The sequence below is a fragment of the Nicotiana attenuata genome, unplaced genomic scaffold (genome assembly GCF_001879085.1).
Source record: "Nicotiana attenuata strain UT unplaced genomic scaffold, NIATTr2, whole genome shotgun sequence".
In the NCBI taxonomy this organism is placed as follows: Eukaryota; Viridiplantae; Streptophyta; class Magnoliopsida; order Solanales; family Solanaceae; genus Nicotiana; species Nicotiana attenuata.
The window spans coordinates 65566-137654 of record NW_017670286.1 but is presented as its reverse complement, the minus strand read 5'-3'; the positions used below and the strand labels follow the sequence as shown (position 1 = coordinate 137654).

The following is a 72089-nucleotide window of genomic DNA, read 5'->3' as shown; positions in this document are numbered from 1 at the left end:
ATCGACACACGATGTGGTCCCAGATGAAGTCTATAACTTCTTTTTCTCTGACCTTCTCGAAGGCCTGTGCTTCCACCCATTTAGAAAAGTAGTCACCATAAACAAAATGAATTTAGCTTTACCTGGGGCCGTTGTCAGAGGGCCGACGATATCCATTCCCCATTTCATGAATGGCCACGGGGATAGGACTGAATAAAGTTGTTTATGGGGCTGATGGATCATCGGTGCAAACCTTTGACATTTGTCACATTTTCGAACAGACTCCTTAGTATCTTTTTCCATGCTATTCCAGTAGTATCCTGCTCTAATGATCTTGCAAATCAAAGATTCGGCGCCAGAATGGTTCCCATAAGTGCCTTCATGAATCTCTGGTAAAACATAATCGGTGTCTCCCGGACGCAAACATACCGCCGATGGTCCATCGAACGTCTTTCTGTATAATATTCCATCTTCATCCAACGTGAATCGGGCAGCTTTGGTTCGTAGGGCCCTCGACTCTTTAGGGTCCGATGGGAGCTTTCTATTCTTTAAATATTCAATATATTTATTCCTCCAATCCCAAGTCAAACTTGTAGAATTTATCTTGGCATGACCCTCCCCGACCACAGATCTAGATAATTGGACGATAGTCCCCGGGATAATATCACCTTCCTCGACTGATGATCCCAAATTTGCAAGTGCATCGGCCTCACTATTTTGTTCTCGAGGTACATGGTCTAGAGTCCACTCCTTGAAGCGGTGCAAAGTTACCTGTAGCTTGTCCAAATACCTTTGCATCCTATCCTCCCGAACTTCGAAGCTTTTGTTTACTTGGTTCACCACCAATAAATCACTTGGCTTCAATGACTTCTGCCCCCAAGCTTTTAGCTAGCTCGAGACCTGCAATCATGGCCTCATACTCGGACTCATTATTAGTCAACCTAAGAGTTTTGATAGATTGTCTGATAGTGCTACCTGTGGGTGGCTTCAAAACAATGCCAAGCCCGGACTCTTTTCACATTCGAGGCACCGTCCGTGAAGAGGGTCCATACCCCCGATGATGTACCCGATTTTAGTAGAAGTTCCTTTTCCACTTCGGGTACGAGGGTTGGCGTAAAATCGGCTACGAAGTTTGCTAAAATTTGAGACTTGATGGCCGTTCGGGGTTGATATTTGATATTGTACTCGCCAAGTTCGATGGCCCATTTGGCCAATCGGCTCGATAACTCGGGCTTGTGCAAAACATTTCGGAGTGGATAAGTGGTTACCACACATATGGGGTGACACTGGAAATATGGCTTTAATTTTCTAGATGCGCTTATTAATGCAAGTGCCAATTTCTCTAAGTGTTGATACCTAGTTTCAACATCTCCTAAAGTCCGACTTACGTAATAAATAGGAAACTACGTACCTTGCTCTTCTCGAACTAGTACACCACTTACTGCTATTTCGGATACTACCAAGTATAAGTACAGTTTCTCATCCGCCTTCGGAGTGTGGAGCAGAGGTGGGCTCGATAGTATCGCTTAAATTCCTCCAATGCTTGTTGACATTCCAGTGTCCATTCGAAATCATTTTTCTTTCTGAATAAGGAAAAGAACCTGTGACTTCAATTTGATGACCTCGAAATGAATCGGCCCAAGGCAGCTATCCGTCCGGTCAGCCTTTGTACGACTTTCACACTGTCTATGACGGTGATATCCTCGATAGCCTTAATCTTAATTAGGGTTGATTTCGATTCCCCGATTTGATACCATGAAGCCAAGGAATTTGCCCGAGCCGACCCTGAAGGCATATTTTTCGGGGTTATGTTTCATATTGTACTTCCTCAAGATTTCAAATGTTTTCTGCAAATGAGTCAAATGGTACTCTGCGCGCAGGGACTTAACTAACATATCGTTAATGTAAACTTCCATTGATTTACCTATCTGTTCCTCGAACATTTTGTTAACTAGGCATTGGTATGTAGCTCCTGCATTTTTTAGCCCGAAGGGCATTATGTTGTAATAATAAGTTCCATACTTAGTGATAAAAGAAGTCTTTTCTTGGTCTTCTGGGTCCATCCAGAATTGATTGTACCCATAATAGGCATCGAGAAAGGTAAGGATCTTGTGGCTGGCCGTGACATCAATCATGTGATTAATGTTAGGCTGGGGAAAAGAGTCTTTCGGACACGTTTTGTTCAAGTCCTTATAGTCTACACACATTCCAAGTTTGTTCCCCTTTTTGGGGACTACGACTACATTAGCTAACCATTCGGGATATTTTACTTCCCGAATGGATCCTATTTTGAGAAGTTTGGTTACCTCGTCCTTTATGAAGGCTTATTTTACCTCGGACTGGGGTCTTCTTTTGCCTAATCGGTCTGAACTTGGGATCCAGGCTCAGCCGATGAGTTTTTATCTCCGGTGGGATCCCTGTCATGTCTAAATGGGACCACGCAAAGCAATCCATGTTAGCAATAAGAAATTGAATAAGTTTTTTCCTGAGTTTGGGGGTCAACCCCGTTCCTAGGTATACCTTTCGTTCGGGTGGATACTCGATTAGTATCACCTATTCCAGCTCCTCGACCGTTGACTTGGTTGCATATGATTCTTCGGGAACAACGAAAGTTCGAGGAGTAAGGAAATCCTCTTCTTCTTCGATTTCCTGTTTCTCCGATTCGGTCGAGGCTGAGGACGGTGATTGCTATTTGTCCGTCTGCTTATCTTCGGCGCTCGATTTTTCTGAGGTTGAAGGTGCTGATATCGGCTTCACCTCGTCGACTGCAAACATTTCCTTTGCAGCGTGTTGTTCCCCATAAACTATTTTCACACCATCCATTGTCAGGAATTTCATCATTTGATGAAGGGTCGACAGTACTGCCATCATGTTATGGATCCAGGGCCTTCCGAGCAGTGCATTATATCTCATGTCGCCTTCGATGACATGGAATTTTATATCTTGGATGGTCCCGGCCACGTTTACTGGTAGGATTATCTCCCCCTTCGTTGTTTCACTTGTCATGTTGAAGGCGTTTAGGACTCGAGATGCAGGCACAATTTGGTCCTGCAGGCCGAGCTGCTCTACGACCCTCGATCTCAATATGTTTACTGAGCTACCTGGATCCACTAGAAAACATTTAACTTGAATTTTATTTAACAAAATAGAAATTACCAGGGCGTCGTTGTGTGGCTGAGAAATGCCTTCCGCTTCTTCGTCATTGAACGATAAGATGCCTTCGGGCGCATAACCCCGAGTTTGCTTTTCTCTGGTGATTGACACCTTGGTACGTTCGAATATAGGCCTTTGTGGAACATCGACCGCGCCAATGATCATATGAATGACATGTTGCGGTTCTTCCTGCTCATTCTTTCTGTTGGCGTCTCTTTCTCTGAAGTGATTCTTAGCTCGATCACTGAGGAACTCTCGAAGGTGGCCCTCGTTGAACAATCGAGCTACCTCCTCCCTCAACTGTCTGCAGTCTTCGGTCCTATGGACATGTGTGCCATGCTATTTACACATCAAGTTTGGGTTCCTTTGAGAAGGATCAGTCTATATAGGCCTGGGTCACCTGGTGTCTTTGATCCTTCCGATAGCCGATATAATCCCCGATGCATCAACACTGAAATTATACTCTGATAACCGAGATGCTTCTATGGGATCGAAATGTTTATCTAAACCACTCTTACTCATAAGTCCCCGAGAATTTTTCTCTCGATCATTTCTTCGATCATTCCGAGGAGGATTGCGCCCCGAACCATTGTTTCTTCGATTTGCGATATATGGCTGATACCATTCTATGTTCGACCTTGGTTCCCTATCGGTATCCCTCGGGGCTTTAACTGCCAATATGTTTGGATGAACTGAACCCAAGGGGGCTCCCAGTTGGTCGTCCTCGACCCTGATCTTCGATTGATATCGATTGTGTGCATCTGCCCAAGTTACGGCTGGATACTCGATCAGGTTTTGCTTTAATTGTCGTGACACTATCGAACTCCGCTCATTCAACCCCTGGGTGAAAGCTTGAACGGCCCAATCACCACTCTGTCTTATCTTAAAAACGTCTGATTTCCTTGTTGCGACCTTTATGGCCCCGGCGTGCCCCTTCACGAAGGCATCTGCAAACATAGCAAATGAGTCGATGGAATTCGGTGGCAAGTTGTGATACCAAATCATTGCACCCTTTGACAAAGTTTCCCCAAATGTTTTCAACAAAATCAACTCGATCTCATCATCATTTAAGTCGTTTCCTTTAACCCCGCACGCGTACGAAGTGATGTGTTTATTAGGATCGTTTGTCTCGTTGTATTTAGGTATATCCGACATACGAAACTTTTAGGAATGGGATTCGGAGCCGCACTCTGAGGAAATGGCGTTTGTACAATTTTTTTTGCATCCAAACCTTTTAAGATCGGGGGTGCCCCCGGTATTTGATCAACACGGGAGTTGTATGTTTCCACTTTCTTGTTATTATCTTCGATTTTTTTCTCTCCCAATTTGATTCTTTTGGTGAGCTCCTCGAGCATCTTCATAATTGTAGGATTAGTCCCTGATCCATTACTGTTCGACCTTTCTGGCACCGGCTCAGTACGGCGAGTGATTTCTGGTTCGACCACACTCGGAGTTTTATGTTGACTTTGAAGCTGAGCGATAGCAACCAGCTGAGCCTCTAGCATCTCGAATATTACCTGGAGGCTAACTCCCCCATCTCATATACCTTGTGTACCTTGGCCACCAGATTGGTCTTCCTACGTACACTCCATTCGGGATTTGCGCCTAAATTTGCATTCAAAGTAATGTACGAACTGGTATCGACCGGTTGACCGGCACTCCCCCGGAATTAACCGATGGCACCCCGGCTCCTGGAACAATTACGTTATAGTTTTCCTCGTGAAATCCAAGACCATCATCACCATGTGCGGGTGCATTTTGGGAATTTGACATGTTTCAACCTGAGAACAAAAATGCTTGACAAGAACAAGTGTGAAAATAACATGTGTTATCAGAATTAGTACTGAAACAATCACTATTGTCCTTAGCCCCACGGTGGGCGCCAACTGCTTACCCTAAAATCTGAGTAACAATTAAACTTGTATTGTGGTTTTAAAGATATGTGATTTAATCCAATACTAATTGATAAACAAGGAATCAAATGTATAAATTAAAGAGTAAAGTAAGTCAAACCAGTGTGCAAGCAAGTCTCGACCTCGAGCTATGGCAGCCTCGAGGTAGGTCTGCGAGAATAATAAATTATAAGGCAATTCAGATGAACAGTAAGCAAGAAAGTGATGTATGTATATTCTCTTGTCAATGATTCGTGTCTTACAAATGAATGGGATACCCTTTATATAGTAGGGGAATCCTAAATAAGGTACACCTCTAATTATAGTAGGGAAACTCATTATACAGCTGTCTAACCGCCAAGTACAAATAGATCCCGAAATTTACGCCGGGATCTTCAGGCCGTTGCGGAAATCTCGCTATTTCTGTTAATAAACCATAACGGTATTATCTCGAGGTTGGTCATACTCGGCCTTGTCCTTCATCGAGCGCTTCGATCTTCGAGTTCTATACTCCGCCATCGGGCTCGAGCTAGGTCCATTTTGAGCTTTTTCTCGAAGCAACTCCCCGAGCATACGAAATCGAGCATACCTGATTGCGCTCGATCAGTTATTCTATTTACACTCAAGTAACCTGGTAGACTTGCTTTTCTGGGGAAAGCTCAAGTGAAAACCTATTGTAAAAATTGCACGGGGCACCCTATTTGGTCGCCCTCGTTTAACCTATACCCACTTTTTAAAAAAGTGTTAACTTGTACCCAATTTTTAAACAACTTCAGGCCTCTTTCTTGTACCCAATTTTTAAACAACTTCAGGCCTCTTTCTTCTCCTCCTTCTCCTCGTTCGTTTTCTTCTTCTCAAGATTTTTCACTCGACTACCGCTCACCTCCAAGATTTCAATAGAGTATTTCAGGGGACTTGGTGTCCCCCTTGTTAGTCCTCGATCGATTCGTCTTGGTTCTTGGAAATGTGACCGTCATCATTCTACTCTTGAAATCAGGACAGCCATCTTCTAATTCCACAAACAACATTTAAATTGATTTGTACGATGAGTACAACCAAACATGTACGATGCACAAAGAGGCTTCGTGGGAACAAAATAAGAAACAGACAAACCAGAGCATTCTGGTAGAAGAGGCATTTTATGAACAGAGCAAAAAATAGAGCTCAAAGATCGACTGACTAAGTGTATCTGACATTTACACGAGTCCAAGTGTAAAACAGCTCTTCTTTCCTCTAGATGATATTATTATCATATACATGTAGCTCTAAGAATGCTGAAGTTCAGCAAATATAAACAAAAATTTCAGCTCCTAGAATACTGAAGTTCAGCAAATATAAACAAAAACTTCAACTCCTAGAATGCTGAAGTTCAGCAAATACAATATAAACTTCAGCTCCTAGAATGCTGAAGTTCAGCAAATACAAAATAAACTTCAGCTCTTAGAATACTGAAGTTCAGCATATACTAAACAAACTTTAGCTCCTAGAATGCTGAAGTTCAGCAATTACAAAACAAAAACTTCAGCCAAAACATGTTGTAGTTTTATTGAACTGAAATTTGCCATTTCACTATGAACTGAAGTTTACGTGATTGCCTTTGCAAGTCAGGCCAAACTTCAGGCAAAAATATCTGAAGTTTTGCTTTGATAAGGCTACACTTCAGGCAAAACATTCTGAAGTTCACATAAATTTTTGCTACTTCAGGCCCGTATGTCTGAAGTTACCCGAAAAGTGGGTCGCTAGCAATTTTTTTTGCAAAGCGGGTATAAGTTAAAAGGTGACCCAAAAACTGGTTATAGATGCAAATCCCCAAAACCTATTAGAACTGTGGGCCTCATCCGTCTACTACTCGACCGTAAGTAACTACAGTTCTTCAAAGGAGAATTCCTTTTATTGGCCATTGTTTTATTTTCTAATGGTCAATTTCAGCCTTCTAAATTACAACTTGTAGAAAGGCAAAACATAGTGAGACTAAGAGACGATAGGTCAAACTTAAAAATGTACAAGCGAGACCCAGCAAAAAAAGTTTTTCGCGCGAAAGTCGTTGCTTGTTCCGCAATTTGCTAGGATGGGAAGTATGGAGTCATCGGACTTATCCACCAAGGGATTCGTGGAATTTCTGTGGATATTTGAGAGATGTAGCTCCTAATACGGTGTTCAGTCTATTTGTAGTGAATTAACTATAACTTTTCATCTCTCGTGGATGTCGAATATCCCTCTTTCTCAGGGTATTTCCTAGGTCAAGTATTCTGCTCGTCTGCTGTCAGAAATTCAGTAGAGTGCCCTTGAAAGAAGCAAACCTACTCTTCTTCATGTGTAATGCTTTCTTTAAGGATATCTTTATTTTCATAATCCCACAAGGGATTTCATCAGGGTAAATTCTCTATAACCTGTTATATCAATCAATTCAGAGCGTCTTCGGTTGCTATTTTCTCGAGGAAATAGATTAATATTTAATTTCTTGATCATTTTTGTTCTTTTTCCATTTAACTAAAATGGGGACAAACAATGTAATAAATCTACCAACAATGGAGAGGTGGACTAAATGATATTGCTTAGTCAACTCTCACACCCAAGTCTCATGGTGTGGATTGTAAGTGGACACTAAGAAGTCCGAACAAAAGAGACATAGAAAACATCACTGACACTGAAAACTTTGTTTGTGGAAAGTAATTTGGTAAAACGTGCTAGAATTCAATTTCTTTTTCAACCAAATGCTTTTTTTTATAATTTCAAACGACCCAACCAGGTTGTGTTCCTGATTCGGTGGGGGGTTTGGCAGGACCCCTACCTTGTTTATTGATAAATAAGGAGGGGGACATAAAACCAAAACCTCCAGAGGACACCAAAAGGACCTGATACATTATGATTATAGTATTGCATAAGACAATGCTATAACTAATAACAGGTCGGGGGAAGGGGAGGATTGTCTTCACATATTTCACCTCCCCTCGAGAGTTATTTAAGGAGGATCATAATGCCATCTTGAGTGCTTGCCCTTTTTGAATTTGAAGGAGGCCAACTGTAACTTATCCATTCGCAGGGGCCTTCTTGAGTTCTCTGGTAAGTCCTCCTCTGTGAGAAAGATTCTCCCATTTTCCGATGTTAATGCCAGCTTTTTAAGCGGGTCGGCTACCATATTTGCTTCCCTATAATAGTGTTTTATGTGGAAGCGTCTTTCAAGCATCCACTTGTGAATCCATCTCTAGCGTGAGTTATGGAGGTTGTTGTTGGTAGGACCAATTAATTCCATAGATAGCGGCATGCATTTCACAAAGAATGTTAGTTGAGAATTGCACTGGTTTGTCAAAAGCCATAATCAAGTCCCCATTTCCCTTTCTAACAATCCTCCTATTCCTGCTTGCCCGCTAGTGGCTACAAAGCTTCCATCGGTGTTAATCTTCCATGTATCCCCTTGAGGCATTTCCCAGCACACCAGAACACTAGTTATCTTGAGTTTATAAGTTTCTGCTAAGTAACAGATATTTTGCCAGCTCCAGTTGTAGTCTACTCTGTTATAACATTTAGAAATATTAACCTGCACATTAAAGAGAACATGATTAGCAATCCTAAATAAAGTAGTGGACTGTTATTATATTTGTTTGCACATCGTGCTTTCCAGAGTTCCCACATAATGTAACAAGGGGTGACATTGAGTAATAATTTGTGAAGTGCATTCTTTGGTCTTGTTTGCCACTAACAGTCCAAGACCCCTTTAACTGTAGTCCCTCCGTGCGCGATGCCAAAAGGTCCTGCAAGATGATTCCAAACTTTAGAGGCCATGTAGCTAGTAGAGAAGACATGGTCCACAGTTTCAGGATATGCATTTCTGCAGCATGTACAACTAGAAGTCGTTTGAATGCCGAACTTGAGAATAATGTCATCCAGAGGTAACCTATTTCTGAGAAGTTGCCACATGAAGAAGGAAACCTTGAAAGGGATACCTTTCCCCCAAATATGATCAGTCATAGGGTCCGTAATTTGTCTTTGTCTAAGCTTGTCAAAGGCTAAAGCATGAGAAATTGTCAGTGTTCTCCAGTGACCATATACCAATGCCCACATTTTCTTTGTCCCCGGTTTTTATTTTTGCAATATCTTGAACACTTGTGTTAGGTATAAAGGTGCTGAGGGTGGGGATATCCCACTGACTTTCGAGAATATAGTCTTTAACCATGATACTCCTTGGTTTTCTGAAGAGTTGTAACCTTTGAGCAATGGGGCCCTGACTAGGCCAATTGTCTCACTAAAAGAAAATGTTACCAGCATTTATTTTCCATTTGATGTACTGCTCCTCGTGAGGTATTTGAAGTAAGTTTCTCCATATATTGGAGTTGCTGGAAGAAATGACTTTAGCCACCGGGGAATATTTAGCTTTGATGAACTTAGACCACAGGTTGTCAATGGTTCTATGTCTCCACCATCATTTGGCTGTGAAGGTATTGTAGATATCTTTGAGTCTTTTGAAACCTAGGCCCCCTTCCTCAATAGGGTAACACATTCTTCTTCATGAGCACCAGTGGTATTTACTCTTCCCCCGGTTCATTCCCCAGAAAAAGTTGGAGAAGTACTTCTCTATCTGTAATAGGATGGACATAGGAGGTTCCATGGCTACGAAGAGGTGAAGAGTCTGTGACTAGAGAATGTGCTTAATGATTAGAGCTTTGCCTCCAGCTGTTAGCATTTTGCTTTGCCAAGCACCTGCTTTAGACACCACTTTAGTAGCCAGATCGGTGAAAATATTGATCATTTTTTTGCCTGTATAGATAGGACAGCCCAGGTAGGTGAAAGGAACAAGTCTCCAAATGCCATTAACGTGTCACTCCAAATGTAACAAGTCTTTGATTGATAATGTTGTCAAACTACAAATATACTTAGAATAAAGGACAAGAAAGAAAAAGAACACTAGTCATACCCTTCTTTTTGGTGTAAAACTGTCCTATATTCAAATTTATAGAAAAATATACTAATTTACCATTGTTAAATGACAAATAAAGGTGAAAATATATAATAATTAATAGAAATATGATTAGTTATAACTTGTAACATTTATGTGAAGATATGATATAGCTTTAAAAGTGGCCTTTTCTCAAAATTTTAAAGATATGCCTTTCTTTCTCTCAGTAATTGCCATTTACCTTTACTTGTATCTAAGCGTATATTTCAATTTTCTAAAAAGCTGTAACTTAATGAGTTTTAGCTTATGCTTATCTTGATATGTAAGCACCTTTGGTAGCCACTTGTCATCGTGTGTATTATATATGGAGAATCTATATATCTATAAAGGAGGGAATAGAAAAGATGATTTGGCACCTCTTTTTGGCCAAGAAATCTATTTATCTTTTTTCTCCTTTTTTTGCCTTTACTCCTTATTTTTTCCTCATATAGTAAGAATGAAAGCCTTGATTATTACTGCCTCAACGTTTCATATTCCTTAATAAATGCAGACAAGGAAGTTTACTGCTGGTTTATTAATTTAATAATTGCTTCTTTTAAGACACCAAATAACATAATTGTTGTTTACAAAGAATTTAGAGAGCCAAGAACTTCTTCTTCTTTTTCTTGAGTAGTAATAGGATTATATATATTAGTTACTAAGCATCATTCAACATATTATATAGCATAGTGTCACTTGTAATGACATTGTGGCTAGATAGACCTGCATGCAAAAAGCTAATATCACTTGTAATGTTTTGGTTTCCTAAGCTTCTAAGCATATTACAAACAGAAGTAGGTAGTTGTTTTAAATATTTGCATTCCCCGCTCATATCCTTGGTAAGCGTTTCTTCCACAAAAATCGGCGGTGCAGCAAACAATTTTGTTTTCCCCGGCAAATATTGTTTATTTTCTTGTTTTTTTGCTTCCTTTGCTAGAGCATCCGCAATTGCATTTTCTTCCCTGAAGTTATGCCGGAGTAGAAGGCTCTTCTCCTGGTGCATTAGTGACCTGCAAGAGTGAATTAAATTAGTTAGTATGACTTGTCCGTTGTTAATAGAGTTTATTCCGTTGAGTCTAATTCTATTTCTAATAGAAATAGTTTGAACCTGTGCGCCAGATGTGGCCCTTCATGGACTGCCTACAATTCAATATGTAGAGGGAATAGGCCTTGACAGAATTTGTGGAATCCTAGTATCCATTTACCAGTGTTGTACCTGAATACACCACCTATGCCGCTTTTCAAGTTTTCAAAGGCCCCGTCTATATTAAGTTTTTTCCAACCTAATTAGGGGGCATGCCACTTAATGTGAAAGGTTCTGGTGGTTTGGATGGTTTCAACATTTGAGGTCATGAAGTGGAATTCTAGGGTGTTGATTTAGAATTCTTTGGAGTGATGGAGTGTGGGTTGTGTTGTTGGAGTGGTTGTTATTCCTATTAATCCATATCCCCCGTATTATGAAAGGAAAGAGATGTTTCCAATCAATATGAGATGATTTAAAATTTGTCCTTGAGTTTTTAAGATGGAGCAACCATTGTTGAGAGTGTGATATGGTGAGGTCCCTGATTCCTAGATTATCCCAAAGGGCTTGCACGATGGGGCATCTTATGAAATGTTTATATCCTTGATGGTTTTGAAAAAATAGATGGTCATATTTGCTTAACGTCCATGTCTGATGATCCATGGTTATGGCATAGAAAACTTGGTCATGCTAGCATGCATTTGATAGAAAAATTGTCCAAACATGAGTTAGTTGTTGGCCTACCCAAACTGAATTTTTCTAGAACTCATATATGTGATGCATGCCAAATTGGTAAGCGGACCAGAAACTCTTTCAAAAATAAAGATATTGTATCTACTTCTAAACCCTTGCAATTGCTTCATATGGACTTATTTGGGCCTACTAGAACTGCTAGTATAGGAGGAAAAAGATATGCTTTTGTTATTGTCGATGATTATTCACGTTTCACTTGGGTAATTTTCTTATCTCATAAGGATGAAGCATTAAGAAATTTCGAGGTTTTCTGCAAAAAGGTTGAAAGAGAAAAGGGATATCTGATCTCAACAATTCAGAGTGATCATGGAGGAGAATTTGAAAGTAGATCATTTGAAGATTTCTGTAATGATCAGGGATACACTCATAATTTCTCTACACCACGATCACCACAGCAGAATGGGGTTTTAGAAAGAAAAAATAGAACCCTCCAAGATATAGCAAGAACCATGTTACTGGATCATTCACTGCCAAATCATTTTTGGGCAGAAGGTGTAAGTACAGCATGTCACATTCTCAACCGATGTCTCATAAGGCCCATTCTGAAGAAGACTCCCTATGAATTATGGAAAGGTAAACATCCCAATATCAGTTACTTTCATCCCTTCGGAAGTAAGTGTTTTATTCATAATAATGGTAAGGACAACCTTGGAAAATTCGATCCAAGAAGTGATGAAGGTATTTTTCTGGGCTACTCATTAAATAGTAGATGTTTTAGAGTCTATAATAAATGCACATTATGTGTGGAAGAATCTGTACATGTTATATTCGATGAAAATAATCCCTTGGTCGAGAAAGGAATTACTGCAGGTGATGAAGATCAAGCTCAAGAAATTCAGGAGACAAGCAAATCTCAAGAGTCAACTGATATATCTGCTACGATAGAGTCAACTAATGAAATCGGCAACAGTGTACCAGATCATCCAATCGAGTCGACTACGAATACAGTACGTCCAAATGAATGCAGAAGCGGGCCTGAATATCCTCAAAAATTCATCATAGGAGATCCAAATAAAGGAATGAAAACCAGGGGAGCTCTCAAAAAGAAAGCAAATTTAGCATTAATCTCTCAGGTTGAACCAAAGAAGATAGAGGAAGCTCTAAAAGATTCAAGTTGGGTTCAAGCAATGCAGGAAGAGTTAGATCAGTTTGGTAAAAATCAGGTGTGGAAACTGATACCCAAACCTGAAAATGTTTCTGTAATCGGAACAAAGTGGGTCGTCAGAAATAAATTGAACGAAGATGGAAAGGTCGTAAGGAATAAAGCCAGACTAGTTGCTCAAGGATATTCACAACAGGAAGGAGTCGACTATGACGAAACCTTCGCTCCAGTAGCTCGCTTGGAGTTTATACGAATTCTTCTAGCATATGCATCGTTTAAAGGATTTAAGTTGTTTCAGATGGATGTCAAAAGCGCCTTTTTGAACGGATTTATTGAGGAAGAAGTATACGTGAAACAACCGCCTGGGTTTGTAGATTCAAAGTTTCCCTACCATGTGTACAAGCACGCTAAGGCACTATATGGACTAAAGCAAGCTCCACGTGCTTGGTATGATAGACTTAGTTCTTTTCTTGTTGATCATGGATTCACAAGAGGTAAAGTAGACACTACCTTGTTTATTAAAAGATCATCAGAAGGTAATCTCATTTCAGATTTATGTTGATGATATTATATTTGGTAGTGCTAACCCTCTTATGTGCAAGAAATTTTCAAATCTTATGCAAAGCGAATTGGAAATGAGCATGATGGGAGAGCTATGATGGGAGATCTAACATTCTTCCTTGGACTCCAAATTCAACAATCTGAAGAAGGAACCTTTATATGTCAGACCAAATACACAAAGGAACTTATTCAAAAATTTGGCATGAGCAATGCAAAATCCATTGGCACACCAATGAGTCCTTCAACAAATCTAGACAAACATGAGCAGGGAATCCCTGTTGATGAAACTAAATATCGTGGAATGATTAGATCATTACTGTATCTGACGGCAAGTCGATCGGATATTATGTTTAGTGTGTGTAAATGTGCCAGGTTTCAGTCAGCTCCTAAGGAATCTCATCTGACTGCAGTGAAGAGAATCATTCGATATCTCATTGGGACTGTATCTCATGGACTATGGTATCCTCGCTCTAACTCTTTTAAACTAGAAGGTTTTTCAGATGCTGACCTTGCAGGTGATAAGGAAGATAGAAAACGCACAAGTGGTACATGTCAATTACTTGGAAAGGCATTAATATCCTGAAACAGTTAAAAACAAGCATCGGTTGCATTATCTACCACTGAAGCTAAATACATTGCTATTGGACAATGCTGTGCACAATTACTGTGGATGTCCCATCAACTGGGTGACTATGAACTTTCTTTTAAACTTATACAAATTTTTTGTGATAATTCAAGTGCTATTTGTCTTTCAAAAAATCCTGTGCATCATTCTAGAGCAAAGCATATAGATATCAAGCATCATTTATTAGAGATCATGTTCTTAAGAGAGACATGAAAATATCTTTTGTTGGAACTACTGATCAGTTAGCAGATATTTTTACTAAGCCATTATTAGAGGATAGATTTTGTGCTTTAATAAAATTACTTGGCATTACTTGCTTAACTAATAACCTATAGGACCTATGTGTATTACAGTTACTTTTGCGGGTTTAATGATTGTCCTTTTCTCATACATTAATTACGCCTCCGTTTTTCCCTCTCTTTCCTTCTTCTGTCACATCAGTTCGTCGTTCAAAGTTGGAAAGCCAATCATCCCGTCCCTTCAACTGACGCCTTTTCCTTTTTCTGTACTCAACCGTCAGAAGGTTCTCTTCTTAAGGTGGAGAACCCCTTTCAATCACTTTCATCCCTATCATCTAGAAAACCCTTCTCCAAAGATCCGCTCAAACCACTTTCCTTCAATGGCCAAACAACCCAGAAATCCATTCGCTTCCACCAGAAAAAGTACCTGCTCCAAAGCAAAACCCCCTTCTATGCCCCCAGAACAAGTAGACCTAGGGTCCGACCACTCTCACTACTAGAAAAACATTAATTTGCGATCGAAATTTGCAACTGATATTGAAGTAGTTGCTAATGCGACTAGTTTTGCGACTGCAGTGGTGGGAAAAAGATTGCACTTTTATTGCTTTTAAAGAAAAGGAAATTCGACTAGTATTCTGACAAAAGTAATGGGAAAACAGCGCGGGAAATCTCCCACCTTTAGCTTTGCGACTAATCCGGTCAGAATATAAAAAGGCAATAATAGCTGACCAATTAGGCGACTATATCAGTCGCAAAATAAAAATTAAAAAGATAAAAAGAATTAATATTTTAGTGCGTTTGTGACTGTGGTAGTCACAAAGGTATAGTCTAATATTTTAGAGTTGAACCCTTTTCCCCAATTTCACCCGTATTTTCCGAATTTCCTCTCTCTATATATATATATATATATATATCTCGATATTTAATTTCTTCTACGATTTCTCTCCATTCCACCAGTGTTATCGATTGATTCTTTGATTTCTCTTCAACTCCACCTGTGCGGCTGACGGAGGCAAGCGGCGGGTGGCAATTTTCGGCTAACGGCAGAAATTTCAAGCCTATTATTCTACTCTTGAAGACCAATTCTGCTCCAATTTCTCTTCCAGTCCTCTTTTCGATTAGTTTCTGCCTCTTTCTCTCTTTTTACTACCTAGATATTTTGTGGGTTTAGCATTATCGCAATGTTTATCCTTGAAGATTTATTACCTAGATAGTTTTTTCGACTCTAGAAGACCAATTGACTCTTGAAGATTTATCTTTTTTACTGCTCAAATAACAAAATAGGTTTCAAGAGCTTGATAGATCCGGAAGTTATTCATTTCTATAGCTATATTTTTTAACACCTATAAAGAAAAGTAAATATTATACATACACTCCTTTATTCCAGAAGTTTTGGCGTGATAGCAGACCTCGAGATTCGAACGGAGAAAATGCACACTTTCTATTTAAGAACCGAAAAATAAATTTTATAGACACTTTCTCTTGTCATATCTGAAATTTGGATTGGCTGTTGTTGTTGATGAGGTTGGAAAATGGTGTTGGTTGAGTTATTGGAGCCATAAATGAAAATTAAGAAGCTGAGGTTGAGGAACTAGAAATGGCTAATCTTGTAGTAGGTTGAGAAGCTTTTATTTGTGGTAATAATCTAATATTTTCTGGAAAATTTAGTTTGGGTCTGTTGCCTCTGAATTAAATTATAATTTACACAGTCTATTTATGCGAAGGACTTAGATAGAATGCTCGTATGATGTCTGAAAGTAATTAGTTCGGTGAAGAATGTTAATTTTTCTGTTATTGTTGTAGAGATCTATCAGGCCAAAGGTTGGTTTGGTTTACCTATTAAAAGTCATGATAAGTATTAAATGATAGTTCGGAAACCATGAAGATCACTGGTTAGATTTTGTATTTAAATAAAGATCATGTTTCTAGGTGTCTTATCTCTTTAACTTAACTTGAATAAGGTCTCAAGGAACTTATCATGATTACCAATAACTATAACTCATTAAATCTGATTATTACCACAAATTTATGTCATTCCTTAATAACAATATCCTAAAAGTCTTGGGTGGCTAAACAAACCCTTTAAAGCTTTTAATTAAGATGTTAAAACCATGATCTTGAGATGGAGAAAGACTTATTAATAATTTGATTAGGTACGTAATGACCTCACAAGTCTCCTCATATGTAGGCCAAATGATTTTTATTAATAATAATGGTACAGTCCTTTTACCTGCTCATCTTACTTCCAGGAAAGTATTTTGGGTAATTACATATCTGCTTCTGTCAGGATGCACATTCTCTTTGATATTATATACTGATATGAATTAATGAATCACATATGATGAGATTTAAAAGCAAAAAAGTAAGGCAAAACTATTTTATGTAAGATGTTAGAATATTCTAGGATGGCCACAAAATATATTTTTGTTGTTGAAAGAATCAATTTTTTTTATAGTAAACTGTTTGGCATAGTACTAAGTAATATATATGGCTCCATCTTCATCTCCATCATCATCCACTCCTAGCGTTTCTAGGCCGCATGTTGAAATCTCTGCCATGTTTGTTCTCACTCAGATCTTACTAAGGAACTGTTTGTATATTATTGGTTTTGTACCTTTCCACTTGAAATGATACATTATATGTGACAACCAATGTATTGTTGTATTCTATGTGAAAAACTTAAGTTAATAGTGGTCATGGTTGTAGAATCTTGAGAGAAATTCTCATAAGGGGTATTTGCTAGTTCAAATTGATCTGTTTGTTTGAAAGGGAAGTTTAAGGTTTCTCCATGTATACAACCTTTCTGTTTTATGAGCTTCTTGTATTTCTGGTATCCATGTAGAATGAAATGATATTGAATGGCTGAGTGAGAATACTAGGAAGCTGAGGCAGAGTGAAAAGAACAAATAAAAGCCATATTTGGTGATTCCCTCATGCTTTCAATCTTAAAAGCTCATTTCAACGTCTTGAAAATCATACTGCATGCCCTTATTGAACCCTTTAATACAATGTTTATTTCTTACAATGCATCCGTGAGAATTTGTTCTTTAATCTCTCATATTAAATTACAGCAGGTTCTTTACTTCCTTTAGTTAGTTTTTTTTAGTTTTAAAAAATTAGTTCTACTCAAGATGATGGTCTTTTTGAGTTTTGATGTTGTTGTACAATATTTGGATCGAATCTTTCACAGGGCAAACTAAGCTTCTAAGAGGTTTATATTTGTTCCCATGTAGTGGATGTGGTGAAGGAAACATATAATTGCACATTTTTATTCGACTAGGCTGATTGTCCAGTACACTCAGAAGGCTTATTGTATATTTCTTCCTAGTCTGCTTTTCTTTCTGATAGTATAACATTGTTGCTTCATACTATTAGTATAACCTAATTTAATGCTTAACATTTTAATTCCAGGAAGCCTATCAAAAACGTTTCGAGGAAAGTCAACCCGATACCGAGGATGGTAGCTCAATCCAAGTGACACTCAATGATGTAGCTTCAATATGGATGCAGGTGGTTGATGGCGCAAAGAAAAGTAGAACTTACGATCATGGATCATAATATTCTGTAGATCGTTCTACGACATTGTTGTCTGGTGAGGCTAGTTATTCGTAGAATCACGAAGAGGTGGAAGCATTACGAAAAGAAATTGAAGATTTGAAGGAGGAACGGAAAGAAGATCGCGCAAATTTTAACAAATTGCAGAGTCTAGTGGAGAAATTTATGAGCAAACGTCCATTTGATCCTTTGAATGGAGAGGATGCCAGAAATGATGAGTTGTAGTTTGTTGTGGTTGTGATGTTTGAGACATTATTTTTTGTTGTGGTTGGATGTTTAGACTTAATAATGTTTAAACTTGACATTGAATGTAATGTTTTAGACTAGATTGAATGGTGCTTCAATATTTAACTTGTGTTTGGATGTTTAATTACAAATATTTTTATACAATTGTTTGAATTTTATGGATTTGATTAGTTGAAATAGTGGATTAATTGGTTGATTAGCATGTTGGATTAATTGTTTAGTTCATGTATATTTAAATTGGCAGGTGGTAGTGCTTTGAAACAGCAAGAATTGTCAAAAAGTTCTCAGTTTTCTGACCGCGGTAGTCGCAAAGTGCGTCAAAATTTATTAGTTTTGCGACCACACTAGTAGGAAAACTTAAATAAAATAAAAATACTTTATATTATTTGCGACCACTACGGTGGGAAAGAATGAATAAAATTTATTATTATATATACCGTTTGCGATCGAAGTAGTGGAAAAGTTAATTTAAAATTTAAATTTAAATTAAATTATTTGTGACTTCATCAGTCGGACAGTTGGCATCATTTATTGGTCGTTTTTCTTTTTTGATTTTTCGACTGTTGTAGTCGCAAATTACGGACCGGTTCGGTCGCTAACCTTTTCTGACCAGCTATTTTGCGACTACGATATTTCGATCGAAATGTAGTCGAAAATTAGCATTTTCTGACTGCATTGCGACCGTTTTGGCAGTCGCAAAATAGCCATTTTCTAATAGTGTCTGAGGGTTTCGCTTCTTCACAGGGAGATTTGTCTGATCACTCTCAAATCTTAGGAGAAAAAGCCCTAGGAAAACGACCTATGGAAAACCCCCTTGTTTCTTCTACCCCAAAGAAATCCAAGATTGATCTTTCTGGCTCTCTAGAATCTGACCTGAATTTTTGGGATTCTCCAAATAGGGATTTCTTCATTGCTCTGAAGGACAAGCCCATTGCTCATGGAAGGGTAGTCGACCTCGACAATATGGAAGCCCTAAATTGTAAGGTAAAAAATCTCTTTGTTTATCAAGGGTGGGCTAAGTTATTCTCTATTCCTCCGCCTAAAGTCTATGAACCCCTGGTAACGATGTTTTATGCCAATCTCCGCTCTAGTAAACCTGATAGGTTGGAATCCTTAGTGTTAGGTAAGCGCATTGTTCTTGATTGTGCTCTGTTTGATTCACTCTTTCAGTGTAGATGTTCTGGTTTTCCTATGCTTTTCAAAAATACCTGGCCCGATGATTTTGAAATTTCCTTTGACCAAGCTAAACAATGTATTGCTGAGTGTCCCTCTGACTCCCTTCCCAACTAGTTAGGTCCCAGTGATGTTAGTTTCGAAACTCGAGTCCTGGCTCACATTGTAGCAACTACTCTGCTTCCCCGCACTGGTTCCTTTTCAACCTTCTCTCAAAGAGACACTTTCTTAGTATACTGCCTTGTGACCAAACTCAAAGTCAAGTTATCCTCCTAGGTCATTAATTTCATGATTGAAAGTGCTGAAGATCCCACCAGTCTACCCTATGGCATGGCCATCACTCACATCCTGGAAGCTCATCAAATTTCCCTGTCCGACTATCCCTTTATCACTATTTCAAAATCTTACAATTCTAAAGCCTTTGCAAGTATGGGATATGTGAGTGTGAAGGGCTCCTAGGTTAAGAAGCACGAAAGTGATGTAAAGCATGCTCCTATAGAGCCCAAACCTAAACCCTCTGCCTCTTATCTCAGCCCTGGTGATCCTGATCTTGGTGAAAAACTTCGTGCCATTGACACTCAACTCTTTGAAATCAAAAATCTCCTCTTAGCCACTCAGTCTACTGTTGGTGACATTCATGCCATCTCCAAGGAAACAGGGTCTGATATGTCAAAGATAAGAGTTGTTGTTCTCAAAGTTAGGGAGAATGCTGTCAAAGCTTTCAGGGAGATTCATGATAGGTTGGATGGAGTGAGCATCTCAGCCAATGCTAGCTTTGAACAATTGAAGGAGGCCATCTGCAACACTCTTACCTATTTTCTGCATCGTTAATGTGGTTGCTTAAGACAATTTTTTTTGTTGTGCTGGCTGTTATCTCAGCCATTGGACAATTTATGTTTTTATTTTGTTTTAGGTGTTTCTGTTTGGACTATAACTCTACTGTTTAATGCTATATATTCTGTTTAGTTCTTGGGTTGTTCCCTCTTTGCTGATGCCAAAAAGGGGGAGAAGAGTATATGTTGTATCTGTACAGGTATAGTCAACTGTGGCAAAAGTAGCATCCTCCACGGCAGGAGTCGACTCCAACCATAGACTAGTCAACTGCATGAACTGAGTGAGAGTACCATGAACCTGTCAACTGCATACATTGAGGGGGAGTAAAACACAGGGAAGTCAACTATTGTTTATACATATATATTATTTTGGCATCATCAAAAAGGGGGAGATTGTTAGATCTAATTTTAATGATGCAAATAATATATATGTGCAGGAAATCAATTAGAGAAGATCAAGGAATCAAGGAGCTACTACGAGATTGTTGAAGTCAATCTAGATGCTTAAGGAAAGAAATCAATCAGCAAAGATTGCGAAATCATGGACAGCTGCGATGGAAAGAATCAAGCAAGCCTAAACTTAAGGCATCAATAAAGGCCAGCACATTCAATCCGGCAGATTGAAGCAGTCAAAAAGCATCGAAGATTCTGTAAGAAGATTAGCTGAGCTGCTAATTTCGTAAGGACCAACAATCAAGGAGTAAACCCTCATCATCGACATCTATAGAAGGAAAGCTGTCAATTTCCTCTCATCAAGGAAGAGCAACGGCAAGCAATCTTATTCTTGGAAAGGATCAATCTCTTACCAAGGATCAAATCTCTTGGGTTGTCAATTCTCGTCAGCAAACGGCCTTCACCAAAGTATTTATACTCAGCATCAAGCCTTAGACAAAATATACTTTGATCGAACCAAAAATCCTCTCTTTGTTCTACAGTCTACTGCAAACAAACATTGTAGTTCTCTAAGACCTGTTGTGTAACAAGTTAGAGTAAAAAAGAGAGAACAACACTGGTGAGGCATTGTATTAAAAGAGACGAGTGTTATAGGAACTGAGCTATCACGTCATTTCCATTGTATTCGAAGAAACGCATTTACTAAAGAGAACTCCCTTGCAACCCAAGGGTACTGGACTAGGATTCACATTGAATCCGAACCAGTATAAAATTTTGGTGTCTTTAATTCCTGCACTTACTTTCTGTATTTTATATTCTGCTATTATAACTGTTAGGTTATTGCATCTAGTCAACTCATTGAAAAACCGGTCAACTAATAGAGACTAAGATTAAAAATATACAATTCACCCCTCCCCTTGTACTTTCATGTTCTAGTTGGGAAATGTTACTTCTGTTATTTAGCATTCCTCAACACATTATAGGAATTTATTTTGGTTGATACCAAACGGAATGTGAAGAGTTCTCAAGCTTGCAAGATAAATCCTCGAATAAGTCCTCAAGCTTGCATGATGAAAGGTCCTTTTGCTTCTTCTTTTTTCCCTTTTATATCTACTCATTGTATTTGAAATTTGTTCTCGTTTGTTCACTATTTTTTCTTCTCTCTTAGGTAACGAAACTACATTCTCTTGACAGTTTTTGGCTCTTTGAAGAAATTATGAAAAAAATGCACGAGCCAATCACAAAATAACCTGTAATGTATCTAGAGTAAGAGCTTTATATAAGTCCAACATGAACATTTGATATACTCCCTATTTACGTGAATTTGATTCTCTTCTAAAATAATCTATAATATGTTTAGATGAAACATGTTTTCTCTAATATATATTATTTATAGTATACCTGATAATATATAAAGTTCTTTTAATATTATTCATGTACTTTGAAGTTTTGTATACAAAATGTAGTATTAAATATTTATATGTTACTTTTAGATAAAAATTTACTCACATCAAGTTATGTTCTATGAATTATAAAATGAGTTTTAAAGAACTTATAGTGACAATCTATGTGAAAAGAGTAAATTGATTGTACTTGGTTTCAAGTCAATACGTCTTTGCTAAATCGTTTGAGTACTCATATAGCTATTAATTACTACTACAATATATTAGTATTAATTAAACAAAAGATAAGTGCAGAAAATAAGAAAGGGCCAACAAAGGTTGGTGTGATCAAGATAGTGTGAGTTAGTATTTGTAATGTGATAGATCAATTTCCTTTTTTGGTCAATGTTGAGTTCACGGTAAGGGACGTTAATGAAAAATAATGAGTTTTAAATATCTTTTTGTAATCTAATAGTATTATGAAATTATTATTTCATAGATTTAATGAGATGTTTTACGATCGCGCGAAGCGCGGCAAATTAACTAGTGTTGAATATAAAATAGAAAAACATGTCGGATTATCATTAATAAAGCAAGGCCACACCAACTACTGCAAATGCCATGGCAATACCCAAGTCTTGTGAGGCTGCAGAGGCAAAGCTCATAAAGATTTTCATAATCATCACAGCAAAACAAATGTCTTGTTTCTTTGTGTCTTGTCACCATCTCACACCTCGTAATGATGGCTAAAAAATGACAGAAGTGATCATAAATGCATTTCCAAATAATTGGGAGTACAAGCAAAGCTAGGGGTCCGACACTCCGACTCTCCCCACCCCCCTCTCCAATATCCAGATATCTACTTGCAACAACGAATTCAAAATCTAGAGTCATGGGTTCAAATGAGTAATATGTATATATTTTATCTTTTTGCATATATATACATAATTAGAGCGAAAAACAATGAGTTTAGTTGAACTCAAGAATTCGTCCTAATTCCGTCCAAGATTTTCCGATGAATTCAATTATAGGAGTGTCTAACAAGAACAATGATTTATTTGCACTGAGAAAGGTTGCTGCTACCTGCAGTGCTGGCCCACGATCAAAGAGTAGTACTTTTCAGTGAAGACAATACATTTGAGGAAGAGAAGTTGCCAAGAAAACTACAAACACAACTACAATAGGGTCCAATCATTCACTTTCGTAAGATGAAAAATGTGCACACTTTTATGGTGTTGTGGTCCTACAACTATGTTTTAGTTTTGTCAGTCTCACAAACATGTAGTGCCATGTGTAACATACCAAGAATTGTGTCATTATTATTGCACCTTCCTTTGTCCAACTATTTTTGTTCGAACGTGAACATCATATTTCCAAGGTAAAAGATTAAGAATTGTTTTAAAACTTCCTCATTGCGGTGATGTTATATATAGCAGTTTATAGATGAATTTATTTCCGCAGACGTAATATAGGAGGCCCCTTTCCAAAGTTAGGACACAATTGACAATTTTCACTCTCAAGTTTCGACTAAAGCATGCACATTGACTTAATGTGAAAATGTGATTATAATACCAATTACTACCATATAGTTCTGCCCTTTTTATTGTAGCAGTTCAGAGAATAATTTGTTTCCACAGAGAAAATTTAGGAGGTCCCCTCAAATATCAGGACACATTTGTCCATCTTCACTCTCGACCGTGGCATTAACATGTGAAGTTAATTCTTGTACCAAATCATTCTGCCTTTTCCAAAGGAGTGGGGAGGGATCAGAATATTAACTGAGAGAAGTTGTTCCTGGCTTCCTGCACAACACTATCATACCAAAGTCCTCCAAAATATAGACTTACCCAAAAGCATATAATCTAGAAAAAATCATGTTACAATGATCATAAAAAGAGGACCCTAGATACCTTATTTTTCTATCTAATCCCCTTTCTCTGCCAAAGTAGAGAAATAGAAACGGCCAATTGATGTTATGCATGCACTAGCGAGAAGTACAGCAAAGTCACATGCACAAACTCCAAAATAAGTCTATGTACCATTGATCATCCTACAGTCTTGTATTACGAAACTGATATAATATAGTTTGTATCTTTCAGGTAACTTATACATGATTTTGAGCTGTAGAGGAAAAAAGAGGAGGCGCACGTTGACATTGATATTTTCACCCAAGTGTGAAGCAAGTCTGCAATAACTTATGTTTTTTCCCTTCTCTGATGCAGAACCAGAAGCACTCTCTTGGTGATTGCTCAGAAGTCTATACATTAGATAATGACCAGAAGAATTATGAACCACACAGCTCAAAAGGACCAAACTGTGTTTTCAGAAAAAACATATTGATTCAAAACTCAACGGTACCATGGAAGCTTAATCATGGTATCTGAAATAAACATTCTCGTCCACATTATGGGATGAAGGAAATGCGCTACATAATGTGATGATACAAAAGTGTGAATAATGGTTGATTTTTTGTTTCTAACAACATATCTCAGAGTATTGCTAATAGCATGTTAACAAACAAGTCTCATGACATGAGGGGCATACACCTCAGATTTACAAGTCAATTCCCCGGCAGGAAGATAAACAAACTGACTAAACTCCACTCAAAATTTCTCCAGCTAGCTACATTGCTAACACTACCGTCAAGAATATTGCTGTTCACAGTTTTAAATTAGGTCTTCAATTGCTGAAAGCACCCGAACAGTCTCTCTTGCTATATGCTGCGAGTTACTGATTAATCAACAAAGAAAGATGATTTCACCACCTTCAAACTACAATCTGTTTCTTGACGAATGCAAATGCTACAAGTGTTTATTTTAATATGGAGATGCTGGTGTTCTAAGTACCAACGCACACGTGCAAGAGGTAGGGAGTACAAAGATTTACCTTCATATGCAATATATTACTGAAGTTGATTACTCATTCTGCTCAGTCCTGAAAGCTCAAAAGAAAAAATACATACATCAAGTCATAAGACATTTAGAGGAAGACTGATTAAAAGGGCAATGCAACCACCAAAGCTTACTTTGGTTTGTCAGTTAAAGTCACCATAGATCTGAGGACATCTGGATTAATACTATCTGCAAGAACTCCTTGATCCGATATCCATAAAGACTTCTCCTTTACAAAGCTCTGCAGTTTCTTCGCTTCGTAATCAAGTAGACTTTGATCTGCATCAAGTAACTAACTATTTGGACCGGTTCATGTTTCAAATATTGAAACAGAGTAGAAGACCAAAGTAAACACTAGAATTCTCAGCAAGACTAAGGAAATGAATTATGAAAGAGAGAAAAGTAAAGGGAGACATAAGTGAAAGTTAATGGTCATTCTAGCGCTTCAACTTGCATAAAATCCTTCCTACACTCAATAAGACCACCCTAATGTGGCAAGTCATGATGGGGTTGGCTTTGATAAGGACTAGAAATCTACTCATATGAAAGAGCAAGGTAAAACAATTTAAACAGCCGGCAATCAGCACTAAATTTGTGAAGTTTCACATGAGCATGAATGCACAAAAATATGGGGCTCGGAGGGATGTCAGAAAGTGGGTAAGGTATACTGGTAGTAATATAGGTTGCGTCCTCGGATGTCTTTGTCTAGAAAATTATTTACTTACTAGATGAAAAAAGAGCACAAAACATTGTTAGGCATCTAAGTAGACGCAAGTTAAGAATATTAAATTTATATGAAATGAGGGTGTTATGGCAATATGAAACAAAATGATAGACAAAAAATAAGAAATCCAAGAAACAAGATAAAATCCTCTACAGTATAAAATCCATCACATTGCAAGTATACGCCCCACCTTTATGCTTAGACTGTCGTAAATAAGTGATCCTTCCATGCAAAAAGAATGACACAATTTGGATTACAAGGGTCAAGCAAGTCTAATTACTGTACATAGAAACTAATAAGAAGTATGTAGCCTTTTAAACCTAGAATATTTAAGAACACATTCAAGAAAATCTTAATTTAAAATTAGTTCGCTCTACAATAGTGTGTCATTTATAAAATGGATCAGAGGAATGTTCACTCTCTAGAAAAGCAAATCCACCGCCATCACTTGTCTATCCTCTACTTGGTGCAGTATCCAGTAGAGATCATGCATCATTGCTTTAGCCTATCGCTATCTTTGCTCATTCTAGTCTTAGTAGTTGTGCTTCAAAACTGTATGTATTCTCCTTTTTCTTCTCTAATGTGATAAACCTCACTCCAAACCCTGTGACCTCAAGATTATTCTCGTTTTTCTTCTCTGATGTAATAAATCCAAATCCAAACCCCCTACTCCCAGGAGTCAATGGTGGCCCTTTCCACTTTGTTCCCTCGATGGTTCAAACTTCCACCCTCTTGGTTAGAAGTTGATCACGTAACACAAGCAACCTCACTTGCAACCCACTTTATGAGGAAAAAAATCTCAACTCTCAAGAAATTTGTCTACATGTTAAATAACTTCTATCAGCTTTCATTATTTTTAAAAAAAAAAAAATTAATAACTTCTATCGGCTTTCAAGCAATTTAATTTTAATATATTGCTCTTCTTCAATGGTGACTGGTAAAGCTTTGGCTCTGAAAATGCAGCTCCTGAAACAGCACATGTTTTCATATATAGAAGCTCTTCCTCGTGCATTCATGTATGACTCATTCGCTCAGATAAAGTGGAGGAATTATACTCGCATACAGTTTATATAGAAAGTGTACAAGTGCATACTTTTATAATAAATATTCACAACATAAATGTGGTAAGAAAGAAACCTTTCTCCAGAATGGTATGAGCAGCATGAAAAGGGATATTGGCAAATACATCAGCTCCCGGGAACATGACCCAAGTCTTCTCCTTTGAATCATGATTACCACAGGTTGGACAAACCTCTTTCACCAGTGGTCTTGATTCAACATCCCTCATTAGTGACTCAAATGGTGTAGGAACGCTAGTTTTTGTCGTCTTGGCCCTCCTCCTTAGTGCAGTTAATGCTTCCCTGTTCCCATTCCTCACTCTATCATTTTCAATTAACTGCATTACATTACACATAGTTTGTTTATACATTTGAACAGAAACCATTTTGCGTCAACCTAGAGGGCATTTCAAGTACCTGTTGCCGAGCTAATAAAAGATTTTCAGCTTCAATTTCAACTTCAATAAGCTTTTCTTGCAACTGTTTCATAGAATGGTCCATTGATCTCTGAAATAGCAATAAAAATTATGAGTGCCCTCGACTTTCCACAAACTAATTCATCAGATAAATTATTGCAAGAAAAAGCTATTATAATATTAAGATAAACGAAGACGATAGTGACAAGGGCATGAAGTTTGGAAGAAATTCATCAGGGACTATCAAACACTCAAACTCTCATGCACTAACTCCTCCTAGGTGACGATTTATGTACAGACAGAAGTTTGTAAATTATGCTCCACCAACATTCTGTGACTACAACCAAACAACTTTCGGATTTGTTTACTACAGCTATACAAAGAAATAATTTATTTATTTACAATACTCATCATTGAGCTCAATTAAATAGTACTACAATTTTGCTACCACAATTTCTATATAAAAAAATCATGAAGATGCTTGGATAATGAATAAATACAAATCATTAGAAAGAGGTGAGACCGTGAGGGGAGAGCTTTACAGTTTACAGAGTGCCGAGGGACGAAAGAGATACGTTTTGACTCTAAGTTGGGCCTCGCCGGCTGCTTTTGGCGGGGATTTCTTACCGTGAGAAGCAGTGATTTTGGGACCAGGGCAAGGGTTTCTACTAATAGTGGAGAGAGATTCGGCTGGGTTTGGGGGCACTTTTGAGGAGTGGATTTGATTAAAAGAAGGAAAAATATTTATATTGCTCCTTAAAGTTGTTCCAAAAGTCATTTACATTTAAATTTTTGAGGTGTCGTTTTTTTAATGAGTGTTGTACAACTAAATTCTAAATACACTTAGGGGTCGTTTGGTTGGAAACAAGTTATTCCGGGATTAGTTATTCCACCCTTCCATAGGGATAAATAAATACTATAATTCCGGGATTAGTTATACCGCAATTTTATCCCAATCAAACATGGGATAAATTCATTTCAAATTTAATCCTAAAATTAATTATACCTTATCCCTCGTACCAAACGAGGCCTTAAACACTAATTCTTTTCTATTTTACTTTGTTTTCTTATTCCTTTTTTTTTTTTTTACAAAACAAGGATAGATATATTAGTACTACGGAATAGAGTTTGTTACATAATCCTCATAAGTGGAGGACTTAATGACATTGATATTGCCTAAGTTGGCAAGATTAACACAGATACTAGTACTTAAAGACTTAGTAAGGTAAACATGGCCATCCCTATCTGCATTAAGCTTATTTATAACAAAAGGAGGAGGCCTATCTAACACAACATGAGACTTTGGATTGTTTTCTTATTCTTACTTCTTCTTTTTTCATTCTCTTCTCTTTCCCTTAAAAGAAAAAGAAAAATTTACACACATGTCCCAAATAAGTCTCAACTTACCAACTTCTAGTCATTAGTCATAGACTTACCAAAACTAACCAAGCACATATAAAAATTAAAAAACCAAATAAATAAGGTTCTTTCTCTCAAAGAATCACGTGCAAAAATCATCTTCCATATTTTTAAGCGTGATTAGCAACATTAGATGCAAGGCGGTAAGGAAATTTCATGGATGAGGTAGCAAATAAGGTGATGAAATATAAATATATATATATATATATATATATATATATATAATATTTATTATATTATATATACAATATTCCAAAAATCTAAGCAAAAAATGAACCTTTTCAATGGGTATAGTTGAAATTCATTGAAAACATATAGATAAGTCAATATACAAAATTTGAGGAAGATTGGAGGTGTTTTGGACTGATTTTGTATCAAAATTCGTAACTAAATCGAGTTCAAAAAATTCTTCTGTGACACATGTATCACGCATGTATCTCATACACAAGTATACAAGTGATACACAATTGATATATATATGATACATATGTGATACACAAATGATACACAGTACGATACACATATCATTTTATTTCATGTTCAGTTTTTACTTCGAATTTCAATTCAAACCACCTCAAAACTTCACCAAACCATCCCAAAACTGAGATTCAAGCTTCTTAAGATGTACCCAGTCTATTCTAATAACACCCACTCAAAATAAAGCAAAAATTTGACCTTTTTTTGCTACAAATAACTAATTGGCTAATATTAGTAATATTTTATGAATTGGTCAATTTTTAAAATGAGCTACTTACAAATGGACGTAGTTGGTAGTTTTCAAAGAAAAAGACCGACGACCCGTTTGTAAGAAAAAATGGGTGAAAAAGTTTTTGGCCAATCTTACCCAAATGTCCAAAATAAGTCCAAACTTTTCAACAACTAGTCATTAATTGTTGACTTATCAAAATTAGCTAAGTGTGTACAAAATTTGAAAACCCGGATAAATAAGAATTCTTTCTCTCCAAAAATTACACGCAAAGATCTCCTTCCATATTTTTAAGCGTGATCAGCAACATTAGACGCAAGACGGAAAGGAATTTTCATGGATGAGATAGCAAACAAGGTGATGAAACACAAAGAAAAAAAATATACAAGATTCCAAACACCTAAGTAAAAAGGGATCTTTTTCCATGGGCATGGTTGTAATTCATTGAAAACATATAGATGAGTCAATATACAAAATTTAAGGAAGATTGGAGGTGATTTGGACTGATTTGGTATCAAATTCGTAGTTAAATTGAGTTTTAAAAATTCTTCTACGACCAGGGGCGTACTTAAGATTTTTGGTAAGTGGTGTCAAATTTTTAAAAAAATGAATGAATGAATAAATCACTATAATGAAAAAAGATGTTATTTTTTATATTTATACTAATATTTTTATTTTGTATATTATCTCTATATACATATTTAATAAAAATTCCAACGAATCAGTGTCACGGGACACCGCTTGTCGCAAGGTGTATCTGCCACTGTCTGCGATACATATATCAAACATTTGTCACTCACGTATCTCACACACAAGTATATATGAAATATACATATGATACACATGATATATATGTGATACACAAAATGATACACATGTCATCTTTTTCATGTTCATCTTTTACTTTGAATTTTCAAAGCAAACCATCTCAAAACTCCACTAAATCATCCAAAAATTGAGGTTCAAACTTCTTACGATGTACCCGATGTATTCCAACAATACTCGCTCAGAAGAAAGCAAATATTTGACCTTGTTTTCGCTACAAATAGCTAATTGGCTAATATTGGTAATATTTTATGAATTAATTAATTTTTGGCTAATTTGCTTATGGGCTGATATAATTGGTAGTTTCTCATCGTAATATCAAGTTGGGGCATTTGCATCTATACCCGTTTTTTGTGCCACGTTTTAACTTGTGCCCGCTTTGCAAAAAAAATTGCAAGCGTACCCGCTTTTTCGCATAACTTCAGCATACGGGGCTGAAGTAGCAAAGGCAATCACGCAAAACTTCAGCATTCTAGTAGCCGGGCCTGAAGTTCAGCGCTAGAGCTGAAGTTTTTGTCTTTGTAACTGGGTAACTTCAGCTCTAGAGCTGAAGTTTTTTTCTTTGTAACTGGGGAACTTAAGCTCTAGAGCTAAAGTTTTTGTCTTTGTAACTGGGAAACTTCAGCTCTAGAGCTGAAGTTTTTGTCTTTGTAACTGGGGAACTAGAGCTGAAGTTTTTGTTTGTTTATAATTTCATTTGCCACACCATCTTGACCAAACTGAACAAGCACTTCCACTTTAAAATTAAAACATTGAACCAACTCTTCTGCTTGAAGTTTTTTAGTCCTTAAATTGAAATTGAAGAGCTGCAGATTAATCCATAGCGATCCAACCAGCTACGGAGTATTAGTTAGTAATGCAAAATACTGTGAGAAACCTAACCTTGCCAACAGTATATTTTTACAAGTTTATTATCGCGATTGCAATACCAGATATTGCATCGAGTAGGCCCACTAAGAAGTTTTTCATTCGCAAATTGCAAGTTTATTCAGATGTATAAGTTGGCGTGAAAATTTAAAGAACTCACCGGAGAAATAAGAAGAAGCAGATAGGAATGAACCTTACTTCTGGAAAAAGAAAAGATAAAATTTTGAGGAGGAGAAAGGAAGCTGAAGTTGTTTAAGTACAAGTTAAAAGTTTTTAAAAAAATGGGTATAGGTTAAATGGGGGCGACCAAATATGGCGCCCCGTGCAAGTTTTACTATCAAGTTCCGGAGTTGTGTTTGTTTGATAATTTTGGTAAACTATTGTTAATTTTTCTTTTCCACTTTATCAATACCAATATTGCATTTCCTTTTCCTGTTTTGAACTTTTTGATGGGACTCACTATTGATGAATTCGCCGTAACACTGATGGACGAGAGAAACTTGCTAAAGTGGGGGGCGTTTGCTGATCAAGCCTTTGCTTTTAGTAGCGATAAATCCTACGTGAAAAGAGCTCAAATTTAGCAAACGTTTGCACATGGTCGATTATTAAAGGAAATTTTGCTTTTCCTCTGAAGTCCAAAATTCAGAATTAGAACAACCTCTCCTTTCTGTTCATCTTCGGACATAATTAACGTGTCTTATGAAATTAGTTTGGTGGCATAATATTACTACCACGTGCTTGCAAAAATTTGAATTAGAATCCTTTTGAAAAAAAAAAGGGGGAATAGGAGAAGGAGGTGAAGCTAAGAGTATTATATTGAGGTCTAACGGAAACGGTCATTCTACCTTCCCAAGGTGGGGTAAGGTTTGCATATACACTACCTTCCTAAGACCCCATTTGTGGGATTACACTGAATATGTTGTGTTGTTGTTGTAATTTCTGTATCCAGGATAAATATACTCCTAATAAACACTGAACTATTGTAAATGTAACAACAATCATTAAACATTAATCCAACTAGTTGAAATTGCCTCAGCCCTCATGATGCAAGGAAGTATCTATGAGAAACATAATCTCTAGCTTTGTGTACGTTACAGGATAGTAATCATATGAGTATAAAGCTGGCTGTTTGGGGCTTCTGTCATTAATTTAATTCATTTTTATGCCGACATTTCATTCACACAGTTGCGAATCCAGATTTTCAAGGGACACCAAAATAGGACCAAACCTCAGAAGTGAGCAGATGAGAATTCAACTTTTCAATCTGAGCATTATAAAGTAGAAAAGACTAAAAGAGTCCGTAAGTTGGTTACAAGTAAGAGACAAGGAAGCATTTTAAGTAGAAAGATGATTCAACATATACTCCAAGTAGTAATAAACTGAATATTCAATTTATTGCACTTCATCTTCCCACGTTTATTTTCCTCAGCGCGCAAAATCACACCATTAGTTCAGGCATGAATACGCCAAGGACTTTTCCTCGATCAATTCCTTCGCGCTTGCGTCCATCTTGGCTCTTGAAAACTCATCTATCTTGAGATCTGCATCAGAAAACATAGAAAGTCTTTAGACAAGCTCAAACACAAGATGTTCACTAGCCTGAGCACTAAACTTTTTTTAACATAATGGTGCGCGAGCTTGACTGGCGCAGGTGCTGGATAACTTTCTCCACCAAGTCTTAGACAAATAGGATGAAATCACCTAGCATTTCTTGCCTCTTGCTGGATTTAAACCGTGTTTTACATACCCCGTGCGAGTACTAAAATGACACCACAAACTAACCTTGCACAATTGACCATTCTCCTTTCTCACAAGTAACTGGAAAAGAGTAAATTAAGCCAGATGGGATGCCATAAGATCCATCAGAGTAGACTCCCATTGAAACCCATGTTCCCTACACAAAATATGTAAGCAAAATTTAGTCTGATGACCAAAGTGACATATGCATTGTACAGATGTAAGTGTTATAACTATACAGAACGATAAATGCGATACTGAACCTTTGGAGTGCCCAGAACCCAATTACGTATATGATCACAAGCTGAGCTAGCAGCAGATAATGCACTTGATAGCTTTCGAGCTTTTATGATGGCCGCTCCTCGCTGCTGCACTGTGGTGATAAACTCTGTGTTCAACCTAACATTTACAGGAAAGTTATTTAGTACTGATTTGATCTTCTTATTTTGATTATATACTTTCTTGTATTTGAGGTATAAAGTTATGGATAGTATGTCTGCCTAAAGTTGTAAAGATATGAAAATAAGACCTATTAATTGAGTAGAGCAATTTACCATTGATCATTAGCCACAAGTTCTCTAACAGACTTTTCACCACTAGTGGTTTTTACTGTTGCATGATTCACATCTGGATACTGAGTTGAAGAGTGATTTCCCCATATTGTTACATTCTTTACATCTCCAACATGAACATTTAGCCTCTCTGAAACCTGACCTAAAGCTCTGTTGTGATCAAGCCTTGTTAGGCAAGTGATGTTTTTCTCTGGAAAGGAAGGTGCAAATTCTTTCAGAATAAGCGCGTTGGTGTTAGCTGGATTCGCTACAACCAAAACCTGCAACAATCGCAGACAACGATAAACATGTCAATTTTTGAGCTCGTGTTGTCTTCAAAGATTATGAATTGAATAACAGAATTTTCTTACCTTGCAATCAGGGGCAGCATGCTGTTCTAAGGCAGAGGCCTGTGCCTTATAAATCGAAACATTTTTTGACATTACATCCTTTCTTTCCATCCCTTCCTTTCTTGGAAATCCACCAACCATAACAGCAACATTGACATCTTTACAAGCTTCGACAACATCCGTTGTAGCAACAACACCTATCGAACAATAACAATTTAATAAATTCAAAACAGTAGGAAGAAAAAGATGCTGCATAATGATTTTTTTTTTCCTTACTGTATTTTACCTTTGAGAAGAGGCAAAGCAGCATCAATCAATTCCATTTTCACTCCTTTCAAGGCCTCAGCAGCAGGTTCAATATCAAGCATGTGTATGATAACAGGTTGATCAGGGCCTAACATGGCTCCTCGAGCAATCATCGGAACAAGAGCATATCCAATTTGGCCTGTTACAACAAGTTCAAACCAATACGAAGCATCAACATACAGTATTCATCTTATGCCAATGTGATGGATTTAAATGGAGAGCAATGATGATTCATATAGCGGACATGAGTGTGCTAATTCAGTAAATCCTTGTTAACTAATCAACAAAATCCACTTTTTAGAATTTCTTATAGCATGTTACATTTTTCATGATCACAGTTTGACTGATGACTAGCTTGATAATTTAGTTTTAAAATCTAAGGAAATCCAGATTATTTTCAATCCAATTCCTTCTTGTAGTGAATCTAAATTAATAGCACCTGAACGCTGATGAATTTTAATCTAGTCATCTGAGTTTAACGCATAGTCATACCGCTCTAAATCTTATAGTCATGTTCTTGTCAAATACTGTGTGATTACCAACATGGTTTATATTTCCTGACTTCTATGTATGAGTTGAGCTTGATCAAAACATTCAGAAGCCTAGCAGGGTAAAAGGAAGAAAAAATTAAACATCAAGATAAAACAAATTAAATTAAAGGTTCACATTACAGAAAATAGATGCGGCGAGCAATAGAATGAAAATTAATTAATTAACATGCCTGCAGCACCAGTAACAAGCACTGTAATTGGATCCTTTTCTATATTCAAGAAACTCCATATATGCCTAACAATCTTCCATGACAAAAACGCACAACCCAATAAAACAAGAGGCTTTTCCATCGATCCCAAATAATATTCCATTTTAATAAGAAAATAAACAGAGAGAAATTTCACAGAATAATCTGAATTAGGTACTGTAACACGATACATTATGTGATTTTTAAAGGAACAAAAGAGGAATTTTCACAAAAAAGAAGTTTGAAGACAAGGCAACCAAATGACAAAGACAAAAACCCCAAGCTATGAAATAGAATAGTAACTCATCCATGTCAAGAAAAGAACCTGATACAAAACCAAAATGAAAACCAAAAAAACGGTACCGGCGGCTCCAGTGACAAGAACTCTAGTAGGTTGTTTTGCCATGGTTCAAAAAATGCAGAGTCTGAGTAGAGAAAATTATATTATGAAGGTTAATGTGTTACTTATGATTTTACAATGTTAAAGGTCTGTTGATAAAGATTATGACAAGTAGAGTATCGAGGTATATAGAAATAATATTTATAGGGATAAGTTGCCTAGATTATAGGATATGGCCATCAAAAGCAGTTGTTGCAATCACAGGAAAAGCTGAATGTTCGTTGCTGCCTCACGGACTTGGCATCAATCGGACTTGTTCAATTTGCTCTGTAATTAACAGGACAAGACAGCATATTTAACAAATAGATTTACTTTAAATATTAAAATTTCTAAATTTCTTTTTAATTAATATCAATTGCAAAAGGATAAGACAAAAATTATATTTGTGTTTTTGAATATTCCCTCCGTTACCGTTTATTAGTCCTTTGTTTTAAACGTATTATTTTCTTTCAAGAGAAAGTTATTATTTTCTTTCGGTGTTACCTTAATATTAAGTACTTACACTTTTTATAATTTCTCAATGGACGTGCCTAGTCAATAGAGCATTAGTAAAAGAAAACGAAGGACGTAGCAGAAAGCAAACGGTCAAGAAATTAAAGAGTAAAACACTCTGTTGCTTGAATAATTAATCCACTTTACTACTGCTTCAATTGTAACACAAGATTCCCCTTATTTGCATATGGCATAATTATGGAATCACATGAATAGTGTAATTGTTTTTAATGCATCTTTTGAATTTGGAGCTTCCTTTAAAAAGTTATAAGAATACTTTACAGCATTTGCACTTCAACGAGCATTAGTTGACACCCTTTAGCCCGCAGAATAAAGAATACCACTATTTCCTGTAACGACCTAAAATTCATAGTAGGTCGTGATGGTGCTTAACACTGCTGTCGGCCAAACCAACAATAACTGATTAACTTGATTCTTATTTTAGTATTTTTGAAATCATAATTTCCTTCAATTAAATAATAAGAGAGAAATTTACAGAGTAAATGATAATGTTTTCACCACTACAACCCTGAACAACTCATAAGTACCCCAAAACCCGTTGTCGCAAGTGCATGAGCATCAACTAGGGAGTAAAAAAAAAATACAGCATCTGTCCGGAATACAAATTAGACAGGAAAAATATAAATAACTCTGAAGGAGACTCTGCTGGCTGCCGATCAATGCAGCTCACCTAAGTCCCCACATTAACCACGCCTCTATGCCCACAAGGCCACTAGACATACATGTACCTGTACAAAAATGTGCAGCAAGTGTAGTATGAGTACGTAAATTAACGCGTACCCAGTAAGTATCCAGTCTAACCTCGAAGAAGTAGTGACGAGGGGTCGACTCCGACACTTACTATGGGCTAATAATAAAATACTGATGTTATAATTAAGCATGGATTACATAATATAGCTGAAAACTCAATAACCGGAAATAATAAACAATACTTGTACTAATAGAAATTGCCAAATGCATTTTCATCATTTAACAATTCATATCTCAAGCCAATGAAACAATGTCAATTATTATTAGTTCCAAAGAGTTATCATGCGCAAGTCATGCCGAGGTCGTACGACCCGATTCAACATGATATTTAAACTGTGCACTGCCGTGGGCAGCACGAACTATAGATGCATCTATTAATCTGCCGAGGCAAACGGCCCGCTCCCATGAGAGTAGTGGAAATTTATCCCGCTCGCGGAATATGCTTGCGACGCGGTTGAACATAGATTTCTCAAATTATTATAATATTCCTCAATTCTTTTAAAAAAATACGAAGTTCGAACGAAAAATTTTAAATCTCGAAATCCTCAATCTCAACTCTTTTTTAAGGAAAATAATAAGCATACTCAATCTCATCTCTTTTCAATGCAAATAATAAGCATAATCAAATAACGGTATCAACAAGGCATGGTGTAAACCTAAAACTACCCGGACATAAGCATAATTAGTAGCTACGTACGGACTCTCGTCACCTCGTGCGTACGTAGCCCCAGCAAATAAGAGCACACGTGAATTCAACTCACCTATGGGGTTAATTCTCTCTTACAAGGTTAGAAAAGAGACTTACCTCGCCCCGAAGTTTCATAGCCGGCTCCCAAGCCTTTCCAACAACTCAAACCGATGTCCAACGCTCCAAAACTAGTCAATAAATGTTGCAAATCCATAAATATATACTCTAATACTCATTATAATCCAATTTCCAACTCCGCTTGAAAAGTCGATAAAAATCACCATCGGGCCCACATGCCCGATTTCTGAATTTTTTTGAAGTTACATTACCCATAGCCTCACGAACTCAAATATATAGTTCATTCTCAATTCCATGCCCAAATTCGGTGTCAAAATCCAAAAATACCAAATTTTTAGGTTTTCCACCAAAAACCCAAATTTCTACAAATTTTTCATGTTAAAATCTATGTAAATCCAAGTATTTAACTCAAAATACACGGGAATCCCTTACCTCTTCGATGTTGATGGAACCCCTCTCAAGATACTCTAAAAAATCGCCTAAGTCCAAGTGGGAAATGAGGGAAAATGAGCGAAGTCCCGAAATAAAAGCACTTGCTCCAGTCGCATATATCGCATTTGCAACATCTTGTTCGCAAATGCGAAGCAGAGCCACCCCTGTCAAGGTCGCATTTGCGACCAAAATCTTCGCAAATGCGAAGCGGGAAGTATCGCAAATGCAAACCCCTCAGAAATTTCCCACCCTCGCAAATGTGAGTTCGCAAATGCGATCAAAACCTCGCATTTGCGAGACCTGCAGCCCAGACCAGAAACCAGTAGAACCAGCAACAGCTTTTCATCCAAATTGATCTGAAACCACCTCGAAACACACCCGAGACCCCCGGGACCCCGTCCAATCACATCAACCTGCCTCAAAATATGACACGAACCTGCCTCAAAATATTGTATAGGGTCAAATTTGACCGTCAACGTCTCTACGCCAATGGGTACGCCCAGTGAGTATACGTCAACTAACGTAAGGGTACGACTTGGACGTGGGGACAAAAGCGACATCGTTTAAGACTCAGTGTCTTCACTAGGAAAACGTTACCTATTTTTGTATCTTTTTGATTATTTCGAGGGAGGTCTCCTACTATATAAGGGAGACCTTCACATTGTAAAAAAGGGGATAATTCTGGAAGAATACAACTCTTTCATTTTCTCCTACTCTCTCTCTATCTCTATCTCTAACGAATACTTTCTCTTGAGTTCATATTATCATTTTACACTATTAGATCTACAACAACAACTTCATTTTTCATCTCTAGGTCTATTATATTTGATTACGATTTACCCTTTCCTACTTTTGATTGTTCTTAAGCTTGCAAAGTATATCGATAACTTTTGAGCCAAACAAATATCAATTGCAAAAGGATAAGACAAAACTTATATTTGTGTTTTTGAATATTCCCTCCGTTACCGTTTATTAGTCCTTTGTTTTAAACATATTATTTTCTTTCAATATTACCTTAATATTAAGTACTTACACTTTTTTATAATTTCTCAATGGATGTGCCTAGTCAATAGAGCATTAGTAAAAGAAAACGGAGGAAGTAGCAGAAAGCAAACGGTCAAGAAATTAAAGAGTAAAACACTCTGTTGCTTGAATAATTAATCCACTTTACTACTGCTTCAATTGTAACACAAGATTCCCCTTATTTGCATATGGCATAATTATGGAAGCACATGAATAGTGTAATTGTTTTTAATGTATCTTTTGAATTTGGAGCTTCCTTTAAAAAGTTATAAGAATATTTTATAATATTTGCACTTCAACGAGCATTAGTTAACACCCTTTAGCCCGCCGCAGAATAAAGAACACCACTATTTCCTGTAACGAACCAAAATCCATCAAAGGTTGTGATGGCACTTAATACCGCTGTCAGGCAAGCCGACAATAATTGATTAACTTAATTCTTATTTTAGTATTTTTGAAATCATAATTTCCTTCAATTAAATAATAAGAGATAAATTTACGGAGTAAATGATAATGTTTTCACCACTACAACCCAGAACAACTCATAAGTACCCCCAAAACCCGGTGTCGCAAGTGCATGAGCATCAACTAGGGAGTAAAATAAAATACAGCATCTGTCCGGAATACAAATTAGACAGGAAAAATATAAATAACTCTGAAGGAGACTCTGCTGGCTGCCGATCAATGCAGCTCACCTAAGTCCCCGCATTAACTACGCATCTACGCCCACAAGGACACTAGACATACATGTACATGCACAAAAATATGCAGCAAGTGTAGTATGAGTACGTAAATTAACGCGTACCCAGTAAGTATCCAGTCTAACCTCGAAGAAGTAGTGACGAGGGGTCGACTCCGACACTTACTATGGGCTAATAATAAAATATTGATGTTATAATTAAGCATGGTTACATAATATAGCTGAAAACTCAATAACCGGAAATAATAAACAATACTTGTACTAATAGAAATTTCCAAATGTATTTTCATCATTTAACAATTTATATCTCAAGCCAATTAAACGATGTCAATTATTATTAGTTCCAAAGAGTTATCATGCGCAAGTCATGCCGAGGTCGTACGACCCGATTCAACATGATATTTAAACTGTGCACTGCCGAGGGCAGCACGAACTATAGATGCATCTATTAACCTGCCGAGGCAAACGGCCCGCTCCCATGAGAGTAGTGGAAATTTACCCTGCTCGCGGAATATGATTGCGACGCGATTGAACATAGATTTCTCAAATTATTATAATATTCCTCAATTCTTTTAAAAAATACGAAGTTCGGATGAAAAATTTTAAATCTCGAAATCCTCAATCTCAACTCTCTTCAAGGCAAATAATAAGCATACTCAATTTCATCTCTTTTCAATGCAAATAATAAGCATAATCAAATAACGGTATCAACAAGGCTTGGGGTAAACCAAAAACTACCCGGACATAAGCATAATTAGTAGCTACGTATGGACTCTCGTCAGCTCGTGCATACGTAGCCCCAGCAAATAAGAGCACACATGAATTCAACTCAACTATGGGGTTAATTCTCTCTTACAAGGTTAGAAAAGAGACTTACCTCGCTCCGAAGTTTCATAGCCGGCTCCCAAGCCTTTCCAACAACTCAAACCGATGTCCAATGCTCCAAAACTAGTCAATAAATGTTGCAAATCCATAAATATATACTCTAATACTCATTATAATCCAATTTCCAACTCCGCTCGAAAAGTCGATAAAAATCACCCTCGGGCCCACGTGCCCGGTTTCCGAATTTTTTTGAAGTTACATTACCCATAGCCTCACGAACTCAAATATATAGTTTATTCTCAATTACATGCCCAAATTCGGGTTCAAAATCCAAAAATACCAAATTTTTAGGTTTTCCACCAAAACCCCAAATTTCTACAAATTTTCCATGTTAAAATCTATGTAAATCCAAGTATTTAACTCAAAATACACGGGAATCCCTTACCTCTTTAATGTTGATGGAACCCCTCTCAAGATACTCTAGAAAATCGCCTAAGTCCAAGTGGGAAATGAGGGAAATGAGCTAAGTCCCAAAATAAAAGCACTTGCTCCAGTCGCAGATATTGCATTTGCAACATCTTGTTCGCAAATGCGAAGCAGAGCCACCCCTACCAAGGTCGCATTTGCGACCAAAATCTTCGCAAATGCGAAGAGGAAAGTATCGCAAATGCAAACCCCTCAGAAATTTCCCACCCTCGCAAATGTGAGTTCGCAAATGCGATCAAAACCTCGCATTTGCGAGACCTGCAGCCCAGACCAGAAACCAGCAGAACCAGCAACAACTTTTCATCCAAAATTGATCTGAAACCACCCCGAAACACACCCGAGACCCCCGGGACCCCGTCCAATCATATCAACCTGTCCCAAAATATGACACGAACTTGCTCGATGTCTCAAATCATGTCAAACAACGTCAAAACAATGAATCACACCCCAATTCAAGCTTAATGAACTTTAGAACTTCAAACTTCTACTTTCGATGCCGAAACCTATCAAATCACGTTCGATTGACCTCAAATTTTGCACACAAGTCACATTCGACATTACGGACCTACTCCAACTTCTAGAATCGGAATCCGACCCCGATATCAAAAAGTCCACTCCCTGTCAAACTTTCCAAAAACCTTCAAATTTCCAACTTTCGCCAAATGACCCTGAAACGACCTACGTACCTCCAAATCCATATCCGGACGTGCTCCAAAGACCAAAATCACCATACGGAGCTATTCCCAGACTAGGAATCCCAAACAGACATCGATAACATTGAAATGCACTTCAACCCAAATTTATGAAATCCTCCCAAAATGCCAACTTTCCACAATAGGCGCTGAAACGTTCCCGGGTCATCCGAAACTCGATCCGGACATACGCCCAAGTCCAAAATCATCATACGAACCTGTTGGAACCTTCAAATCCTGATTCCGAGGTTGTTTACTCAAACATCAAACCTTAGTAAATTCTTCAAACTTAAAGCTTCCGAAATGAGAATTTTCTTTCCAAATCGACTCCGAACTTCCCGAAATTCAATTCCGACCACGCGCACAAGTCATAATACCTGAAGTGAATCTACTCATGGCCTCAAACCGCCAAACGACGCGCTAGAGCTCAAAATGACCGGTCGGGTCGTTACATTCTCTCCCACTTAAACATACGTTCGTCCCCGAACGTGCTAAGAACTGCTTTAGAGTTGTCCCAAATCGATGTTTAACCCCTTGAGCACCTACTTGTGCTACCACAACCCAGTTGAGCACATTAGCTCGAGCCAGTATGAAGATTCTCCCTTTTACTTAGTCAAATAAGTCTTAGAGCCAAATTCCAACATCCGGAATTCTCCACCAGGCACCGTAACAATCACCACACGATGCACCAATACATGATTGCTTACCTTTGCTGAATCCACACCATACACCGCATAATTCACATGACCGTAATAACATCCTCTGATAACAATAGCCGAAATCCCACGAATCTGATGCTCACAACAAACCTCATGACACATATAAGTCATGTTCCAGCTCTTGTAATGCTGTCACAACGAAAGAGATGTGTAGAAATTCATAACCAACTGCCGAGTCAATAAATCATCGATTCTCTCCTCTTGACAAGAACCATTACCTCATTATGAACCAAATATCAATATTTGCTCTTTAATATGCTACATATAAATCTGATCGCACTGATCCTAGGTCCAATAAGCTCGTCTCACCTAGTACAAGTCATTCCGGCAATAAGCCACCACAAACACTATCTAAGATCTCATATGACGCCAGCAATGCACCAACAAGCCACAACTTGAATATGAAACATAAGGAAGAACGAGCTCTGGAGAAGAACTATCCATCCTGCATAACGACTAAAATGGCCATCAAATACTATGAGCCTTTCTTAGAGGCAAGAATCGGGACACACAAAACCAATATAAGAAACCGTGCTCAACATTTCACTGTTGCGGCGTGCAACCCGATCCACACACGATACCGTTGTGGCGTGCAACCCAATCCAAACAACATACCCGTGGCGGCCTACCACCCGATCCAACCATATACCCGTGGCGGCATGCCACCCGATCCACACATGACAATAAATAGGGAAGTACCCATCAAGCCAAAATGCTTATACCTACGAAATACCCGAATATCAACCACAAGCACGCGAAGTGCATAATTCAAATTCTGGGGAGACGGATAGCTCCATACTATACGAGACTCAAGCACAACTAAGGTACAATAAATGACCTACATCTTGAGAGTCATACTGCTCTGACAACACCACAAACTACATGGGATCTCAATACGAGTGCGAATAATTAAACCACCTCACAACCCATATGGCACAATAAAGACTACACGGAATGGCTGACAACAAAAATAACATCCAAGGCCAGAAGACTCCTCTATAAACAATGCTATGCTGAAATGAATACACCCGGCCTGATATAGAGCCCATACTCACATTTAGATCCATCCACGGACCTCAAGCCGTTTCTGATCATACCGTACTTGGCTAATAACCTTTCAAGTATCTACTATAACCCTTTTCCCATGACACACAAGAACAACTGTCAAATCCAGAACAAACTTCCACAGTCCACAACCAAATGAACCGAGCGCCCTTCAAGCGTAAATTCTCATATTAGCAACAGTACCACAATTCCCATACTTGGTTTCAATCTTTAATCAATCAAGTGACTACATGCCACACTTATACAATCTTCCCGTGGGATACGCTCCCACGACCTTCCGCACCAGGTAACCAGTCTGCACATCCATACGACCGGCCATACTAACACTGTAAAGCAAATCAGGAATCTGCAAATCAGTACACCGAGCCTCTTACACAGGACACTGATCTCAGGTGACACTAAAGACAATACCAGCTTACTCTAAACATTTAAATTCTTCCCTGCTCATCCGAGCTCTTGACATTCTTGTCGACACGGAACTGCAACCTTGATCCTCAACTTCCAATTCCCTTGCCGCTCACTGCACCTAACATACCAGTACGTGAGAGTACGAGAATTCCACCATAACTCCTTATCCACTAATAGAATAAACACTCCATCATATAGCAACCTTCCATTTAACTCATTTCAGGAGAACCATTGCAACACGCGGCTGAATTCCCATACCCGCATAAAGTTCGATCCTCAAGTAGTGGTCTAAACCACCATAACCATTCCGGGATCCATCTACACATAACAGGCCATAATACTCGAATGACTCCAAATAAAATCAATTACGGCGGACATCAGGCCTCACACGTACCGCCATAAATCACATGTATAACTTAACACGCTGAAAGAACTGATCATTGCCACCATTATGCCAATTCAACTATTGCTAACCGATCTGACTTCTTCTAATTTACTCTGAACTTGCCTTAGGAATGATAATAGCTCAATTCAAAACATAACATAGTCCTTATCCACACTCATCCTGAGTGACCTTATTTCACGAGACCACGTTGTCTCAAAACCCATAAACCATCTCATACCCTCCTTGTGCGCACATTCACATCTTCAACTGGTATTCCCATTCTGATAATTCCTCCATAAAATCGAAGTTATTTTCTCCTATTCATCCAACTCTACACCACAGACTGACGATAACATAGAACACTTCAAGCCCCTTTCACAATCCGTTGCAAAAGCTCGATACTTAATCGTACTACAGACTCGAAATCCTTAGGCACCGTACTTTAACTTTTTGAATCCACTAGGACAGTTGTTGAGAGTCACCCACTCTGACTTGGTCCCGAATATAATCAAACTCCAAGGACTTACTAGCATATGAACACCTCCTCTAAGAGGCACCCGGTTGAATTACTCCCCTTGTACATAACACCTACACGAAGCATAACCTCTGAGTCTTCCCAAAGCCTAAACATGAATCAATAAGGCCAAATATAGCACACATTCCCCAAATCCTTTGATCAAATTACCACTAACTTTTTCTTTCCTTAGTTGTAATAACCCACCAATATGCTGATAACCAGAAACCTCACAAGTAGATGAGCCTGCAATCCAATCGTGGACGGTGGGGCTCTCCTACTTAGCTTGAAGCTACAACTGCGTAACCTTGGAACCTACCAAGATTCCTTCATCAACATTGACATGATCCAAATTCCTCAAAATCTTCCTGTTAACCATTTCATGAACGCTCTGATTCACTAGCCACATTCACATGCTCGACCTTTTACCGAATAGCCAGTAGAATTCTTTGTAGGAGCTTCGTCAACACCACGCGACTGCTAACCTACTCACAGGAGATAACCCGCCTGTGGAAATTCCATGCCGACATCTTCCAGCGACGCTGCTCCGGGTATAATTACTATGAAATCAATAAACCATCCTAAGTCGTGCTCTTTCACCAGCAGTACAAGTCCGTTCACTCCCCATGGACATCACTAAAATTGCGACAATACATCCCAACCCGAAATCATATTGTATGCTTCTTCATATCAGGCGTCTCCTTTCCGTCGTATCCAACCTTCCTCCGTATAATAGCCAATATTACAAATTAAGCCCGTAGACCTAGTCGTTATCCACCATGAATCTCAAATCACTCTAATCTTTAGTCAAGGCGTGAAACTATCCTACCACAGAACCCATATGCTACTCTGCACTCTCCCACTTTGGTCAAACCCTCTCATTTAAGCAACTCCTCGACTCTGTTTCTCACACTTGAACTTTTAGAAATTTAACCACCACAAGACACCTCCCACATTTCCTTACTCATCCTTCGTTACCCAGTTGTTGCCTTAAATCAAAACCAATCTCTGTAGCACTTGGACCAATAGGTCGCTACCAACTTTAAACCTCTCCGAGGATCATCTTCCTTGAGCCATCAACATTAGGAACGCCGATTTGATTCTGAACCGCAGCTCACTGCGACCTCTGACAACCGCACCCCCAGCACCATTTCACCATACTCTGCCCCAAAGGCGAATTGAAGAAGAACATAACACCAGCAAACTTAATGCATTCAACACTGGCGAATTAGACAGGAAAAATATAGGGAAAATTTTACATTAGAACAACTGGGCTCCTTACTTTTCAGTTTTATAACCCATATTTCAATTTACAACCAACTAGCCCAAAAATAATAGGCTAAGATTCAATATCCAACTCCAATAGGTTCTCAAAATTACTATTTAATTTTTAAAAAAGATTCCTCAAGCTTTTAAGTTAATTTTCGAATCAGTAACTGTGACTCAAATATTAGTTCAACAAACCAAATTCATTTGGATGGTGAAAATTAGATTTTTAACAAGCTTAAATATGTGGGTTAAAATTTCGAATTTGATTTTGTGAGAAATTTGGAGTGGGTGTTATTTAGACTTGTTAGAAATAGTATGAGGAGGTTGTATATAAAATTTGAAGTCATTTAATGGAGATTTGGACTGGTTTTGAACAAGAATTGCAACTGAAAATCGTGGAAGAAGTTCGTCTACAGACGCTTGTATAAAGGTGTATAAAAGCGTATAATAGTGTATAACGTGTGTTTCTACACTCATACACACTATTATACAAGATTATACATAATTATACAAAAAATCGACTTCGTTTTCTTCCTTGCGTATTTTCTGAAATTTAACTCAAATCTACTCCAAATCACTTCAAATTTAAATTTTGAACTCCTTTTGATATTTTCAATCAATTGGAACAACACCCAATCCAAATAACTAACAAATTAAAAAAAAACCATTTTCGAAAGCAAAGCTTTGAATGGTCTTCAATGGTGGACTTCTACTCTTCAATTTTCTTACATTGCAACCAGGTGACACAAGAGGAGAAGCAGAAAATACACGGCCCCTTGAAGCATATGCAGAAGATGTGAGAAGATGAGAGAGTGAAAGCAATGGTTTTGAGAACACAAATTTAACTCCATAGCTTTTAGAAGCATTGGTTGTAAGAACACATTTTGAATTTGCTAGTGCTTTCAAAATATGTACAATGTGGGCTAGGTCAGGTAAAACTTAAAAACATGGGCCATTTTTTGTTATAGTGTGAAGTCATGTGTATTTTCTTGTAATTCAATCTAAAATATAAATAACTCTGAAGGAGACTCTGCTGGTTGCGGATCGATGCAGCTCACCTAAGTCCATTAACCACGCCTTTGCGCCCACAAGGCCATTAGACATACATGTACGTGCACAAAAATATGCAGCAAGTGTAGTATGAGTACGTAAATTAACGCGTATCCAGTAAGTATCCAGCCTAACCTCCAAGAAGTAGTGACGAGGGGTCGACTCCGACGCATACTATGGGCTAATAATAAAATATTGATGTTATAATTAAGCATGGATTACATAATATAGTTGAAAACTCAATAACTAGAAATAATAATCAATCCGTGTACTAATAGAAATTTTCAAATTTATTTTCATCATTTAACAATTTATATCTCAAGCCAATGAAACAATGTCAATTATTATTAGTTCCAAAGAGTTATCATGCGCAATCATGCCGAGGTCGTAAGGCCCGATCCAATATAAGATTTAAACTGTGCACTGTCGAGGGCGGCACGAACTATAGATATATCTATTAACCTGCCGAGGCAAACGGCCCGCTCCCATGACAATAGTGGAAATTTACCCCGCTCGCGGAATGTGCTTGCGACGCGGTTGAACATAGATTTCTCAAATTATTATAATATTCCTCAATTCTTTTAAAAAATACGAAGTTCGAATGAAAACTTTTAAATCTCGAAATCCTCAATCTCAACTCTCTTCAAGGCAAATAATAAGCATACTCAATCTCATCTCTTTTCAATGCAAATAATAAGCATAATCAAATAACGGTATCAACAAGGCATGGTGTAAACCTAAAACTACCCGGACATAAGCATAATTAGTAGCTATGTACAGACTCTCGTCATCTCGTGCGTACGTAGCCTAGCAAATAAGAGCACACATGAAGTCAACTCACCTATGGGGTTAATTCCCTCTTACAAGGTTAGAAAAGAGACTTATCTCGCTCCGAAGTTCTATAGCCGGCTCTCAAACCTTTCCAACAACTCAAACCGATACCCAACGCTCCAAAACTAGTCAATAAATGTGAAAATCCATAAATACATACTCTAATACTCATTATAATTCAATTTCCAACAATTTTCAACTCCGCTCGAAGAGTCGATCAAAATCACCCTCGGGCCCACGTGTCCGGATTTCGATATTTTTTGAAGATAAACATTACCCATAGTCTCACGAACTCAAATATATAGTTTATTCTCAATTCCATGCCCAAATTCAGGGTCAAAATCAAAAAATACCAAATTTCTAGGTTTTCCACCAAAATCCCAAATTTCTACAAACTTTTCATTATTTTTCATGTTAAAATTTGTGTATAATCCATGTATTTAACTCAAAATACACGGGAATTACTTACCTCTTTGATGCTGATGGAACCCCTCTCAAGATGCTCTAAAAATTTGCCTAAGTCCAAGGGGGAAATGAGCTAAGTCCCGAAATAAAAATCCTTGCTCCAGTCGCAGATGTCGCATTTGCGACATCTTGTTTGCAAATGCGATGGTCGCAATTGTGACATCTTGTTCTCAAATGCGATGGTCGCATGTGAGAAAAGCATCGCAAATGCGAACCAGAGCCACCCCTGCCAAGGTCGCATTTGCGACCAAAATCTTCGCAAATGCGAAGAGGGTAGTATCGCAAATGCGATAAAATATTCGCAAATGCGAACCCCTCAGAAATTTCCCACCCTCGCAAATGCCAGTTCGCAAATGCGATCAAAACCTCGCATTTGCGAGACCTGCAGCCCAGACCAGAAACCAGCAGAACCAACAACAGCTTTTCATCCAAAATTGATCCAAAACCACTCCGAAACACACCCGAGACACCCGGGACCCCGTCCAATCACATCAACCTGTCCCAAAATATGACACAAACTTGCTCGAGACCTCAAATCACGTCAAAACCATGAATCGCACCCCAATTCAAGCTTAATGAACTTTAGAACTTCAAACTTCTACATTCGACGCCGAAACCTATCAAATCACGTCCGATTGACCTCAAATTTTGCACACAAGTCACATTCGACATTATGGACCTACTCCAACTTCTAGAATCGAAATCCGACCTCAATATCAAAAAGTCTACTCACAGTCGAACTTTCCAAAAGCCTTCAAATTTCCAACTTTCGCCAAATGACCCTGAAACGACTTACGGACCTCCAAATCCATATCCGGACGCGCTCCTAAGACCAGAATCACCATATGGAGCTGTTCCCAGACTCGAAATCCTAACATTGAAATGCACTTCAACCCAAATTTACGAAATCCTCCCAAAATGCCAACTTTCCACAATAGGCGCCGAAACTTTTCCGGGTCATCCGAAACCCGATCTGGACGTAGGCCCAATTCCAAAATCATCATACGAACCTGTTGAAACCTTCAAATCCCGATTCCGAGGTCGTTTACTAAAAAATCAAACCTTAGTAAATTCTTCCAACTTAATGCTTCCGAAATGAGAATTTTCTTCCCAAATTAACTCCAAACTTCCCGAAATTCAATTCCGACCACGCGCACAAGTCATAATAGCTGAGGTGAAGCTACTCATGGCCTCAAAATGCAACAACATGCTAAAGCTCAAAACGACCGGTCGAGTCGTTACATTTCCCATCCTATTTTGTAATATCGTTTGAAATTGATCGAACTAAATTCACTGTATGTTTAATCCGTAAATCGGATTGTTAGTTACATTAATATTCTGAAATAGAAAGTCAAGTATGTACAAAGGAGGATATCTTATTACCATTGGTGCAAATCCAATCCGGATGAGAAGTCTTTTTTGATAAAGGTTGATAAATATAATTAGAATTTTCAACGTTACAGATTATAAAGTTAGGTCAAATTTGCTCCACCTAACCTAAATGTGGGATGTAGCTAGTTAAACTAGAATTCAAGTTCGGTAGTCATATTTCAATTCTAAATCAAAAACTTGTTGGTCCCATAAGTCTCATTTGCAATTTGAGAAAATGCTACGTACTAGGTATGCATAGTTTGCACTTCAATTTGCTGAATTTTAAGATTCTAAACAAGAAAAATAATTCATTACACTGCTATGTGAAAAAGAGCAGCAAATTTGTCAAATCTATCTCTTCATGGTTGCTCACTGTTTGCCCCAAAAAATGAGTAACAATTAAATTTGTATGCGATTTAAAGGATATGTGATTCAATTCAAGACAAATAATTAAGAACAATAGACAAATAGGTTAAAAACAAAATAAATGATCAAATCAATCGCAATGTGACGACCAAGCGTAATAATAGGTTGAACAACGAAATTTGTCCTCGATTGGACCTTTGGTACAAGCTCGGTCGCGAATAAAGAAGAGAACAAATGAAGAACACTTTGAACAATAGCTAGAAACAAAAGTAAACTTTTTATTGCTTTGATTTGCGTGTCACGGTGTGTTGAAATAAAAGAAACCTTTTTCATTATATAGCAGGGGAATTTTAGTCCTAGTACAAGTCTAAATAAGGTAAAAATCTTCTTTTTCTGGTAAATGTCGATCCGCAATTGATATTGATGAGATTCGCACCGTAATATCCGGTCGAGGCCGAACATTACGGCCCTTCGGCCCCTACTCGTCATGCATAACTGTTCTCTATGTTTCCCGAGGTCCAGAAGCTATACTTGGTCTAGGTCCGTTATTCCACCGTACCCGATCTCAGATACATCATTCATTCCTCCCGAGTTTCAATACGAAGGGCTCATAGGCCTTGATTTTAATCACGTCGAGCCGTGCTCCCCCTTTGTTTCCTCATTGGGGAAAGCTCTGCCCCCAATTTTACCCGTACATAGATAGTCCCTTATTTTCCGGAGAGTAGATTTATCGAAGCAATGGGAAGCGATAAATTAGCCCCGGTTCCTTCTTCCGTACCGCTACAACCGAGTTGACGAATCAGCGAAACGTCCCATCAGTCGCGTCGTTCTGACTTCTGACATTTGTCATCCGCCGGTTGACCGTCTCCGAATGCGAAACGTCACGCATTGATTATCTTTTCGACTCTCTTTTTCACTCTTTTACTTTCCGATTCCAGAACTTCTTGATTTTCCCTCGATTCTTTACTTGTCTCTAGCCCCTTCAAACCTTCATATATTGATTTCAAGATCTTCATATTCTCATCTTCAAATATTCATACTCCTTCTTCAAATCTTCAAGTTTGACCTTCACACCTTCATCTTTACCTTCAAATCTTTATCCCCATCCTCAAACCTTCATCCTTACCTTCAAATCTTCATATTTTTCGGGACCCGATGGCGAAAACTACCAAATTTGTTCCTCAACAAACTGTCTCTTCAACTTCGAACCCCGCTACGGATGCCGAGGTGGCCATTCCTGAGGTGGCCCAGGAATATCCTTTGAAGAGCTTCATCCCCGGGGGCTGCTCCATTGAGAACGACTTCAAAGTCGAGAAAGCCTCCAGTCAACAGGATTGAGGCGAGGGCGTGTGGAGGTACATATGCTCTATTACTGAGGACGCACTCCCTACAGTTCGGGAGGACTGCAATTGGGAGGGCAAGGAAGTGGTCGTCCCTGGACCCAATGAGGACATTACCACTCACGTGGAGGGGTACCTAATCGTTTACACTTACCCTTTCACGCTTACCCCGATAGACCCTATAATCCTCAGCTTCTGCAAAAGGTACTAGGTCTGCCTTGGGCAGATTCACCCGTCTTTTGGAGTATCGTAATCCTCCACTGCCACTTCGTCAACAACACTGAAGCACCTCGATTTACCCTCGACCACTTGTTTCATCTCTACAGTCCCTGAGTTTTTCGATGGGGGTTGATCAAGCTCGTCCGTTGAGCAAGCAAAGCTCTGTTCTTGAGTATCGACGAAGATCTGTATCGAAGTTGGCAGGGAAGATTCGTTCGGGTGAAAACCGAAGATCTCATTCCCCCCGAATTTTTACCATTCCCTGAAAAGTGGAACTCAGCCCGTAAGTTTCTTTCCTTACTGAGTACTTGGTACTTCTTTTGTTCTCTTTCAAACTGCCTGTTCCTATCATTGTGCAGCGGTCGCCCAAGTTCCCAATGCAGTCCCCCCTTTTAAGGAGTGGATCGAGGGGGAGCTGCAAACAAATGTCATATTTTGAGCGCGAATGGCGCAAGCTTTCAAAGGGCAAGTGGCAGGCCCGTTCCCATGGTGAGTGCTCCTCCCGAACAAGTTTACTTCCATACTCGACTTTTATTTTTACTAAGTCTCTTTCCTTTTACAGGTTTGCCCAAGACCACTGAGCTTCGACCATTGGATGAGGACGAGGCTTCGTCCTCACTTGCTGAACCCTCCACTTCGGGATAGTCCGAAGCTGCTGCACGGGAATTGAAAAAGAGGAAAAGGAGGAAATCCTCTGGCTCCCCGGATGCTGAGGTCAAGAAGAAGATAGTAACTATCCGGTTCTGAAGAAGAAACAAGAAGAGTACCCAAGCTAGGGTACCAGACCCCGAATCCCTCTTCCGGCTCAAAGATTACCCTAAAGACTATGAACTAGAGTTCGTCGCTCATGGGTCGACCATTGGCGGAGAGGAACAGGTGGCAACCGAGAAAGGCGGCCGAGAGGCCGATCCTTCTTTAGCCCGGGAGCCGGAAAGAGAATCAAAGGCTACAGCCTACCGAGAAACTATTCCCGTTCTGAAGGAAATAGCCGGTGTCATTGACATCGCGGAGTCATCGTCTCACACAAAGTCTATGTTCGATGAGGCTCAGGCTGACAAAGAAAAATCAAATGAGACTGCATGGGGCACGGGCGAGGTCCTCAACATGTTTTTCGGCGGTGTGGGCATGGGTGCATTGGAGGATTATTCAGGGATTGGTCACCTGAAAATCCCAAAAAAGGATGTGCCATTGGGAGCAGGCGAGCGGAGTTCGAGCCCGAAGCTAGTAAGGTATTTCCCCGCTCCGAGTGTGTACCCCGACTGTAAAAGAATGATTGTGCTTACTATTTCAGCGGATACCCGGGTGTTGTCCGCTCCAGTGGGTGTGGCCAGCTACCTTCGCTGCCTGGTGACCAAAGAGGACCAGGCGAAGATGAATGAAGTAGGCACGTCAAGCCTCTTCAACGAGGAATAACATGCACTGAACTGGGTAAGTTTCCTGTTCCTTGTGCCCTTTGCGAATCTTGCTTTAGATTCAGCACGCTCTTACGATCTGATCGTTTCATTTTTTAGGCTTCGGTGTTCCACACGAAAGCTTCCTTCGGTCTCGAATGGAAGTCAGCCAGCTTGAGTTCGAGCTCAAAGAAGAAGTTCGGCAGAAGGACATGTATAGGGTTTTCAGTGAACAAAAAGATGAGGCCCTTAAGGATCTCCCAATTCTCCGAGCCGAGCGGGAAAAAGCACAGAAGGAAGCCTTATCCGTGAAACGGGAGCATGCCAAACTGGTCGAAAAGGTAAGGATTTTTGGGTTAAAAATGAAGGTTATGCGTAGTGGCTAATGATGCAACCTCGTAGGTCCAAGAGAGGATAGACTTGATTGACTAGCTCCGGGCCAAGATGAACGAGGTCAAAACTACGACCGAGGCGCTGGGGAGTAGGATGGACCTGTTGGCCTCGGAAAAGGAGTCTACAAAAGAGGAGTTCGTCGTTCAAGGACCAGCTCTGGGTGGAAAAGGACAAGGTCGACAAGTGGTCTCGGCTAAATGACGAACTCCGAGCACAACTGGATTCAGCCGTCTCGGAACGGGATGACCTTGGCGGGGAATATACTGTGCTGAAGTCCAAATTGGAGGCAACCTCGATTGATTCCTCCGAGGTCAAAGAAATGCTGGCCCAGTATAAAACTGATGTGGAGATAGCCGAGGCCCGCTTAATCGAAAAGGCCGAATATGTTAAACTGCTATCCCAAAGGGAGACCCTCGAGGAGATTCACACCCGGGGATTTGATCTGTCGGCCGAGATTGAAGAGGCCAAGAGGCTTGAGGCTGAGGCAAAAGAACTTTATGAGCCTGAAGGTTCCGAAGGTCCCGAAGGTTCCGGTGCCAAGTCCCGGTGAAGATTAAGCGGAGCTATTTTTTTTCTTTTGTTTCTCTTTTGTACATTTTCTTTTTTATTATTTTGAGGTTGTTTTATCGCGCCTTTGTAAATACTTTTGAAATGTATATATAAAATTTCTCCTTTGGCAACACCGTGTCTTTTACTTTTCAGCATCTATTTGGAACCTTTTATTTATGGATCGTCCTTAATGCCTTAGCATAGAATTAGACGTAATCTGGAGCATCCATTTTCCGGAAGCCCAAATAAGGCCCGGTTTTTATGGTAACTCCGGATTGTTCGTGGCTTTGAAATTTTGATAAAACTCGAAGGCCTTCGAGACACTTGAGTGTTTTAGTCATATGCGACGGTATCTTGTCGAGGGTAACTCATTAATAGGTATTAATCACACGTAATCGCCTTACTTTTTGAGTATAGACTTCGGACGTCTCCGAGCCATTTTAGGTTGGCCGTAGCCTTTCATGTTCGGCCCCTGCCTAATAGGCTCGGTGCTTGTGGGATTCGATAGCCCGGGCCATCCGATTTTTTATTGGATGACAGTCCCCGAGTCGGGGTAGCCCGTGGGCTTCAGGATTTAGGATCCGTTGTGATGCATCGATGGAGCAAAATGCATAGTGATAAAGTATAAAGAAAGAAAAGATTTTTTTCATTATTTTGTATGCAGAGTACATAATCGGAGGTGCATAAACCTTGTGCCGTGTCTAGAGTGGGCTACATGGGGACGGTTCGTTTGACCGTTTGACCCTTACAACGAATCCTAACTACCAAGCCTTGAATTTTAATATTAAGTGATTGCACCTTCTAAAGATCCTATCCTAGGGATAATGGCCCCCAGTATTTGAGGCCGAACTGGTGAGAGATCGAATATTGTTTATTCGGTGCAGACAATCAGCAACACCGGTTTTAGGCCGGCCTTCGAAACTAAGTTAGCATATTTTACTGTTGCCTCGTTAAAAGACTTGCCGTAAAACCCACTTCGGAAAAAAATCGGTTCAAGGGAAAAAGAGCACAACATGTACTTTTAGAATTAATAGCTACATTCGCCCTCGGTCGAGTACCTGCATAAGTTAGTCCGTAATATAACAAAATTAAAAAGGAAATTGAGCTCGTACCTTAGCAGTATTACCACTTTAAGTGTGCCATGTTCCAGTTGTTTGGTAGTTGTACACCGTTTCCCGACTCGAGTTTATATGAGCTTTTCCCGATTATTCCGGCAACTCTGTACGACCCTTCCCAATTCATGCCCAACTTCCCGTCGTTTGGGTTCCTGGTGTGCAGCGTTACTTTTCTTAACACCAAGTCCCCGACTTGAAATGCCAAAGGTTAGCTTTTTGGTTGTAGTACCTCCCTACTCGCTGCTTCTGGCGGCCAATCGGACCAGTGCGACTTCCCTCCTTTCGTCCAATAATTCTTGGCTCGTGGTCATGGCCTCATCGTTTAACATTCGGTAGCATACTGGAACCTGGGGCTCGGTTCCCCTACCTCGACCGGGATTAGGGCTTCCGCTCCGTAAACTAGATAGAACGGGGTCGCTCCGGTAGTCTACTTCGAAGTTGTTCGGTATGCCCACAAGACTTCGTGCAAGATTTCCTTTCACTTTCCTTTGAATAGGTCTATCTCTTTTTCAAGTTTTGGAGTATAGTTTTGTTCGTGGATTCCGCTTGCCCGTTCTCACTAGGGTGGTAAGGCGTGGATAATATATTTTTGATTTTGTGGTCTTCGAAAAACTTACTTACCTTGCTGCTGACGAATTATTTTTCGTTGTCGCAAATGATCTCAGCCAGTATCCCAAATCGACATATTATGTGATCCCAGATGAAGTCGATGACCTCTTTCTCCCGGACCTTCTCAAACACCTGAGCCTCGACCCACTTGGAAAAATAATCGGTCATGAGCAGTATGTATCGGGCTTTACTGGGCGCCCATGGCAAGGGACCGACGATATCTATCCCCATTTCATAAACGACCATGGCGACAGGACAGGGTGAAGCATCTCTCCCGCTTGATGAATCATTGGGGTGTATCTTTGACACTCGTTGCATTTCCGTATGAAGTCTTTCGCATCTTTCTCCATTTCATTCCAGTAGTAACCGGCTCTGATTAACTTCTAAACCAGGGACTTTGCCCCGAGTGGTTCCCGCAAGTGCCCTCATGGACCTCTCTCATGGAGTATTCGGTCTCTCCAGAACCCAAGCACCTAGCTAGTGGGCCGAAGAAGGATCTTCTAAAAAATTTCCCCTTGACCAAGCTGAACCTGGCAGCTTTGGTGCGCAGGGTTTTCGATTCCTTGGGATCCAATGGCAGTTTTCCTGTCTTCAGGTAGTCTATGTATTTGTTCCTCCAATCTCATGTCAAACTTGTCAAGTTTACCTCGGCGTGACCTTCTTCTACCACCAAGTTCATCAGTTGTACCACCACCCCTAGTCGAATTCATCAGAGTCGACAGACGACCCCAAGTCAGTGCATCGGCCTCACTATTTTGATCCTGATGTACGTGTTGTAGAGTCCATTCCTTGAAACTATGTAGGGTCACCTGCAATTTGCCCAAGTACCTCCGCTTATGTTCCTCTTTTACTTCGAACGTTCCGTTGACTTGATTTATGATAAGGAGGGAGTCACATTTGGCTTCAATCACTTCAGCCTCGAGGCTCTTAGCCAATTCTAGACCTTCAATCATAGCTTCATACTCGGCTTCATTGTTAGTCAATTTGAGAGTTCTAATGGACTGTCTAATTACGTTACCTTGCATGTGGTTTTTATATGATACCGAGCGCGGACCCCTTCGCGTTGGAGGTACCACCTGTCAATAGGGTCCAAATCCCGATCTAATGTCCAAAGAGAGCAGCAATTCCCATTCGACCTCGGGCATCAAGTCTGGCATAAAGTCATTCACAAAGTCCGCCAAAAAATGAGATTTTATGGCAGTCTGAGGTTTGTACTTGATATCGTACCCGCTAATCTCTACGGCCTATTTGGCCAGCCGGCCTAAGAGCTCACGCTTATGCATGACATTTCTCAGCGGGTAAGAGGTCACGACACATATAAGGTGGCATTGAAAGTACGGTTTTAATTTCCTAGAAGCGCTTAGTAAGGGGAGCGCTCATTTTTCTAGGTGAGGATACCTTGTTTCGGCATCGCATGCGTACCTTCTTCCTCCCGGACCAGGACACCACTTACCGTCACCTCGAAAACCACCAAGTAGAGGTACAATTGTTTGTCTGCCTTCGGAGTGTGCAGCAAAGGGGGGCTTGGTAGGTATCGCTTGAGTTCTTCCAAAGCTTGCTGGAATTCTGGAGTCCAAGAGAATTGTTCTTCTTTTTCAACATTGAGAAGAACCGATGACTCTTATCCGATGATCTCGAGATGAACTGGCCCAATGCCAGTCATTCTTTGTACTGCCTTGTGTTGTCGACTATGGTGATGTCCTCTATGGCCTTTATTTTTTGGGGGTTGATCTCTATTCCCTGATTATTTACCATGAATCTGAGAAACTTGCCTGAGATGACCCCAAATGCACACTTCTCCGGGTTTAGCTTCATGTTTTACTTTCTTAATATGTCAAAGGTTTTCTGCAAATGTTTCAAATGGTCCTCTGTTCACACGGACTTAACCAACATATCGTCATTATAAACTTCCATTGATTTTCCTATTCGTTCATCGAACATCTGGTTGACTAGGCGTTGGTATGTGGCATCGACGTTCTTTAATCCGAATGCATTACGTTATACCAGTAGGTGCCGAATCTGGTTATGAAAGAAGTCTTTTCTTGATCATCCAGGTCCATCTGAATTTGGTTGTACCCGGAGTAAGCATCCAGAAAATTGAGTATCCCGTGTCAGGCCGTCACGCCGATCATTCGATCGATGTTAGGCAAAGGGAAAGAATCCTTTGGACATGCCCTGTTTAGATCTTTATAATCTACACACATCCACTATATATTTCCTTTTTTAGGTACTACCACTATGTTGGCTAACCAATTCGGGTATTTAACTTCCCGGATGGATCTTATTTTTAGAAGTTTGGATACTTCGTCCTTGATGAACGCATGTTTGATCTCGGACTATGGCCTTCTCTTCTTCTTAGCCGGATGGAACTTCGGATCCAAGCTTAACTTGTGAGTGGTTACCTCCGGTGGGATTCCTTTCATGTCTAGATGGGACCAGGCAAAACAATCGGCGTTAGCTTTAAGAAAAGCAATAAGTTTTTTCCTGAGCTCAGGGGTTAACCCTATGCCCAGGTATACCTTTCGATCTGGTAGGTGCTCGATCAATATAACTTGCTCCAACTCCTCGATCGTCGAGTTGGTGGCGTTAGTGTCATCGGGTGCTATGAATGATTTTGGGACACTGTAATCGTCCTCATCGTTCACTCCGTGCTTTTTTTGGTTTTATGGCTCGACTGAGGCCTGCGTCATTTCTCTTGCGGCCAACTGTTCTCCATAGACCGTTTTGACTCCTCTTGGAGTGGGAAATTTCAGTGCCTGGTGTAAGGTCGAAGGCACCGCCCTCATGTTGTGAACCCACGGCCTTCCGAACAAAGCGTTATACCTCATATCCCCTTAGATCACATAGAACTTTGTTTCTTGGGTGGTCCCGGGAATGTTTACCAGTAAAGTTATATCATCTTTCATGGTCTCGCACGCCATGTTGAATCCATTCAATACCCAGACCATCGGTACAATTTTATCTTGTAACCCCAGTTTCTCCATTCAATACCTTGATCTGATGATGCTGGCCGAGCTACCTGGATCAATCAACACATGCTTAACCCAAGATTTATTGATGAGTACAAATATTACCAGTGCATCGTTGTGAGGCTGCATGATGCCCTCGGCGTCTTCGTTGCTAAATGAGATAGCTCTTTCCGGGACATAATCCCGGGTGCATTTTTCTCTCGTGATAGACACTTTAGTGTGTTTTATCATTGATCCTTGGGGGACATCGGCTACCCCAATGATCAATGTTGATTACGTGTTGAGGCTCCTCTCCTCGACATGTTTGTTGGCGTCCCTATTTTTGAAGTGGTTTTTGGCTCGCTCACTTAGGAATTCTTGAAGGTGCCCATTGTTGAACAACCGAGCAACTTCTTCTTATAGCTGTTGGCAATCTTCGATCCTATGCCGTGAGTGTCGTGGTACTTACACATCAAATTAGGATCCCTCCGGGCAGGGTCAGACTGCAACGGTCGAGGCCACTTGGTCTCTTTGATGCGCCCTATGGCCGATACTATGCTCGCAGCGTCTAAATTGAAATTGTACTCTGATAATATCGGTGCCTCCCTACTCCGGAGTGACCTGTCAAACCCACTCTTGCTCATTAGGCCCCGGCCGCTCGATCCTCGATCATTCCTCTTCTCGTTCCTTGTCGGGTGGCGCCCGGATCCGCTGCCCCTCTGATCTGCACTGTACAGCTGATATTAATCTCTGACCAACTTTGATTCCTGATCAATGGTTCTGTTAGATCTTTCATCAGTTATGATGGGGTAAACAGATCCCGAAGGGGCCCGGAGTTAGTCGTCTTCGACCCTGATCTTCTACTGATATATGTTATGGACATCGGCCGAGGTGACCGATGGGTACTTCACCAAGTTTTGCTTTAGCTGTTGAGAGGCCAAGGAACTTCGGGGGCTAAGCCCTTGAGTGAATGCTTGAACGGCCCAATCCTCCGCAACTGGTGGCAGATCCATCCGTTCCATCTGGAACCTCGACACAAACTCCCTGAGCTATCTCGTTATCCCTCTGTTTGACCTTGAAAAGGTCTGACTTCCTGGTCTCGACCTTGATGGCTCCGGCATGGGCCTTTACGAAAGCATTTGCAAGCATAGCAAACGAGTCGATAGAATTCGAAGGCAAGTTGTGATACCATATCATCGCCCCGTTGGACAAGATTTCCCCAAACGTTTTTAATAATACCGACTCGATTTTGTTGTCTTCCAAGTCATTCCCTTTGATCGCGCATTTATAGGAGGTTACATGCTTATTTGGATCCGTGGTCCCATTATACTTGGGAGTGTCGGGCATCCGAAACCTCTTCGGGATCGGCTTTGGTGCCTCGCTCGAGGGGAAAGGCTTCTGAATAAACTTTTTAGAGTCTGGTCCCTTCAATATCGGAGGTGCTCTGGGGATCTGATTGACCCTAGAGTTGTACGTTTCCACCTTGTTGTCGTTGACCTCAATCTTTTTCTCGCCTGAATCCACCCGTTTTGTCAATGCTTCGAGCATCTTTATCACCTCGGAAGTGTCCCGGGCCTGACTTCACCTGGTTCCACGGCAACTTGTTCATCCCTACGAGTATTTTCCCGGGACTGTTCGGGCTCGACCCTGTTAGGGGCGTGGCTTTAGTTCTGCAGCTATGCTTTCGCAGCATGTTGAGCCTACAACATTTCGAAAATCAATCGCAGGCTCACCCTATCACCCTCACCTTCAGGTGCTTCTCAAGCCGCTGGACAGGGTCTCCCGCGAATATTGTTTCGGGATCAGTTAGTAAATTGATGTTAATGGCCACCTGCAAGTTGGCATTGACCGGGTCAGCGACTGGGACGCCGTTGGAATCGACAAGAGGCACATCATTGCTAGGCATCACGTTACTATTCTCAGCATGTTGGCCTGACTCAGCGTCAATGTTCAAGTGAGCAGACTGAGAGTTTGACATCCTTAGGCTTTCCTGGTATCAAATTTTCAAAGAACAAGAGTAAAATAGAGTGTTATGGAGATTCGTATCAAATCACCACTATTATCCTTAGCCCCACTGTGGGCGCCAAATTGTTTACCCCAAAAATAAGTAACAATTAAATTTGTACGCGGTTTAAGGGATATGTGATTTAATTCAATACGAACAATTGAGAACAACGGGCAAAAAGGTTAAAAATAAAATAAATGATCAAACTAATCGCAATATGATGACCATGCCTAATCTTAGGTTGAACAATGGAATTCGTCCTCGATTGGACCTCCGGTACAAGCACGATCGCGAATAAAGAAGAGAACAAATGAAGAAGACTTTGAACAATAGCTAGAAGACAATAGTAAATTTTTTATTGCTTTGATTTGCGTGTCACAGTACGTTGAAATAAAAGAAACATTCCCCTTTATATAGTAGGGGAATTTCAGTCCTAGTACAAGTCTAAATAAGGTAAAAATCTTCTTTTTCTGGTAAATGTCGATCCGTAATTGATATTGGACGAGATTCGCACCGTAATATCTGGTCGAGGCCGAACATTACGGTCCCCTACTCATCATGCATAACCATTCTCTACATTTCCCAACGTCCAGAAGCTATACTTGATCTGGGTCCGTTATTCCACTGTGCCCGATCTCAGATACATCGTTCATTCCTCCCGGGTTTCGATACAGGGGCTCTTGGGCCTAAATTTTAATCACATTGAGTCGTGCTTCCCCTTTGTTTCCTCTTTGGGGAATCGGGGAATGCTATGCCCCGATTTTACTCGTACACCCTCACATATTTATTTCCTCGACCAGATATGTTTTTTTCTCATATATTAGAATTTCATTTGAGGAAAAGAAAGTGAAATAGGACATCAACCTATAATTTGTGGTCAAGTTTTTAGAAAGTTAAAAGCACTTTCTTGGAGATACAATCTCACTAAAATATAGTAAGAAAGACTAGAAAAAGTCTATAAACATAAATCAATGGAAACAAAGATCTTTGTATACGTAAAAGTATGGGTTATAAAATAGTCTAACGAAAAAATTGATCGTTATATTTTTATTCTTTTGTCTCAAAAGTATATCCGTCAAAGAATTCAACTGTCATTATATTAGTGCGACGTTATTGAATAATATCTTCGTCATTTGGATTAAAATTATCCACCATTTGTTCCGTCCGCTTTATTATAAGTTGTAACCTCCATAGCTTCCCTATCCCCTTTTCCCATTCCCCTCCCCCAATATTTAAAAAATGAGGTCGAGGTATTTAATATCATAGTTGACCCAATATGTCAATTTCATACTTGTAAAAATTTAGCACGTACAAGGTCATTTAATAACATGGGAAAAAAGTTCTAGTTATGGCGTATTTGCACACTCGATATCATATAATGATATACATGGACCATGGTCTAGCCATGTAGTATTATATATGTAGATTTAAATATATAGATACCATATTACAGTTGTATCAACTTAAAATAAGAAGTTCCAACCTAAGGCCTAAAACACTATAAATAAACAATTTCCATGTGGGGCAACTTTCAGTTATTTTATTATTTATTTATTTACAAATGAACTACGTAAGTGTACGATATTATTACTACTTCTGGATTTGAAAGCTGATAGTCCTTACCTTATCACCACGTAACTTAAAGTCAGACCATCAAGATACTAAGATCATACCAACAATATATAAATTATAATATGTAGCCATGCCATATGAGATCAGCTGGTCTTACGAATTAAATGGGAATTGATTTCTCCTTATACGACTTAGCTTAGAGTATTTAAATCCCATAAAGAACGTGGCACTTTTTATATTTCTTATATTTTATATACACGGGTTTATCCTTTCAAAAACAAAAAGAACATAAAAATAAAAACAAAGGAAAAGACAAAAATCTAATTCGACGTAATGTATAAATAAAAATTATCGAATCGCCTTGATATAAGAAAATTATTTTTAGTGTAGTTATAAAGGTGATTTAGAAATTACGTCCGTTTATATGTTCAAATTTCAAGTGTGATATTCTTGCATTATTTCTTAATTCTTTGCTAGAATTCTTTACTTTATCACTACTTTAGTGGTATTTAGGGGTGTCAATGGATATTCGAAAACCGACTAAACCGACCGAACCGTACCGCACCGAACCAACTTTTAGGTTTCTTTTTAAGAAACTGTAGGTTCTTATATAAATCTATAACCGCACCGCTAATAAGGGTAGGTTTTTTATTTTATGAAAATAAACCGAAAAATACCGAACCGTACCAAATAAATGTTACATGTGAAAATATATTTATCTAGTAAGTTTAATGCATTAAATTTTTCTTTGGGCCTTGGAATTATGAAATCTATTACAAGCCAACAAGTAATTAAACTCAAAATACTAATTCCTAAAACATATTATGCTACTTCTACTTAAACTAAGTTATTTCAAGTATCTTTATTAGCAAGACACAAAGTATTCTAGCGATTATGAGTAGCAAACTACAATGTATTGAATATGCTTCCTTTCATATAATTTAGATTTATCTTTTTGAATATTTAATATTCTATTAATTTTATTTGAGTCCCATCTTGGTTAATATCTTTCTATTCGTGTGATTTATATTATTTTTTTTGCCTTTGCTTGATTTCTTTTACGCTGTTGTAGAAAGTTGATGGATCTATACTCTAGCCATCTTTCATTTTTTTTAACTCATCTAAGTCATATAAAAGAACATATGTTATCGCATTCTACTTCTACTGGTGAATTTTATATGATATTTAAAAAATACCAAAAATTAACCGATCTGTACAAATACCGAAGAGAAATCGACATGATCGGGACGGTTTCGAAAAGTCTAATTTTGGTTATACATAATAGGATAACCGAAAAATTGGTATGGTACAAATTTTATAAAATAACCGGCCGAACCGAACCATTAACACCCCTAATGGTATTGATAAAAGTTTCACGTACAGTATATGTGAGTTCGAAATATCGCTATTTCCTTATATCCTTTTCCTACTTTAATAGTCTTATATCTCTGAATTTAATAAAAACTAAAAAAAATATTGTCTACCCAAAAAGGGAAAAAAAGAAAGCGATTGCAAGAAGTTCCGTGACGGAGAAATTTCGGTCTGTATGGTGGCTACATACAATGGATCGAGCTGACTCACTCACTCAATCGGATATGTAATTTCTTTTGTTATTTTTAATTTGTTATTTTAGAAGGAAAAAAAAAATTATGGGTGACAATCATTTACATCCTGTAATGTTGCTTTAAAAATTAAACTCACGCTCCAACTATATACAATTGACATTCTTCCCTCATTTTTCAAATGAATTTTTAAATATACCCCTTTATATTATCAGTTGTACTAGAATTTTTTTCCCGAATTACTTCAAATATTAATGCCACCTGGGATGATTTTAACAGATTAAGGGGTTTGAAAAAAGTCAAAATTATCTAATTTTATTAAAACTTTATTTTTGTAGTTGCTACAAATAGTTTTACTAATTTCAGTTTGATATTAAAATTATTTAAGAAGCGAAAAACAAATACTTATTTAGGTAAACTTATAAGCTGATTAAACTAGCTTATAATTACTATTTTTTAATCTATCTAAGCGTTTACTAAATATTAAAATACCTATAAGTGAATTACTTATCAGCCACGAGCCATAAGTTGATATCCCAAATTATAAGTCTCACATGATGTTTTTATAGTATTAAGATGAAAACAAAATTTACATATTGGTCTAAATAAATGAAATATGTTGAATTTCATTTTGAGGTAGAGACCGTTCTTTTTCTGCTGGAAGAGTATTTATTGGCTTTAAAATATTTGCTCATCACGAGAATAACGAGAAAGTTCAATTTAACTACAAAAGCGAGCTTTCTATAAATGGGCCAATAGCCGTTTTTGACAAGCAACCTGTGATTCTATCTCTTATTATTCCGCTGTATCGAATAAAAGATAAATACTAGTACTTATTTACAACTTTTACCAATAGAAATCCAAACAGAAATATGCAGAGCTTCAAATCAGCAAGTATTTTGAGTCGTTTACTGCAGAATTCGCGCTTGGTTTCTCACTCCAGAAGCTTTTGCAATGTCTCTACCAATGCCCTTGTTGATGAACGCGAAACCACTGTGAGTTCTTCTGATTTTTTTTTTATTTTTTGTCAATCTAATTTATGATTCTTTATCTAAAATTCCATTTTGTTTATAAAATGTGAGTTTGCAATTTTCAGGTGTTAGTGGAGGGAAAAGCTTCTTCGAGAACAGCAATCCTTAACAGACCCCATGCGTTAAATGCTCTCAATTTTTCAGTTGTTAGTTTCCTGCCTTTTAAACACCTTTACTTTTTGCTTCTGTTTTTGCCATTTTCGAAATCTATTGTTTTGGATTTTCTTTTTTTTGATACCCACTAAGTAAAATCGTGTTTTTATGCTGAATTGATTTTGTTTTGGCTTTGGGAATGAACCCTACATGACACTGGGGAATCTTGATATTCCAGTTGGTTTGCAATCTGAATTTCCACCTTGTATAATAAATAAAAACTCTGCATGATACTGTTGTGTTTAGGTGGATAGGTTGCTGAAGCTGTACAAAAATTGGGAAGATGATCCTGATATTGGATTCTTGGTATTGAAGGTAATTTGTTAAGTAAATTATTGTTTGAATTTTTTATGGATTTTCCTGTTGTTGTTCTTTTGGATTATTTTAAGGTGAAGTTACATCTGTTAATCTACTGAGTAGTAACTGAGTTAATCTTTAACACTGAAGGGAAGTGGCAAGGCATTTTCTGCTGGGGGTGACATTGTCACTATTTATAATTTGTTAAAACAAGGTATGTTGTGTCATTTTGACTGTTGTACTTCACGGCGAACTTGTTCATATTCTGCTATGTTGCAAGTGATACATGGTTAAAGGAATTTTAGATATTTAAAAACTGTCGATAATTGTATAATTGGGTTGTGAAGAAGTTGTTTAGTTGTGAATTATCTTAATAAGCTATTTGTGCCGATAGTTGGATGTTCTGTTGTTTTTAGTGAGTAGGGTATTGATATCTATTTATATTAGGGAACAATTAAAACGTTTCTGCATCGTTTTAAAAACTGCAGCAGGCATCTTCATGCTGCCAATTTTCTATTACCTCAATTTTAATTTGATCTTCTCCATTCTTTGTGTAATATTATTTTGTATTGGATGATGCAGGGAATCTTCAAGATTGTAAAGATTTTTGTTGGACAATAAATAACTTAGTATACCTTGTTGGCACACTCTTGAAGCCACATGTAAGTATCATTATTGTTCAAACATCAGATGCTAAAAGAAGCTGTTGACTTGAATTTTCTTCTGTTTTCTGCCTCTTATATATGTATCAGGAACTTTTGTTCTATTTACTAAACCTTGATAGAGGCCAGTGTCTTATAAATTTTGCAGTTACATGTCTTTTATGTTGTGATCTAATTGTGCGTCTAGACTTCCGCATACTAAAATATGCTTCTGTAGTTGGAACCTAAGAATTTCTAAAAAATATATGTAAGTTCTATTAGATGGTGAATCAACATTCTCATCCTATATTCGCCAATGCTTATTGAAATTTTAACACCTGTGTACTTTATGCTGGCAGTTTCAAAAATACTCTTATAGAAATATCTGGATTTATCTTTATCAAAAGAAATATCTGGATTTATTAGAAGATTGCTTGGTTCTGTTAATTGGATTCTCTCTCATCTTACTGTGACTAAGCTGCTGCAAAGACAGCATCTCGACAGTTAATTACACCAATCACTTCTTTCTGAATTAAAAAGGTATTCAGAGAGGTTAGATGTGTCTTGCCAAAGTTTGATTGGATCTTATTTACAAACTTGAAATGGTAGCAACATTACTTTATCATGCTGGCTGCTGTACAATCTTCATAACTATGAGAAAAATATAATCAGTCGCATTATGATTCATAAGTTTAAAAAACTTTCTTAGGACAAATGCAAATTTGATCTAATTATTCATAGATATTCAACTCCATTTTCTTAGTTCATCCCTAGTTCTCTTGCTGCTGTGTTCTTTGACTTCTGAAATGAGAGGTTTGGGATAAGCTGTTGTTGATGCTCAACAAAGTGGTTACCTGTTTAGACCTTACTTTATCTGTTCCTTTTTGCCCATGAAACTATATCTCCTCAATTTTGGAAGTTGTTTATTTTGTTAAAATCATATGATCATTTTCTGCTTTGACAAGGTGCAACCGTAATGGTCTTTTTATTCTTTTATTAATCATAATATATGTCTTTTTTTAGTTCAGAAACCCGGTGTGCATTTATCAGTAGTTATCATCCTTATCTCTTTGTATCTTTTTATCGAATAGAGCCTTTTCGCACTTTCTGATTAAAGGAATTCAGTCATTGCATATTCAGTACTTGTCATACTTTTGTTTACATTAGCTGGTCCCTGGATGCAGTTTCCAAGATATTAATCCTCCGATGCCATATGCAGGTTGCACTTTTGAATGGAATTACCATGGGTGGTGGGGCTGGCATCTCAATTCCTGGAACTTTCCGTGTTGCAACTGAGAAAACTGTATGGAAAAGATTACTCATGTTTTATTTGTTTAAGCTTTTCATTTGTTGGTTCAGAATAAATTCTCCTAGTTCAAGAACTGCTATACTACATCGCTAAGTGATGTGAAGTTCCATTTGTGCTCATTCTTATTTAAAGCTTAGTGACTCACATATCATGAGCTTTCTGTTCTTTAAATCTGAATTAGTTCTCTTCAGGGAGAAGTTCAAATCCTAGTGGTACAAGCTTATTCAGCTAATTTTTCCTCTGCGCCTTCTCTTGCTTTTCCTTGTTATTATCTATTTATGCGTTCGTACCGAGTTAATTTGATAAAATTCATCTTTTAATCTTCTTAAATTGAATGCTCTATTGATGAAATTTCTTTATACCATAAAATTAAATAATAATTTCAATTGTTTATTATTAATTCTTTTGACTTTGCGTGATGAAGCTTGTTTATTTCCGTTATATATGACTTGTAACCGCAGGCTTAGCGTTTAAAGTGCGGAAAACATTAAGATATCTTGGTCTTATTGAAATGCTACAACCTGATTTTAAATTTCTCAAGAACTAAAGGAATGTTCAGGAAAATAAAATTTTATCGAACTTAATAGTCAAAGAGGTCTATCAAATTTGGCCAGTGCGCGAGGTGATAGTTTAGGTGTTTCAAGTGCTGTTAGCAATTTTTCACAGTTCTTATAAGGGTATTGGGTCTTGTATCATGTAGGTTTTTGCCACACCAGAAACATTGATTGGTTACCATCCTGATGCTGGGGCGTCATTTTACCTTTCACACCTCCCTGGTTATTTAGGTAAATCTTTTGCTGATCTCGTGCTGTGGTTTGGATTCATCAGTAACTTCTATCATGTTGTAGCTGATCGTCTTTGGTGATGAATTATCTTTATCTAATTGGAAACTACTTATCTGATCCCCCCCCCCCCCTTCCCCAATCTCCTCTTCTATGGGAAAAAAGTAAGCATGTTATATCTGGACGTTTCCCTTATTATATGCTTGTTATCAAAATATATGCACTAACGTGATGTTCTTTTTACTTCATCTTATTTTTTTGTCTCATTGGGAAGTGAGCTTGTGTTCCTCCTGTTTCATGTATTTTGGAGAATATAACTTTGAATCCTACCTCTGTTCAGAATTTGTCTGGACTGCCATAGTTTTTTAATTATTAAAGATTTAATACGGTGATGTTAATATGTGGTTCTGTCTATTTAATATTCAGCTTTAAATGGTGGCGGACTAAAATTAGTGGATTACAAGCCTTTTATTTGTAGAAAACTGATAACTCACGCTAGATCATGTAGCACCGCACTTACATGGTTGACTCTTTGATGACTTCATATTCTATGGCAAATACAATGTTAAGCAACCTAATGCACGCATGTCAGCTCATGTAAGCCCTATCTATCTTATGCTATACTAGTTTGTGGTTCAAGTGGAATATGTTTTTAGTATGCTGCCTCTCTCTGTCTCTCATCTGTTTGGACATTTGCTACTGCCTAAATGAAAGAAAAAATCAGCATGGAAGAAAGCTATTTAAATGTTTTCAATTTGCAGGAGAGTACCTGGCCCTAACTGGAGACAAGATCAATGGAGCAGAAATGATATCCTGTGGGCTTGCTACTCACTACTTACACAGTGCAGTAAGTCTACTACCTGTGCTTAATTTGTTTTGCACCTAGATACCAATAGCCTACTTAGTCTATTTGACTATTGCTCTGAAAACTTCTTCTCTGCCTTCTCCACTCCTCTCAGAAGATTCCCTTAATTGAGGAACAACTTGGTAAATTGATGACTGATGATCCCTCAGTGATTGAAAGATCTCTTGAAAATTGTGGAGAGATTGTCCATCCAGATCCAACAAGTGTACTTCACAGGTACCTGCCATCCTTGGTAAACATGTAAAATGGAATGTCCATAATTATGTTAGTTCCTGCTACAGTTTGAAAGGGGGTGGACTGATACAAATTACCATTTTGTGTTATGGGCTGCTTTTGGATTTGAAACACCTTTTCTAGTTGTTAACCAAGCATATATACCGCATCAGTCAGCGGATACCCTACCTACATCTTCGGGAAATCCCCTTCACCCTTCTTATATAACATAGAAAGAATCCCTTGGCTAATTGAAATCATAAATGGACACGCTGCAGCCTTGCTTCAGTATCTTACCTGCTTTTGGAAAGCAAGTTATAGGTTTAATTGGATGAGACACTTGCCCTCATTTCATAACTTTTATCATACTACTCAAAAAGAAAGAATTGCAAATCAATCTCTTACTTTCTTCTTCGAGGAATCAAATTGGTAATTTCTGGTAAATTGTTTGATTTAGTAAACACAAAATCCTGCAATTAGCTCTTCATATTTAGCTTCACTTAGATTTGTAAGTGGCAAAATTGTTTTTTTCATCCGAGAAACTGGTCATGGCACCAACTTTTCCTTGAGTGATATAAAATACATCAACTAGTGGAACAAATTTCAGCTCTCTGAAACTTCACACTACATTCTTAAAACTTTGTGGTTCATGATAACATTTGTCATAGTTTCGCATGGATCTTTATTTAATCTTGTTCTTTAACCTTTTGTTTTTATAAAAATAAATTCTTATCAAGTTTGTGTGATCTTGCTTGCAGATCAATCTGTATTTGATAGCTTAATCTAATCCATCTTTTCTCTTTCTTTAGGATTGAAACTCTCAATAAATGTTTCAGCCATGACACGGTCGAAGAAATTATTGATGCTTTGGTGAGCATGTAGTTCCTCTGACTGTGTAACCTGTTTCCCAAAGATACTGAAAAGGTCTCTGAAAGATACGAAATTCTGATGTTAATTGATTTTAATTTGCTTCATATCTCTAGTGAGAAAAGAAAGAACAGGGATTAAAAATGTGGTATTCAGAAGGTGGAAGACTCGCCAACATACCATCTTCTCGCCAACATACCATCTTCGACTCCAGTAACAGGATAAGATCATATTAGTGGAGGACGAAGTAAGCCTATATAGGATAGCACATCTTAATTCCACTAGCCTGGGGTGTGAAGGCTATTACCGGGTAAGAAACTCGATCGGATGGGCAAATGTGGCCAGTAGAAACATTATTCTTTTCTATAACGGTAGTGTTTGGGCCAATTTGCTCGCACCTCGACTATTCCAGCAGGTACTTGCTATTTACCAAATTTTAGGCAGAGAGGAAGAAATTACCCAGCCTTTCTGTCTCCGACTCTGCTAGATTTCAAACCTAGTCTCCCATGTTTTTCACCGACTTCATTGACTATTTGGCTACAGTCTACCCTCTTAGGTGCCAGTGAAAACATATTTTAGTTGATCAATGCAATAGTGTTCAGCATCGGATTGCTTTGCTTTTAATACCTTGGCCATCACAAGTTACCACTATTTGAAAAATCTGAAACAATGCAATGATCATTGCTCAGCATACTCTTTGTTTGCTCCCTGGGGTTCAAATAGTACCTATAGGTCCTGGTGCTGTTCTCACACTAACTGATATCTATCATTCTTTCGGCAAAGCATATTGTGGAGATTCTAACATTCCGTATAAATTGCATAGAGAAGCATTTAAATGCTGCACTTTTTTGCACCATAGTACAAGCTGAGTCATTGCGTTTGCATCTACAACCTCTGGGTGCTCTTCGAGCGAGATGGATTTTCTCTTGTTTTTAAAATACTGACAGTAAAGTATTTAAGTAAACATATAAAAGTCTGCTACATGTGTGGAAGTTTTTAAGGACGTGTGATTACATTTTTAAAAAGAAATTTAAATTTTGCCAGGAAAGTGAGGCAGCCAAGAAGCAAGATGCATGGTGTGTTTCAACATTGAGAAAACTACAAGAAACAGCCCCACTGAGCTTGAAGGTTTCACTGAGATCTGTAAGTTCTTTTAGATAGAATATTTTACTTTTCCCCTATGCCACCATGGCATTGTGAGATGACCTTCCAATAATGCTTGCGATCAGATACGCGAAGGTAGACATCAGACTTTGGACCAGTGTCTAATTCGTGAGTATCGAATGACAGTACAAGCTTTCTCTGGACAAATAACTAATGACTTCTGTGAGGTAATATATGCTGCTCAAAAAAGGTCTCAGTGCTAAATTCCGTAGACGATCATCACTGTGTATTAATATCTTCCTATCAGGGTGTTCGTGCACGGCTTGTGGATAGAGATTTTGCACCTAAGGTAAATCAATATTATTGTGAACCAATATGCTATTTTTATGGATTATGATAACTCTCCTAACAGTCAACTTTAACCTTAGAGAGCGTTTCTTGATTTATGTTAAAACGTGCAGTGGGATCCTCCAAGCTTGGATAAAGTAACAGATGACATGGTAGATCAGTATTTTTCTCGGCTAACAGCATTTGAGCCTGAACTGGAGCTACCTACACAGCAACGTGAAGCATTTACATAATTTTTGGGTAGGGCAACTTCTCAACTTTGAAGCTACATAGGAAAAGGGGAAAGAAAATCTGTGAATATCATTTATTTTTCTTTACAGAAGAAACATTGAGCAGTTAAGTCTTGATATTGTCGCATTTGCAAATCTCTTTTCCATACATATCTGCTAAAGCAAGAAAGAGTAATATGGTGCACAAGAATGACACTTTGGAAAGTCAAATTGATGACAAACATATCTTTTTAGTAACAAAAAAACAGAACTTTTAGCTGGTATGCCGTGGGTATAAGTCCTCCCTATTCCAACTTAGAGCCCGTTTGGATTAGCTGATTTGAAGTAGCTGATAAGCATTAGGTGCTGAAAAGCACTTTTAAGTGCTGAAACTGATTTAATAAATAAGCAGTTACGTGTTTGGGTACAAGTGCTGAAATTGATAATAAGTTGTTGTAGTATTTGTTAAAAAAGTGTTGTTAAGTTCTTTTTCTGCTAAAATGACTTAAATAACCTTAGAACTGTTTACACTTATAAGGGCGTAATTTCTTCAAAATTTTAGATTCCAGACGATTCAAATGCAAAATATTCTATTTGTCATTCTATTTTAAATACAATTGTGCTTAAATAAGATAATTTTTATGATAAATATAATTTATTTTATGATAAGCATATAATCATAAGTTATAATAATTAATAAATTGACAAAAGTTTCTCAGTAAAAAACAAACCTAAATAGGACAAATTATTTAAAGAGAAACAAACATTGTCTTCATCACCACAACACTTAGAAAGCAATACATCAAAAATTTGATATGTCCTCATTTGTTACATACAGTTCAAAGATTAATACACAATCACATAGATATAAGTAGAGAAACTTACACAAATGTCCCTAATAAATCTCAACTTACCAACCTCTAGCCATTAGTCATAGACTTACCAAAACTAGCCAACAAAAATTGAAAAACCAAATAATAGGGTTCTTTCTCTCAAAGAATCACATGCAAAAATCATCTTCCATATTTTTAAACGTGATTAGCAACATTAGATACAAGACGGAAAGGAAATTTCATGGACGGGGTAGCAAATAAGGTGATGAAATACA

General features: G+C 38.4%; 3 protein-coding genes and 1 long non-coding RNA gene across 10 annotated transcripts; 2 read left to right on the top strand and 2 right to left on the bottom strand.

Moving 5' to 3' along the window:
- The first annotated feature begins 15088 nt into the window (after positions 1-15088).
- LOC109237249 lies at positions 15089-18183 on the top strand. Its single transcript, XR_002069616.1, has 2 exons — positions 15089-17570; positions 17670-18183. It is a non-coding gene; the product is annotated as an uncharacterized LOC109237249 (long non-coding RNA).
- Positions 18184-23381: 5198 nt separating this feature from the next.
- On the bottom strand, positions 23382-27662 carry LOC109237248. 5 transcript variants are annotated; one of them, XM_019403532.1, is made up of 6 exons: positions 27472-27662; positions 26931-27020; positions 26593-26851; positions 24866-25010; positions 24727-24774; positions 23382-23642 (listed from the first exon to the last, which is right to left on the bottom strand). In XM_019403532.1, exons 2-5 carry the CDS (start codon positions 27012-27014, stop codon positions 24756-24758), a joined length of 507 nt encoding a protein of 168 aa, XP_019259077.1. In that variant the 5' UTR covers positions 27015-27020; positions 27472-27662; the 3' UTR covers positions 23382-23642; positions 24727-24755. The 5 variants fall into 5 exon arrangements, with proteins under 5 accessions (XP_019259077.1, XP_019259078.1, XP_019259076.1 ...); XM_019403533.1 differs by lacking the exon at positions 23382-23642 and adding an exon at positions 23860-24154; XM_019403531.1 differs by lacking the exon at positions 23382-23642 and adding an exon at positions 23860-24097.
- A 4303-nt stretch (positions 27663-31965) lies between these two features.
- LOC109237246 (malate dehydrogenase, cytoplasmic-like) lies at positions 31966-35027 on the bottom strand. Of its 3 annotated transcripts, none has more exons than XM_019403526.1 (7): positions 34793-35027; positions 33671-33829; positions 33406-33581; positions 33038-33315; positions 32747-32882; positions 32529-32640; positions 31966-32287 (listed from the first exon to the last, which is right to left on the bottom strand). In XM_019403526.1, the coding sequence occupies exons 1-7, from the start codon at positions 34833-34835 to the stop codon at positions 32193-32195; spliced, it is 999 nt and encodes a 332-aa protein (XP_019259071.1). In that variant the 5' UTR covers positions 34836-35027; the 3' UTR covers positions 31966-32192. The 3 variants fall into 3 exon arrangements, with proteins under 3 accessions (XP_019259071.1, XP_019259070.1, XP_019259072.1); XM_019403525.1 differs by lacking the exon at positions 34793-35027 and adding an exon at positions 34412-34611; XM_019403527.1 differs by lacking the exon at positions 34793-35027 and adding an exon at positions 34183-34284.
- A 28841-nt stretch (positions 35028-63868) lies between these two features.
- Positions 63869-71265, top strand: LOC109237245 (3-hydroxyisobutyryl-CoA hydrolase-like protein 1, mitochondrial). Its single transcript, XM_019403524.1, has 14 exons — positions 63869-64157; positions 64259-64339; positions 64593-64661; positions 64794-64857; positions 65226-65305; positions 66504-66587; positions 67294-67378; positions 68137-68222; positions 68335-68456; positions 69263-69323; positions 70365-70463; positions 70550-70651; positions 70732-70773; positions 70886-71265. Exons 1-14 carry the CDS (start codon positions 64035-64037, stop codon positions 71003-71005), a joined length of 1218 nt encoding a protein of 405 aa, XP_019259069.1. The 5' UTR covers positions 63869-64034; the 3' UTR covers positions 71006-71265.
- The last annotated feature ends 824 nt before the right edge of the window (positions 71266-72089 follow it).

Excerpts from the sequence above, each read along its gene's own strand:
- LOC109237248 (XM_019403532.1), bottom strand. The coding sequence starts at position 27,014 with ATGGACCATTCTATGAAACAGTTGCAAGAAAAGCTTATTGAAGTTGAA. Across the intron at positions 26,852-26,930 it reads TTTTATTAGCTCGGCAACAG|TTAATTGAAAATGATAGAGT; the intron begins GTACTTGAAATG and ends AATGTAATGCAG. Across the intron at positions 25,011-26,592 it reads TCATACCATTCTGGAGAAAG|ATCAAAGTCTACTTGATTAC; the intron begins GTTTCTTTCTTA and ends TACTTGATGCAG.
- LOC109237246 (XM_019403525.1), bottom strand. The coding sequence starts at position 34,553 with ATGGAATATTATTTGGGATCGATGGAAAAGCCTCTTGTTTTATTGGGT. Across the intron at positions 33,582-33,670 it reads TGCTTTGCCTCTTCTCAAAG|GTGTTGTTGCTACAACGGAT; the intron begins GTAAAATACAGT and ends ATTGTTCGATAG. Across the intron at positions 33,316-33,405 it reads ATGCTGCCCCTGATTGCAAG|GTTTTGGTTGTAGCGAATCC; the intron begins GTAAGAAAATTC and ends CGATTGTTGCAG.
- LOC109237245 (XM_019403524.1), top strand. The coding sequence starts at position 64,035 with ATGCAGAGCTTCAAATCAGCAAGTATTTTGAGTCGTTTACTGCAGAAT. Across the intron at positions 64,662-64,793 it reads TTGGATTCTTGGTATTGAAG|GGAAGTGGCAAGGCATTTTC; the intron begins GTAATTTGTTAA and ends TTAACACTGAAG. Across the intron at positions 64,858-65,225 it reads TTATAATTTGTTAAAACAAG|GGAATCTTCAAGATTGTAAA; the intron begins GTATGTTGTGTC and ends TGGATGATGCAG.